Raw genomic sequence first — 72,089 nt, 5'->3', positions numbered from 1 at the left:
GGTCTGCCATGAGCTCCCAAAGTAGCCAGGCTTCCTGGCTGGCCCCAGACTTAAGACACAAAGCAGAGAAGGTGTGAGTTTGAAAATGGTGATATCTGGGCCCGGCAGCGTGGCCTAGCAGCTAAAGTCCTCGCCTGATCGCGCCCTGGGATCCCTTATGGGCGCCAGTTCTAATCCCGGCAGTTCCACTTCCCATCCAGCTCCCTGCTTGTGGCCTGGGAAAGCAGTCAAGGATGGCCCAAAGCCTTGGGTTCCTGCACCCACATGGGAGACCTGGAGGAGGTTCCAGGTTCCTGGCTTTGGATCGGCGCAGCACCGGCCCGTTGCGGCTCACTTGGGGAGTGAATCATTGGATGGAAGATCTTCCTCTCTGTCTCTCCTCCTCTGTGTATATCCAGCTTTCCAATAAAAATAATAAATCTTTAAAAAACAAACAAACAAACAAAGAAAATGGTGATATCTTCAGCAAACTGTGGTTCCAGCTATAAGGCAGGAGAATGTGACTTTATAGCTCTCTTGCCCTCTCTCTCTCTCTCTCATACACACCCAATGTTTTGTGTGTCCTCCAACCTTTGCTGTCATTCTCTATGACCGTCCCACCACGCCTGCCCTGCCCTGATGGACATGTCTCAGGAGACACTCCACAAGGTGCTGCTGGGGTGACTCCTGGTAGGAGCGGGTGCTCTTCTTTGGGTATGAGAAGGACCTTCCCGGCAGGGACTGCTCATCCAATTATCTCTTTTAGAGGTGCACGCCCTGTTCTTTTCAGAGCATATTAATCATTTTTACGCTATCCTAACTCCTTAATTGCAGGCGTTTCCAGTGTTGTCAAAACAGTGCCTGCCACCATCTGTTTTCTGCTATTGGCCTGGGTTCCAGGGAGGGTTTGCAAGAGAGGAGAGACAAGAGACTGACAATCTGTGTTGACATTTTGTGGCTATTTGGAAAGAACATTCCAGGTCTGATGTTGTAATTCTTCCTTTTATGGGCAAAAAAAGCAATGTGTCAGCATAATGAGCATAACTGAACCTGCTAGGAAGGACCCACTTGCACCGTACACTCCCAGGAAGCTCACTGTGTTTTTGTAGTGGCTGTTGTAGGGCAAAAGACAGAGAGAAAAGTTTGGGCCCCTTTTGACAAATCTCACACCCCTAAGCAAATGAATAAAAGATCAGAGTTAAAAAGAAAAAATTTATTTGTATGCTTTTTCCTTCCCTTCTTTTGAAACATGGTCCTACTGCTACTTTACCATGCTTTTTAACTAGTTAATAAATTCTCATTGGTGAAAATTAAACTAAATCAAATAAAGCGAAGCTTCTCACTGCCTACTGCCTTAATCTTACAGTTCTCCCACTGATCTATTTATTATGTATTTTCCCAGACTTGTCCTAAGCATATACATTCATTTATGTGTGTTTGTTCATATATGTATGTTCACTTATGAAAAATATTTGGTAGAATTTTTAATGCATAATTTGTTTGCATATCATACTAAAACTAGCTTTTCTTAAGAAGGTATGTTGAACACATTAACACTTATTGGTTGCTCTCATTTATTTTAGCGACAAATGCCATGTCTCAGTATAACTGAGCATAACTGAACACATTAAAATACACCCCAGACACACCTGGTCTTCCACAGCACAAATACCTTCTTGAGAAAGGTTAGTTGTAGTATGATATGAAAACACAATTCATGGAACACTTGTACAACGTTTTCACAGACATTAAAGAACAGATAAGTGTCCCATCTTTTTAAAATCTATTTTTATTTGGAAAGTCAGATTTACAGAGACAAGGAGAGACAGAGAGAAAGATCTTTCCTCTGCTGTTTCACTCCCCAAGTGGCCTCAATGGCCAGAGGTGCGCCTATCTGAAGCAAAGAGGCAGGAGCTTCTTCTGGGTCTCCCATGCAGTGCAGTCCCAAGACTTTGGGCCATCCTCTACTGCTTTCCCACAAGCAGGGTTGGAAGGGAAGTGGAGCAACCAGTATACGAACCATCGCCCACACAGGATCCTGGTGCATGCAAGGTGAGGACTTTAGCCACTAGGCTACCATTCTAGGCCAAGTGTCCCATCTTTATCTGGCTCTGACAGGGGCCTTTGAGCAAACAATGGGTTAGAAAGAAATGGATAAACTTACAGCCAAGTGGGAATGTCATGATTTGCCAGGCAGCTTAGTGTGCAAATCATCTGTTCTCCCACTAGCAATGTGGCCATTGGGCAGTTACTTCTCTCTGAGCCTCAATAATACTTTCACTGTAGGTCTACAGTGGGGTGGAGGTGAGAGGAGGTTTGCACAGTTCTCCAGAGCCTTAAATAACCTCTATTTCTACTTTTGTTGTCCTAGGCTCATTAACTTTCTCAAAGTTTTGTAACTAAAACATAAAAGAGGGGAAAACAATAGCTTACCTGTAGAATTTGCTATTACAAAATAGTCTAATAACCAAGTAGATTGCTTGCAGCTCAAAAAGCCCAGAATTCTTAAGTCTGCCTCAGGTTTTCAATGTGAAAATATCTACCTCCAAGAGTAAATCTGATGACCTTTGAACTCGTTTGTGTCCCGATAGCTACTTGTCAATCACACTATCACTCAAACAATATTTGTTTATTTTCATTTTATTTGAAAGAGGCTGGAGGAAGCGAGAGATCTTTCCTACTCTGATTACTCCCCAGATGCCTACAACAGCCAGAGCTGGCCAGAATGAGGCTGGGAGCCCAGAACTCAGTCTGGGTTTTCCACCTAGATGGCAGAGACTCAAGGATGTGGGCCATCACCTGCTTCCTTCCCAGGATGTGCATTAGCAGAGAGATGGATTAGAAGCAGCTCAGCCTGGACTCAAACATGACACTCTGATATGAGATGTGGGAATCTAAACAACCACTAACCATTGCATCAAATGTCCATCTCAAACATGTTCATTAAAAAAATAAATGTGGTATTTTAAATAGCTATATATTTTTTCATGCAATCAAAAGCATCTTTCATCTTCCTGGTAGTGATATCCTGCGAGTGCTAGTCCTTGTTTACAGAGAGAAGGCATTTCCCTGTATCCTGACCTGGACTACTTCCAGGGCTTCTAACGGTAGAGAGGAAATAGTTTTCTGTCTCCTGTGTCAGTCAGTAGCCCTCTGTCCTGACTATTCTCACACACCCCCACCCTAATGAATTGCATTGAAGGAGAATAGATTCTTAACCTGAGCGCCCTGATGTACAACTCTGGCTTCCTCTGGCTTCCTCTGCCTCACGCATTCAGAGAACAAACAAGCTATCGTTATAGTCCTCCCCAGCCATGCCCATCCTGGGGGGATGTCTGTGTGGAGGAAGCAGATAGCTGCTTCCATGTCGCTACTGTGTTTGAGACTCTTGCGGCCCATTTCTGTCGTTAATCCTTTCTTGCTGTAAAGGAAACGTGCATGTGGACTTGCTGGCTCTACATGACCGTCCCATGTGACACGATGCCATGATCCGGCTGGCTCTCACAGTACAGCTTTTCATTCCAAGAGAGCCCGTTCTGCAGGCTATTTTGGATGCCACTTGGCATGAGCACAGAAAGTCCATACAGATGCCCACAACTTGATCTACTAGTTGTGAGGGGAAACTTTTGAACCCGTTCCACCAGCTGCACAATGCTACCATTGATGACTTTACTCTCCAGGGGATGCGTTTGCTGTGTGTGTTAATATCAGCCACTTCTGTCAGCCTCTTCATTTCCAGGGAGCTTTACAGGTGTCAGCAAATTCACACACCACCTGGCAAGGGAGCCAGGCATTGTCATGGAGAGAAACCAGATAACAGCAGCAGATTTTCCTAAGACCAGATGGACAATGAGAGAGATCAATTCTCTGCTAGCCAGTGCCAGTAATTCCCCACTTACAGAAGGTCTCACCCACCTTCCACCCCAGACCTAGCACTTGATTGTGACACCTGTTCTAATGTTTTCTTGCGTTGGGTTTTGTCCAGATGGGTTAAAAGAAACATAAGGTGGAGACACTCTCAGGATTGGGGAAGGTTTTGGTATCCCATGATAATGCCTTGCCATGAAGTCACCTTTCTGTCTATTAGCCCTGGATTCTAGGGGCTGGGAGATTCTGAGGTCTTCACAGAACTCCATGAGAAAAACAAAACAAAACAAAAAACCAAAACCCCTCCTACTATATAGTATGGTTTTGTTGATTTCAATTGTTTACTGAGAAGACTAAGAACAGCTAGAGTCATTCGGCTATCAAACAAGAATCGTCACGGGTTGCTGGCAGCCCCCAGAAGCTGGGATAGCAACCTGGCACTGGTTTGTGCTCAGAACCTCCACCAGGGCTACTGAGGGCACAGACCTCTCCCCCACCATTCTTAGGCTTCTGTCTTCCCATGCTATGAGAATCTCTGGCCTCTGTGATGTCACCAGATGTGTAGTGACTTACAGACCCTACTGTACCCTCTGAAGTTCATTCTTCTAATCCTTAGAATCATTTGATGTTTAGCTTTTAAATTCCTCCTGTGTGTGTGCGCACATGCAGCTGTGATTGTGAGAGAGGGCAAAGCAATTCTAAAATGGTTGGAAATTACTCTTCTTAGGTAAGCACTGTTGGTATTACTTAACTCATCCCACTGGGATGGCAGAGGGACATCACGAAATCAAAAAAAGCAAAACACCAGGGAAGTGAGTTCAAAATAAATGCAAAATGATGGCTTCCAGATCTTTCCTTTTGTAGGACATTGTACCACAGGACACCTGACAACCTTAACATTTTAATGTAGTAATCATTATTAATCTGAATTCATTCTGCCAAAGTCAACTATTATTGGAATTTATAATATAGAAAATGACAATCCCTAAAATACACCATTCATATCTTACTCCTTTCTCAACAATAAGAATGCACTGTCCTGAGCATTTAAAATTTATTATTGGGCCCGGCGGTGTGGCCTAGCGGCTAAAGTCCTCGCCTTGAACGCGCCGGGATCCCTTATGGGCGCCGGTTCTAATCCCGGCAGCTCCACTTCCCATCCAGCTCCCTGCTTGTGGCCTGGGAAAGCAGTCGAGGACGGCCCAATGCTTTGGGACGCTGCACCCACGTGGGAGACCCGGAAGAAGTTCCTGGTTCCCGGCATCGGATCAGCATGCACCGGCCCGTTGTGGCTCACCTGGGGAGTGAAACATCGGACGGAAAATCTTCCTCTCTGTCTCTCTCCTCCTCTCTGTATATCTGACTTTGTAATAAAATAAATAAATCTTTAAAAAAATTTATTTATTGTTTTACTTTATTTGAATGGCAGAAAGAGAGAGCTCTTCCATCTACTGGTTCACTCCTCAAATACCTGTGATAGACAGCAAGAGTCAGGTCAGGCCAAAGCCAGGGGCACAGAACCAGTCAACATCTCCCAGCTTGGTGGCAGGGAGCCTGATCCCAGGATATGCATTCATGAAAGACTGTATCAGTAAGGAAAACCAGGAAACAAATCAGGCACTTGCTATTGGATATGAGCATCTCAAGTGGTGTCTCAGCCATTGAACCCAACACCCCTCTTCCCTGCCTGTAACTTCTAAAAACTGGAAGCGGGAGAGTGCTGTTTAGTAAATTAGGGGGCTAATTCATCTTGAGGAGTGTTCCTGCATTATAATTCCTGCTTTTGCAAGCTTTAGGTCAGCACAAAACTTTCACTTGGAGATAAAAATACACTTGTGCCCATATGTGTCCCATGCCAGATAAAAACTGTTGGGCCTTGTGAACCACAGGTTTCTGTGTGGCAAGAATAGCTTTGTTGTTGCTGTGGCATGTGGAGACCCGTAGTTGGCCCATGCATGAATGAGTAGGGCTACATGCTACCATGCTATTGCTGTGTAAGTGGACCATATGTGCAGTGGCTCATAACAACACTCGCTGATAACTTCTTGCTCTGTAGGTCAGAGTGAGAGAGGGGGTGTGCTTAGCCCAGTCTCCCACTCTGGTCTCATTTCACAAGGCTCACATGAAGGTGTTAGCTCGCCAGACTTTCACTGGAAGGCTAGGGGGCCAAAGTGACTTTCTAGATCACTAGAGCTGTGGGAAGAATCCAGTGCTTGGCAATTGCAGGAAAGTTCAGATGTCCTTGCTGTGTTCCCAGCACTTGGAGAGGCCTCACCCACACAGTTCATAGCAATGCAAGTTTTCTGTGTTCTAGGCCCACACATCTCACTAGATCCTCTGTTATCAAATGAAGAAGATTTCTTACTTTGAAGTGGCTTATTTGATTAAGTTTGGTCCACCTTGATAACATCCTCTTTGAATAACTCAAGGACAGTAACCGATCAGCATCGGGATTACATTCTCCTTAATGGGCCATGATGCTACCACCTAGATGACTGCTATTTCATTCCTTGGTGGGAGAAACGAGTGAGGTGACAGAAGCTTGGATGCCTTTGAGACTCACACAGGTGACACACCAGGGTCACAGGGAGCATGTAATGCTGCTTGCTAAAATCGCTAATCTCCCTACCAAATGATCTAACCCTTATGTTTTCTACTTGGAAACACTGCAAGATAGAAATGTTCATGCTGCCGGTGGAGCTCATTTCAGAGGCAGATCTTTGCTCTGGAAATCTTGGAAGAGGATGTTTCTGCCTTCCCACTCCCTGAGCTACCCAGGACCCCAGATGCACAAAATATTCAGGGTGAAAAGGGATCCTGGAAACCACCTGCTTCAGCACTCACATTCTGCATGGGAAGAACCCATGTCTCACGGACATTGAACTGCTTTCCCAAATATCATCAGCTAGTTAGTTAGAATGGAGAATAAGTCTATTTATCCTGGGCTGTTAATCACTTGGGCCCATGTTCTCTCTTATCCATGTGTCCCAAGCTCTAGCATTTTTGTGCTGTTTAGCATTTTAGTCATTTTGCTTGCTTGCTTGTACTCCTACCACAGTCACAGCACCACCCTGGGCTGGTGTCCCTTTTTACTTTATAATCCAGCATGTTGGGGAAGTGCACCCCATCTAGATTTTCATGTTGCCTCCTTTCTGGTTGTTCTGTTCTGGGTCACAGCCTGTTGGACAGCCTACCTTGGTGCATTGCCTGAGTGAGGCCACACAATCAATACCCAATAAATGGATAAATGCTTCTACATAACTTGTTTATATTACTCCTAATGCATTGCTGAGTTCTTCTTAAAATGAAGCATTCTGGGACAGGTGTTTGGCTTCCTGGTTAAGGTACTTGTTGGGATATCCACCTACTTCTCTAAGCTCTAAGATTTGACCCCTGGCTCGACGTGCTTACTCCAGCTTCCTGCAGACCCTAGGAGGAATTGGTAATGGCTTGGGTAACTTCTGCCACCCAGGGAGAAGACATGAGTGGAGTCCCTGGATCCTAGCTTTGGCTCTGAGTCTGTCCTGGCTATCTGTAGGCATTTATAGAGTGCAGCAAAGGACGGGCGTTCTCTCTGTCTCCGTCTTACACATAAACAACCAACCAAATAAATGGGGAGTTGTGCCCACTCTCCGCCACCTTAAATCTTTGTGAAAACATGGTTTTCACAGTGGATGCACAGTCTGCCAGCTGGAGACAGTTTTACCTACTTGGTGTGTCCCTTGTTTCTCAGGACCTGCTGCTGCTTGCTGCTCCTGTTCTGCACATTCAGCCCTTATTTCCAGGCTTCCTGCTCATCAGCTGGGGCAAACATAATCCAGGAGTCTTCAGTGTAATATCCCAAATCCCCCTTCCCTCTCCCAATGCTTCCAAGGACTCTCTGAGCCAATGGGTGCCAAACCTTTGCTTCCAAAGCCATGGTGCAGTTGGTTAAACCTCCTTGGCATGAGGGGTCCCTGCTGAGACCATCTCCTGCCATCAGCCCAGGCTCCTTTCGTTTCCTCTGCAAGACAATACCCGTACTACCTTCCCCCATGCCATCCTTAGTGGCAGCCCTTGTGAAATGTGGGTCTGTTCACTGGACTGTCTCTGTGACTGCTCAGTTATTAGAGTCACCATGCTGGATGTCTGATCCTGTCCCCCTTTTCCAACTCTTGCTCAAGTCCTCTTTCCCTGCCCTGGAGTCACTGCTCCTAAATAAGGGACAGAACCCCCAGGGAAGACCAGCAGGCCCTGGAGAATGACATCACCTACAGAGTTGGCTTCCTTGTGAAGAGACCCAGGTCAAACTCTCTCACTTGCTTGCTTCTGTGGGTCCCCAACAAAGGGCACCTTCAAGGAGGGATTACAAATCTGTCTTTGTACCCTCAGTCACTGCATGCTTCCTGACTCTGCCTGCCAGCTCTCAAGGTACTCGTGTCATGTCTGAGGCCGTGGGCTGTCCTGGCTGGCTGTTTTAGATCTTTCTCCCTTCCTCCTCTCCAGGGCTAGAGCATCCACACAGGGAAGCAGAGCCCATGCTATGCATCCCAGGGCTGCTTTCCACACATTTCTCTGTCTCTCTAGGACCTTGGACCACTGGCCCTGAAAGTGTTGCTCCTCTTGTTGCCCAGGGAACACCTGAAGACTGACCTGACAAAAGAAACATAGGCATTTCCTAGAAGTGCTCTGCACCTTCCTTTAATATTTTTTTCAATTAAAGAAAAGTTTTCTTCCTGCTCCATAAACACATAGTTGTGCCTAACTACCCACTGCAAGATCTCAACACGACCCTGCAGAGAAGAGGCCTGCCCTCAGCAGGTGGCCTGGAGACTCGCTGGAGCTGATGCCCGCAGCAAGGGTAACTTGACTCTTTGCTTGCATTATAAGAGCTAGGGACCTTTTTGGTGAAGTTCTATTACACGATTACAATATGCAATGCTTGTTTTTCAAGTGTGCACATATTTCTTCACAGACAGGCTGATACACCTCCCCAGGAACTTTCCTTCCACTGCAATAAGATGCTAAGGGGACAAAAGTGAGGGTGTGAAGGCTACACAAGATGACCAACCTTGTGGGACTCAGGGAGAAGAAGAGAAGTCTCACCATGAACATATCTTCTCAGGTGTGTTTGAGACCAAGGACACTCCCTGAGATGGGCATGTGGTACCTCCCATCTTGGACATCATGTCCTTCAGGTTTCAACCAGCTGTGTCCCATTGCTGCGTAGATCCCAAGTGAAAAGGTTTTCACCACAACCTCCAAAAAAGCTGCTTCATGCATTTGTGTCCCATTCAGTGAATTCAGTGTGAGTCTCTGCACCAGCAGGATCATTTTGTGATTGGCCATTACCAGGTCTTGCGAAGCCACATGGAAACCCTCCAGTCAGTCCAACTGCAAGTATCTGCAGAACTTGGGATCCAGCCAAACGCAGGGCAGGGCCCTGCTTCTAGGCACGTGCTTATTGGCTATGGGTATGGGGCTAGCAGAATTCTGTTAGAATCTCTAAGATCATGGGTGATGTGAGTTTGGTGTGGACAGAAATCTTTGAATGTAATCGTTTTTAAGCTTTGTTTCTCTCCTGAGCTGGAGCGAGGTCTGCTGAGATTCAACACAATTCCAGGGATGTCAACAGACCAGAGACCACCAAGGCCTCCACCTTCACAGCAGCAAGGAAAGAACATCAGCAGGTGGTCCCACAGAGATCTGGGAGCAGGGATTGCTTCCCTCAGCAGCAGACCCTCTCAGTTCCATAGGGCTTAGGTGGACCTGTGTCCCCCAGTGCGCTTTGCCCCGCCCCTCCCCGCCCCCCCACATCCCTGCACCAGGGTCCTTGCCATCACTTCACCTGCAGCGGCCAAGTAGTGCTGTTATAGGGGCCTGAAAACCAGAGAGGGGGTGGGGAGGCAGTAGTATTCATTTTACATCAACAGGATTCAGCGGAGGAGCAAGAGCTCAGCCACCTTTTAACAGCCCCGAACCTTACCATGTATGTGGCAGAGCTAGAATTCTATTTTGTGTTTGAGTCCTAGTTCAACCATCCTGGTGAGCAGGTAATGTGAAAGCCAAGAGAATCACATGCATTAAAATCCTGACAGGATTCCCCAGCCTAAAGATAGCCAATGATCTTTGTTCACAGCTTATATGAGGAAAAACTAATGTTTCCTTGCAACACCCCAAATTCTTGGAAGAATCAGCGATTAGAAGCTCTCTCCAGCAATTTCAGTGTTCTTGGTCCAATTCAGCCATGTGTGTCTTGGCAGGATTCCCAGGGCCAGGACAAAGGGCTCTTGGGGAAGACAACCCATCTGGAAGGTGAGTGTAGGTTAGAAATGACCTCCTCTGGGCTCAGCATGATGGCCTAGTGGCTAAATCCTTACCTTGAGTGCAATCAGATCCCATGTAAGCATCGGTTTGTTTCCCAGCTGCTCTACCTCCCTTCCAGCTCCCTGCCTGTGGCCTGGGAAAGCAGTCGGGGATGACCCAAAGCCTTGGGTCCATGAACGCATGTGGGAGACCTGGAAGAAGCTCCTGGCTTCAGACTGGCTTAGTTCTGGCTGTTGCAGCCACTTTGCGAGTGAAACAGCAGATGGAAGACTTTTCTGCCTCTCTATAAATCTGACTTTCCAATAAAAGTAAATAAATATATATATTTTAAATGATCTCCTGGTAGTCTGGTACCTCTAATTACCATGCTGTTCGGCTCTCTCAGAGCGAAAATCTTAATTATAGACCATGGGAGGTTGATGTAGCCTATGCTGGGGACAATTTTGAGAACCAAAGTGACAAAGGGAAGGTAAAAGAGTAGCTCCTGGGGGCTGCTTCTGCAGGGACCTGCCCTGGCTTGAATAAGCTGTCAGTAACTACTCCTATGCTCTTTGGGAAAGGTCAAATACCTCTTCTCAGACAGTCTCCCTCCATTTTGCATGCAGGGAGTTACTGAAGACCCTCCCAGAGTGAGAACAAAACTGAACATTTCACTCAATTTCTAGAGCAGCTAATAAGAGTGCTGTGGAATTAAAACAAAATTTTTTAAATCCAAGCATAGGACTCTTCAAAATCTTCCAGGATAATGTATGTTATGGGAAAACTATGTGTGAATTTCAAACCCATGTATTTGATTGCATAGACACTCTCTCTCTCTCTCTCTCTCTCCTATTTCCTGGTCAACTCCCCAAATAACTGCAATGGTCACCAAGGGGCTGGAGCCAAAGCCGGGGGAGGGGAAACTCAATACAGGTCTCCAGTGTGGTGACCACAACCTAATCATTTGCCTTCACCGTTGCCTCCCACGGTCTGCATTTGACATGGGCATTAAACCCAGGTACTCAGATACAGAAGAAAAGCATCTTACTTGACCTGTATGCTAAACACCTACCCCTGAAATTTTAATTGTATTCTTCCAAGAATTTTTTGAAGTACTCCAATATATTAGATACATAAATGTTAGTATATACTTTTGTATATACATAACAGGTTGGCTTCCAGAGTCCACACCCTACCGGTCTCAAGTGACCACATGGGTAGCTGAAATCTGCCTACTCTCTCCCTTCTCCCCTTCCTTCTCTATGTCTGGCATCCTTGAATCCTTCCATTACTTCTTCCAGCTATGCACCAACTTTTTACGAAGTGTTTGAACTCTTTATGAAGGCATGGCTTGGGTACACATCAAGGATCAAAGTATCAAAGCATCAAAGCATACTTGCTTCAGATGGCAGAGAAGGGAAACAGAATGCAAGGCCTCCTTGACCACAGAGCTCTGCGCAACCTCTCAGATTCCAACCCATGGGGGTCCAAGCATGCAAAGGGGGAAAAATATCCTTGCCGTCTTCCACTTTTCCCAAGACAATCTGCTCAGGATTACAAAACTTACACATAGTTGGTGGGAAGGCAACATAAAACTCCTTTAATTCTTACAAGATAGCTTCTCAAATTTTAGTCTATCTTCCTAGTGGGGCTTTCCTTTAAAGGGAAAGGGACATGTCAGACACATGCATCAGATGAATGATTCCCTACATTAAAAGTTGGCAAACTATGAGCCTACACCATTGTGATACAGTAGGTTAAGTAACAGCTTGAAATGCCAGCATCCACATCAAGGTGCCATTTCAAGTCCCACTATCCCAGTTAAGACACAACTTCCTGCTAATGTGCCTGGGAAAGCAGAGGAAGCTGGGCCAAGTACTTGGGCTGCACCAAGCCACATGAAAAGCCAGGATGAGGTTCCTGGCTCCTGCTGGTCTGGCGCAGAGCTGGCTGTTGCAGTAGTCATTTGGGGGTTGAAATTGCAGATGGAAGATCTCCTATCTCTGTCTCTCATTCCAACACACTGCATTTTAAATAAGTAAATCTTTAAAAATAAAAATTTGGATCTATGCAGAGCTCCCTGTTTTTGTAAGCAAAGTGCAGCAGTAGTCTCATCCAGTCTTAAGTATAGGTTGAATACATACTTTTCCTGAAGTCCTCAGGGCTAGAAATATTTCAATTATAGATTTTTAAAATCTTTTTTCAATATGTATTTAGACCCAAGTCTAAACACCAAATTTATTAATATTCCATGTGTACAGAATATCAGGACCTGAAGGTAATTTAATTGTACACATTTTTAGTGTGTCTACATTTTGACTGCAACCTATAACAACATTTTAGATTTCAGACTTCTGGATTAGGGATGCCCAATCTGTATTTGTACTACACTGGTAAAGTTGAGTAGTTTTGATGGCGACAAGTTTAGATGGCCTACAAGTTTAAAATTATACTGTTTAGCCATACTTAAAGTTTGCAAACCTCACTCTTCTAAAATGTCATCATTCCTTTTATTATTGGATCATGTTTTTTAGTTTCCACAAAAATTGTCTTTTAAAGCAAGTTTTAAATCTTGTCCCTTGACCATACTCTCCATGTAAAATCAAGAGTTAGCAAAGGAAAGAATCTAAGAAGGAAGAAATAAGGCAGGCATGGCAGTAATTTACAAATGTACCCCAGATCATCTGCGATTTTTTTTCACTCCGGCAAAGGCTGCAGTGAATGTGTGAGATTGCATTTTCCACAAATAATTACAGGTAATTATAATGACTAATTCAAAGCTTAATTAATTCAGTTTAATCCAGAAGGAGAGCAAGAATAGAGCTTTTCTTTCCTTCTTTTTAGTTTGAATCAGCCAAACTAAACTTCCTCTTGGGCTGAATGCTGTTGGTGGAACTCACATCACAGCTTGTGTTGTTACAGCTGAGGGAGAAGGAACCAAGGCTAGAATTCCCGGGTCCTGAAGATGGCTCCTATTCTGCACATGGTGCAGACCTCCAAGGTCGACAGACAAAGGGAGCCAGCTGCCTATCTAACTGATGCTTCCACTCACTGGCACTTTATCTCCGTTTCACAGAGAAGAGAAAGCATAGGATCTCCTTTTGGAAAGTTCCGCAGGGTGACTGCAAGGTGCCTTCCTTTTAATTGGATGAGTGACAGGGGATCCTGTGGTTAGAAGTGCAGCAGCCCAAAGCAGATGGCAGGAGACAGTCACTAACCAAATAACCTTTCGAACCATGTAGGAACAGCAGGGTCCAGTGGCCCCAGGCACACATCTCCGTTTGCTCCTTCAGAAGTCACCAAGGAGCCTTGGTGAAGAACAAGCGGCTTACACCCCTGAAGTTTTCATAAGGGCTCATCCTGGCGTCCAAACCCGCACAGCCCAGCGAGATGCAGAAGGACCAAACACAATGAGTCTTGCCCTGTACCCTGACCAAGAGCCATCCTTCAGGACTAGAATGGCATCTTGAGCAAGGTCTGGAGTGGACAGCCCCTGAAGGTAACAGAACATACAGGTTTAGGATCAGGCAGGACTCTACAAACAGACACCAAGAGAGAGAAAGAGGAAACACAAACACAGCAGAAACTCCCCACCAAACTCTCAGTAAGGCAACTCGAAACCACCGATTGCTGTGTGCCTGATTCAGAGTATTAGACAGTTAGAGAAGACTTCGGCAGCATGAATATTGAACATGAATCACTAAAAGCACTTTTGGAAAGCTCCAGTATAGGACTTCCAGCCCACTCTGCAATTAGTTTCCAAAACATCTGATATGGAAGCTTTCCATTTCCTTCCCAAAGAATGTTGGATGTGTTCTGCGTTTCCTGAACCAACAGTGAAAAACAGATTTTTCTGCCCCTCCTTGTTTTGTAGATGAGAGACATTGAGTCCTAGGATTCCCTCATTTCGTTGAAAGTTTGTAACTTTCATAATATTTAAAGAGATAATTGAGAGCATTCATAAATAATTGAAATAAATGTTATGATCAAAGAATTAGAAGAAAAATCAGAATTGGAATACCCTCCCTGTTTTGAATTTGAAGGGGTTTTGCTACATGTTATCAGCTACCTTACTTTAATGCTGCCATTGAACCTTGTTAAAAAATAAAAGACAATAGGTACTATATATTCAATAGCACATGAAACTAAGTGTGATCAACCGACTCCAGTTGCATGGCTTGCTTGCTATCTATGTTTGTGATTATTGTTAGTTCCATAATGTTTGGAAATTTTGCCAAAATATTAAGGAGGTGGGCAATTTCAAGCAGTTAGATGTTTGAAACCCCTACTGAAGTGCCTGGGTCCCCTGCTCCTGTCTCCCACCTTCCTGCAGGGAGCTGCTAAGCAAATTACCCTGGTCATGACTTAAATCCATGTATATGACAATCCTGAAAGATGACCTGCTTCATGGTACCAAATTGTGCATAGCCATAACTGTCAAATGATGGCACTTTGTAAAGATAAGCTAGATTTTATCTGGCTAAATAGTCTTTTTCCACTGTGTGAAACAGCATTGTGGGTGTGCCCACAAAGCAGTATTGTTTAATCCTTTAGCTGAGAATCTATACCACACTTCTCTCCTCACCCCATGGACATGCTCTTTTAGGATAATTCCCTGGAGCTCACAGGGTAGAAGTGAAGGTACTTCCTGGCTTGGTGAAAAAATGCTTCCATCCTCTCACTGTCCAAGGAAGGCAATGGGAAGAGCAACGGATCCAACACAACAGGATACAGAGTTGTGTGCCTAGGTCCTACCCCTCGTCTCCAACTGACTGTGCAGCCAGAACCCAGGCGCTGATCTAAGCGACACACCATCTGTGCAGGTCCCAAGAGAGATCAGACGGAGTCTAAAGGAAGTTAGCAAGCTCCAGTGACAATGCGCATTCCTTTTCCTTTGTGGTCGTTTTCACATATCTGTGTGCACACCAGCGTGTGCGAGTGGGTGGGGGGCTAGTTCTATAGCACATGGCAGCGAGCGTTGGACTCATCCTGTTGCCTATCTTACAGAGAGCAGAATGCGGCCCGTGGGAGGAAGTGGGATGTGGAAAAGGAAGGGCGAGGGGAGGCAGGATCCTTTCTAGTGCATCCTAAGGTCATCACAGTCAGACAAAAGTGTAGAATGGGTTCTAGAAGAATCTCCCAGAGCTGGCTCTCAGCACAAGTAGTGCATTTGGGCAGTAAACCCAGGAAGCTTGGCAGAATGGGGAAATGAATCTCGGAACACAAGGAAGGGAGACAGGTATGCTGAAGAGATTATAGATGAAGACAGCTGGGGCTAAATCACCCTGGAGACCTCCATGGGGTGACACAGGATACACCTCTGGGTTGCCACACCCAGGGACCAGGAAACTGAAGTATTTACACACCTACCGTCATCCCAGGTGAGTGCTGCCTTCTGACTCCTAACTTTGTACTTCGGATCAACTATGCATGTGAAGCACAGCCCCAGGAAGCCAAGAAGCAAGGAGTCATACATTTTTCCAGTCTAAAGTTTCCTGGAGCACACAAAATGGGAGGTGTGAATAAACACTCATGGGGCGTCTATGGGGTCTATTCTTGGGCTCCAAAATGCTGCCAGAGCACTGTTCTCAGCACTCTGTGCCTATTAAGATATCCAACCCTCCTGCAAGCTTCCATGTGGGTGCATTCTATGGATGAAAAAGACTCATCCAAGTGCATGGCTTAGCAGGTGGCAAGAGAAAAACTTCAGCCTATAGGCTGAGGCTGCATGTAACATCTATGGCATATGGTTAAAATTTCTGTGTTTCCTTACACCTGGAACCATGGCTCAATGGTTAAATCCTTGCCTTGCAAGCACTAAGATTCCATTTGGGCACTGGTTCGTGTCCTGGCTGTTCCACCTCCCATCCAGCTCCCTTGTGGCCTGGGAAAGCAGTAAAGGAGGGCCCAAAGCCTTGGGACTCTGTACCTGCATGGGAGACCTGGAAGAAGCTCCTGGCTTTGTAATGGCTCTGGTCATTGCAGCCACATGGGGAATGAACCAGTAGATGGAAGATCTTTCTCTCTGTATCTCCTTCTCTCTGTATATCTACTTTCCCAATTAAAAGTACATCTTTAGAAAAATCCTTGTCTCCTTGGTTTTCTACAAGCTCAGACTTTAAAACTTACTGAATGGCTATATAACATCTTTGTTTCTAACTGGGATGAGTTGGCCATGGAGTGGAATGAGGCATTTTATGAGTCCCTAGCAGAATAAGGAGCCAGCCAACTCGAGGCATGATCCTGGAGCATCCTTCAAAGCCACGGTGTTTGAGGAGCTGCTCAAGACAGCAGCCCAGCCTGGGTTGGGTCCTCACACACACACAGGATCACACAGCCATTTTAATTACACCTTCCAGACATTCAAAAGCAAAGATGACATGTACACACAGCACTGCTGCCCCAACACTCAACCCTCCCGCAGCAGGTGCTGAGTCAATGTCTGTGGACTGCAGCCCACCCCTGTCACGTCCGTTTTATCTTACTTTCACTGAAGGAAAACACAGCCACTTCTCAGATTTCCCTCCCTCATGGAGGAAGCCCATACAGGAGGGAACATGACGGAGCTGTCCTGGGCTCCTCGGCGAGTCATTGCTTGACTTGGGTCTGCCTCACCAAACCAGTCCTGAAGTCACAGAATCCAGAGCTGTCAGCACTGCCTCCCACTGTTTGTGTTGGCTGTGTCACGGTGCCATGCGGGAGGTGTCAGCTAAAGCTGTTTACTGGCTCCATTTGAAACCACATTAAGAGGTTATAAAATTCTGCTGGCAGCAGCAGTATGGACAAGGGGAAGAGAAAAAAAGTGGTGATAAACAGGACATAACAAAGCACACTTGTAATGCAATAGCTTGCATGAACTTTTGGAAACTGTACTTTTACATCCAACTTCGTATATATGCATGTATGTGTATACACATGTATGCCTTTAGGAAGCTCATCCAACCACTCACAGAGATTAGGCCAGGGCCCAGGAAAAGTGCTAGTTGGTAGCATCTTCTTCCAAGCTAACGTAACGGAGCAAAACATATTAGATGGGCTATTTAACATAGGTGAAAAATAACTGCACCTAAAATCTGACACCTATCACAAAAGATCCCACCCTGGGCTTCCGAGCTGTCTTTCAAAGGGACAAGGGCTACCTGGAAGTGAGGTGTTTGCAAAATCAGGTTATAAGACTACAAAACAAAGACTTCACCAAGAGCCCACCCTGAGTGAAACCTCAGAAATCACCCATCTCCAGGAAGCTGAACCTCAAGGATGAGAGCCCAGAGGTGGTCAAGTGGCTGACTGAAAGCTAGAGCTAGTCCTCCTGTCTTCAGCTCTCATCGCTGCCTGAGAGGGAAACTCTCCATCACAATTTCCTAGAGTCCTGCCATCCAGCCAGCAACCTTACCCAGCCCTGACTCACAGCAGCCAGCCACCTGTCCTGGCCCTAACATAGGCGGGGATTAGCAAGAAGGGAAAATGAAGAGGGAAGTCAGATGTTGAACTGGACAAGCTCTCTTTTGCAAGTGTGGGGGTTCAAGGAACAAACTATCCATGCTGGCCTCGCTCAGAAGGAAGTCTGCTCTCAACCCCAGCATGAACCTGGAGCCAGTGGTTTAACTGCCCCATGACTAAGGAACAGAACATGCTTACACCTGGAAATCAGACATGTAACCTACCTTTCTCTCACCCAAATGACTTCTTAAACTTACAGGTACATCAATACAGAGCCTGTCTCTGTAGCAGGCTTACTACTTTGCAAGATAAAAATCTCAGTGGTTTAACATAGGGCCCATTTATTTCTCATTCCAGCCACATTCCTATGTGGGGCCATATAGGGTTTTAGCTACTTAGCATCCAGGCTTGTTGCTTGTTATGGTTCCATTTCCACTTTGGAATTGCCTCTACTTGGTCCATGGAACTGGAGGAGCATATGGGAAAGGTACCGCAGCTCCCAGGCACCTCCCATCCACTGTGAGGGGGACTTTCCTGCATCCCTTTAGATGTATAGGGATGGAGAATGCCAAGTACTGAGGACACAAGGAAAATGACCTCAGGTATTGTTGGGCACCAGAAACTTCTACCGCTGTTGTGCAGAATAGCAAAGCACTGCTGCTCTATGAAAACTGTGGACACCACAAATACATGTGGTTGAAACAATATGCTTGGTTTCCTAAAGTGCCTAAGGGAACAACACACTATGCAGTTCCTCTGTCTCCAGAGCTCAGAGGAGACTTGAAGAACATGTGTAAGATTGAAGGTGTCTAAAGATTGTCAAAAATAAAGAAAAAAAAAGAATGAAGGCATCCAGGTATAAAAAAATCCTACTATGCTATGTATGTCTCCTAACTAAATATGCAAGAAATTTTAAGTGAGCTATACATATTTAGGCCTCTTTCTCTCTAGGGCTGAACAGTTGTGAACCTCCTGAGCCTGCACAGGTTTTCTTTTTTCCTCCTTTTAATTATGGTAAGATATACACAATGTTATTTTACTATTATCATTTTCAAGTTTGCAACTCATTAGCATTGAGTAAATGTTGACTGTTTGACAAGGTCCTCCATCTCTAAGATTTACATGATAAATAGCAGGCCCTCTCACACTCCAAGCAACTCACAGTGCCCACTGACAGATGACTAGATAAGCAAAATGTGGTGTACACTTAAAAAGGAAGCTAATTCTGCTACTACATGGATGAACCTTGAGGACATCATCCTAAGTGAAATAAAGGAATAAAACTGTAATATTTTGCTTCTACAAGGTGGTCAAACTGATTTTCAGAAATGGAATGGTTGGGCCAGGCGCCATGGCCTAGCAGCTAAAGTCCTTACCTTGAATGTACCATGATCCCATAAGGGCGCTGGTTCTAATCCCAGCATCCCTGCTTCCCATCCAGCTCCCTGCTTGTGGTCTGGGAAAGTAGTCGAGGACAGTCCAAAACCTTGGGACCCTGCACCCACATGGAAGACCCAGAAGAGCTCCTGGATCCTGGCTTCAGATTGGCACAGCACTGGCTGTTGCGGTCACTTGGGGATTGAATCATCGGATGGCAGATATTCTTTCTGTCTCTCCTCCTCTCTATATATATATCTTTGCAATAAAAATAAATTAATCTTTTATAAAAAGTGGAATGGTGGTTTTAAGGGAATTGCTTAATGGATGTAGGGCTAACCAGTTTTGCAACATATAAGACTTGGATATTGCTCAACACTGCTGAATTGAGTCCTTAATTTGATTACAATGGCAAATGGTTACATTAGACCCTGCTTAAAAACCAGAATGAGTATCATTCCTTTATAATGACTGGCATGCTGAAAATGAGTCTTAAGCCAAAGTAGCGTTACTGCCATTGGATTTTTAAAAAATGTTCACAATCTTCTGTGGGAAATTTCAAACAGATTTATCAAGCTTTCTTGAGAGTTAACTCATTCTCAAGTTTATGACATATGCGTACATGCATGTTTGTATACCAATCTCCTAATTGCAGATGTTGAATGTGACAGAAAACCAACAATTCAACCCAGAACATAGGATTCTACCATTTTCTTTAGCCTCACAGGACCTTTTGCAATAAAAACACCTCCTGAATTTAACACACTATCATGATCATTTTCACAGTGGAAAGAGGATATTGCCCAAGTAATGGATTTTCATGTTAGGTTATTTTCAGAGTTGCTCACTCAGTAAATTCATGAGCATTATTTCTTTCATATCAAAATCTGCAGAAGTTGTAGACAAAAACCAATGCATGGTCCTTTTTCTTGTCCTGGGTATAAGTTAGACTAACACATTCCATCATGGTCTGAGGAGCATGACTATTCAAGGTGGTGTTAATAAAATTCAAAGTTTCCTGTGTTCAAAGTTTGGGGAGCAATGTGATAAAATTGTTATTTTTGCACAAGCACAAGTTGATTGAGGCCCAAGGACAGGGATGGTGGAGTGGGAGAGAAATGTTCTTTCACTGAGTTCTGTAGGAGGGTAAGTTAGCACTTAGTCAAGATAAAGAAACAATTACTCAGGCAGAGTGGCATGTAAAATGTATAATCAAGACAGCAATTAAAATTTCCTCTATCAACTTTCAAGATTTTCATTCATCATTGGATTCATTAAACAATGTGTGTGTCTAATGATAGTAAATTTCCAGTTAACCCGAAGTGGCTGACTCAAACCTACTCTTTCTGGACTCCCATCTCTGTGTGTAGAGAAGTTGATAGATATGGTCTCCCATGGGTTCAATGGTATAGATCTCATCTGGGCTGGTGTCTGATCCCATGAACAATGCTGAGACCCAACACCATGAGGACTATCACACAACGATAATGTGAAGTTTAAAGTCTTCGCAGGTTGTAAATCTCAGTGACATGGGAGCAGCTCTTCTGCAGCTGTCCCCAAGGCACAGCCTCTGAATGGAAACGCATGTCAGAGCTTGCATCCACACTTTCTCGAAGCTGAAGAACCACTGTTTCCAGAAGGCACCCCAACTCATGGGGAGGGCCTTTGAAAAGCAGGTATCCTCAGATGCAGTGCTCAACTTCTACCTTCTTGGGGTCCTGGTTAGGCTTGAGAACTCAGTTGACACAATGTTGAGTAGCAGAACAGAAACCTTGAAATTAAATATAAATTCCACATCTCCTGGGAGGCCTCACAAAGAAATGAAGCCTAAAGAAATGGCTGAACTTGCTTGCTAGTGCGTTAGATTGAACAAAAGAGGCAACTGGAGAAAAGTAACTAAATTGTACATGAAGGCTAAAAGAAGATAAGAACTAGAACTTTATTAACGAGGTCTGTTAGGCATTCTCTTGGCTCTGACCACTCAAAGAATGTTTCTTTGATCATGGTACAGGGAGGGTGTCTTCTCGTCTTTATCTCTCATTTTCAGGAAGAAAGGAGGGGGAAGACTGAAAAGGCTCTTCTTGGATCTGCTGTTTTTCATACATCAAAGGGGCATATTTTGGACCAGCATACTTTTCCAGTTTGATTTCTTTATCTCCCCTTCCTCTAGTTCCTCCCCAAACCTGACCTCTTACTCTTTGCAAATTGGGGAAAAGTGACCCGGGTAGGGTTGTTACAGTCATGGCCCCAAAAGTCCCTCCTCCTGCCTTTGACTGTCTCAATTTCATGGATTTTCCTTTTTGGTCTTCCCTGGGCATCATGAGCCCCCTGGGGTCAGATGCACTTGGATCTTAATGTGTCTACAGCATGGAGTAAGAACCTCGGCTATTCATAGACAACCAATGAATGACGCAACAAAGGTAGTCACACAGTTTTTGTGTCCTGCGTGATCTGATGGTTCCAGATCCTATTGTTTCCCCCAAAGTACTGTGTATTTCCTCACTTATTTTATTTCTCCCCTCTACAAATCTAACACATTCCAACCTCTACTGGAGGAGAACACCAGGATGCCTGTTTTCTACTCAGTGTTTTCAGTTGGTCTTCCTTGTGTGGGATCCAAGTAGTCATAGATCCCAGAGCATCCCACTTGATCTTTTCCATTTGCTCTCTTTGCTTGACCTTTTCTAGTCTTGCCTTCCACTACACAGCTTTGCTGAATATTCACATCAAGGTCACAGCAAGGACTCTCTCTCTCTCTCTCAGAGGGAGGAACTGAACTTAGCCACAAAGGGCCTCTCCCTAATGAAAATATTGAGCATTCAGCCAAGAGAATCTATCTTTATATTCCAACACATTCCAACACAGAAAAAAAAAAAAAACCTCCTTTAAGATAATGCCAATTTGGCTTTTGTTTTAATCCCATGCTGTTTCAGGTTCCAAGGCACTGTACCCTGCAGAGGGGACAATGCTGGAGGAAGCAGAAGGTCTGAATGGTATTTGTGCCTTCACTGTAACATGTGTGAGCAGACCATATCTGCCCCCCATTCCACCTCTTAGCTTTTCCCGTACCCCCCCTCAATGTACCCTCCTCTTCTTCCAATATTACATGAAAGATCCAAACCCAAGCAGCATTTATCATGCTGAGATTCTGCTGTCTGCCAGACAAGGGGCTTCTAGGAATGGGCCTCAAAAAGCAGGGTTCCTGGGGGCAGGTGTTTGGTAGAACAGTGAAGATACTACCTTCGGTACTGCAGTGCCAGTATTTGAGTGCAGCTCTGGCTCCTGATCCTAGCCTTCTATTAATAAACACCCCAGGGGGAAGCAGATAATGGCTCATGTACCTGGGTCCTTGTCGCTCACATGGAGACCTGGGCTGAGTTCATGGCTTTGGTTTGGTTCAACCCCGGCTGTTGGGTCGCAGAGGCGTTAATCAGCAGATGCAAGCACTGTCTCTCAGGTTACCTTAAAAAAAAAAAAAAAAAAAAAAAAAGACAGGCCGGCTATTGGCACTTGTGACCTGAAAAGTCCAAATGTGCCCCCTTAGCAATTAGACAGGGGGATCCTGCATTCTCCCCAAGGGCTACAGTTCAAGGTTCCCTGGAAAGCATTTGATTGTCCCCAAGATCTATGCCATAGGAAACTACCCACCACTCCACATGTTAGGAATGCATCTCTGTCCTCTTGCAAAACTGATGTCTGTAAATTACCACAGCAAATAAAGCAAGATGTTACAGGTCTCTGTTGGAGGTATTAATCCCAGTGTACTTTCTGAAAAGGAAAGTGATCCTGAGGCACTGTAGGTGTCATTTTACTGAGAATTAGTGAAACCCTGGGTTTCACTGGTGCTACAGCTGTGTCACTGGAGCTGGTGTGGCCCTGAGAGGGCCAACACTGGACAGCACCTGCTAGACCAAATTCCAGCTAGTCCTACTACAGTGTGGATCTGAGCAGTGGACTTAACGTGCCAGCATCCCCCACCACCATCCACCACTCCGAGTTGGCTACATAATGGAGTTGCTAATTGGACCTAATTCATCCTCTTGGGAGTCTTCCCTGAGAAAGTGCAAATGCAATGCTTACTACAGTCTCCAAGGATGTCACTTTCTTTCCAGATGGGATTTAGCACCACAAACAGCAGTAATACTAAAGCTCATGGCGAAAATACTACACACCTAGGGAACCAATGGACAATGAATCAGTAGAGTTGATTCTGCTATCCCTCTGATGGCCTTAAAAATCTCCTGAAAGATACTTTTGTTTTAGCTTCTGTAGCATTGCATTGCAGTCTTTATTATATTGAACTGCCTACCCTCTAGGGTATAGAATTATGTCTCGGTACAATCTGGGTTGAGTAAAAGAAACGTGACGTCAAAAATTAGTGAGCAAAGGAGTGAGCTTTTAAGAACGCTCTAAGGGATTTTTTTCCTCCACATTTAAGCCAAAATAATCATTCTTACACAAACTAGTTATACAAAAGTGGCATTTTTATTTGCTATGAACCATGCTACCTTCCCTCTCTTGTATCTCAGGAATACAAAGTCCCCAATCCATTATAATTATCTAAGAGTTGTTTAGACATGGTCTTAGTTCAGGCTGTCAGAATAAAATGTCATGCACAAGGGATTTCAACAGGAGACATACAAGATGAGGGAGCCAGGAGATTGGGTTCCTGGCCTGTGTGACCACTTTCTCACTGTTGTTGTCTTCAGATATGGAAAAAGTGGGAGCCAGATTTGTTTCACTTCCTCTTTTTATAGCGACACTAAAGTTCAGGGGACACACCCTCACGCAAACCTAATCACCCTCCAGAGGCCTTACCCCAAGCATCATCACTTGCGGGTTCAGCATGAGTTGAGGGGACCCAAGCATAAGAGGTGTTAGGTTGAAACAAGACCCCCAAATCATGGGGGGGGCGGGATTTGCCAGAATGATTCTGTTGGGAAGAAGCTAGGCCCGGGTGTTTTATTTTTATTTTTTTTCTCTAATGAGAAAATTCAAGAAAGAGACACAGGTAAAGGTCTAAAGTAGAGAAGCAAGATTTCTTCGCATGCGAAGTGGAAGTACACATTCAGCAGTACAGGAGGCACGCTCTAGAGATTCTTTTACATGATCTGAAGGAGCTTGGGGCTGGGCAGTTGGGCCAGGGCTTCATTAAATATGCAAGGAGGGTTGAAGATCAACCAGAGAGCAGACAGCAAGTATGTCGGATAATTTTAACCATGCTAATTGTTAACTGGGAAATCATGCAAGCTTTTTTGTTATTGTTGTTGTTGTACCCAAGAAAAGTGCAGGGAGCGGTGACGGCCCGAGGAGTTTGGGGAGCGGTAGGCCGTGCTGCAACCTCAGCTTCTCCCTTCCTCCCTACGTCAATTCCACATCCATCCTGCTCTGCATCTGAAAGCCACTCACTGTAGACTAAAAAAGGAAAGAGGCACAACAACAACAGAGTAGTAGAGCACCTTAGAAAAGCCACCAGTTGGTTGGGGATTGTGCTCCTCTCAAGAGAGCCCTGGCACAGGAGAATAAAGCCAGTTGTGCCTGGATGCAGGGTCTCCTGCAAACAGGGGCTCTGTGCAACTTCCAGCAGGTACCCTTCATGTCAAGAGGCTCAGGACCCGTTCAGTTTGCAAAACATTCTCCAATCCATGAGAACAGCTCTGGCATTGGTTTGAGAAATTAGGAATCACCTACAGCAGCTTTATCAACTAACCATAGGCCATCACCTCAAACGAGATCTTGTTTAGACCATCTGTCAAGTACACGACATGAATGTGAGTTCCTGAGAGTAGCACCAGCTACCTCGTGTGTGGAGCGGCCCCTTGCAAAATGACAAAACACAGCCCTAAACAAAAACAAAGCAAAACAAAACAAACAAACAAAAAAACCCCAAAACCAAAAACCCACCACCATCCCCGTAAACACTAGTTTCCTCTGAGCACAGGTCATCAAATTCAGCCTTGCATGTTTCCGGAAAACCTCAGCCTTAGAAATACAAAACCATTTCATTTCATAACCATTTGCACCAGCTCTGCCCCAAGCTCCCAGGCGTCCCACAGTCCCCTGGTCAAGGGTCCCTCTCCATTGCCCACAGGGGCACTACTCTGAGATTGGCACCTGAGCGGGCACGCAGGGTAGGGATGGGGATGAGCAGGTGGGACCAACTCCCCCAGAGCCAAAGCGCCAACCCCGGCCCCCGTCCACCATGGACGCATCCTCCTCCCAGAAGACACAGCAGGGGCGCCCCCCACCACCGTCCTCCGCGAACCTCTCCTCCCTACACACAGGTAAAACGGCCTTCTCAACATTCCCCCTCCAAAAGGCAGAGACCCCAAGTGGCTGGAAGCTTGCCCAGGAAGCAGAGTCAAGCGGCAGAGCGGCAGGGCAGCGGGGGCGGACTCGGGCTGGGAGGTGGATCAGCTTGATAAGCACCACCCTGGACCTGTGCAAGCAACACAATGGCCTGTTTGTCTAATGCTCCCACAGCGCCCACAGCCCTGGCTGGGAATCCCGGGGGTGGTGGCCGTCCCTGGAACCCTGGAACGCAGTGGCTGATAGCGGATCTGCAGGCGACGCTCCTTCCTTCCTGGGAAGCTGCAGCAGCCTGACTGGCTGGGCCGTGGGGGTGGGAGACAGGAAATCACTGACATTAGCTCCAGGGTTCCCCGGGGCCAACGCTGCCCCTGACCCAGGCAGCTCCCAGGCTGGGCAGGATCCTCATCAAGCCCTGGGGAGCTGAGGGGATGGGCCTGCATGTGCACAGCCCAGTGGATACCCCAACTTGTGGCTTCCTTGGCCCAGGGTGGCGGACCACTGTCCCCACCCCGTGACTCTTTGGTCAGAAGCAAAATGCAGGCCTGTTGGAAGCAACAGATTGTGTGGGCGGTTAAGGTGCTAAGCGTCCTTCCTTCTTAATTGGATGGGGTGGCCCGGCAGACAGCAAGGGACTGCCAGAAATCCCAACCTAACATCCTCTGTGGCAGAGGGCCTTAATCAATCCTGCCTGAGGTCTGCCTGCCTCTTGCAGGTCTGGGTCCCCTGGGCAGTGGATGAAGAAGACAAACCTAGGGAGCTGAGGTGGGCTGGTTCTCACCCCGGGATGCCGCACTTTTACTTATTCCCTACCCTGTTTGATGAGAATCTTCAAAGAACCCAAGAAAGCATTGCCTAAGGTAGGAAGCCTGCAAAATCCAGGCCTTGGGAGAGGAGGAGGCAGCAATGTGAACACCACAGGCCCAGGGAAGGGAAGAAGAGGTCCAGGGCCTGGTAGGGTCTTAAGTTACTGGTGTGCTGGGAAGCAGGAGGCACTGTGTCATCAAGGCCTCCCTGACTCAGAGCAGATCAAATCTTGGCCGTAGGAGAATCAGGGTAGAATGCTGTATCTTCCAAGTCTCTTTCCCTCTGTCTTGGGCTAGAAACTGCACAATGGCCCTGTGGGTTTGAGCTGGGTACCAAATTGATTCTGGGCAGAGTCAGGCTTTTAGGTGCAGCTCTCTGAGTTGACTCCTATTGTAAACACAGCAGTTTTAAGACAAGGTTGTTGCTTGACCTAGAGGAATAAAGCAATTACAGGACCACCTCCTGATGAATCAGTGGGGGCATGGGAGGGTGTCTGAAGACTGAAATTCATCAGTCCCATTAGGTGAGTACCATGATCAGAACTGCTCTGACATCAGCCTTGAAGGTCCCCAGGTTAGTCCTTGGATTTGTCCAAATCCCTATGAGAACACCCACATCTCGGGAGGTGGTGGTAGGGTAGTTGCGGAGGTTCCTAGCAGAGAAAGGTGAAGGCAGCCAACGGAGATCACTTCCGGCTCACACATTGAGGTTTTATGCTCACATACACATGAACACCCACCCTTTGCTCCAGGGTTTCTGGAACACTATTTGCTTCTTAGCAGCAGACCCCATGCTGCCTGAGAGCCAGGCATTGTCATTACAGTTCTACACAACCAACAGCATGCCTTGCTGCTCTTTTGTTCTTTCTGGGGGGTCCTGTGCTCCAGCATCTGGCCCTGCTGCCTCTGGTACCCAAACTACACACAGACCCTGGAACAGAGACTCACCAGCTCTCCTCTCCAGTATTTTCATGCTGTGTCCTACCTCAGCATATAAACGAACAATAGCTTGTCTTTCTTTTGCCCTTCCCAATGTTTGTATGATGAGTTCTGGGTAAAGACTTGGAGACAGTTTACAAATAGTGTTGGCTCTGAAATGAAAGGTCTCTGTTTGCTACTACTGGTTCAGGATGTACCCAAAGGTTTTTAGTTTGTTTGTTTGTTTGAATTTTCCCTCCCTTTGGTGATGGTATGGTTCTGAGTAACAGATACTAGTTCATGATTGAATTTCATTAGTGAGTTCACAGAGGCCTTGGAGGCTCATCTTGGAGTGCTCCTTCGCTTTGCTTTCCACCTTCCTCACTCCCCATATCATGCTGTGAGCTTTGGTGTGACACAGGTCTTTCAGACTAGTGGATTTGGGGTGTTGGGGACCTCCCATGGGATAAGACTTGGAGTTTGACGAACGCCTGGGTATGCTTCGGTGATCTCTACCTCGCTACCTCTCTCCATTCTACAGATGAGATGACAAAGCAATGGTTCTGTTCCTAGCTTATGAAATAAATGCAAAGTTAAGCCCTGGACAGTGGTTGAATTCCACAGGGAGAGTTCTCCCTTGGCATGCTGCCTTCCCTTCCATTCTGCCTCTGAGGGCAGGAGAGCACTGTTAGAGGAGTCAGTGACTGCCAGCCATCGGCAGAAGTTGGGCCTGCAGTGAAGGAGGCGACAGAAATCAGAAGGGCCAGGGACAAAGTTCGAAGAAAGGTCAATTGGTGTATCAGGTCTCTTCACTGGTGGGTCACACGCACCAGCACCAGTTGGTTCAAAATACTTAAGATCATCATCATGCAAAACTGAGGGTGGAGTGCAATGTTGCTTCTCTGAAAACACATTGTATTTCTGGGATTGCACAGTGAATTTTAGTGCCTTAACTCATTTAATAATCCAGAACAACTCCATAAGGTAACCTCGATTAATCTCTTACAAACAAGGAAACTGAGGCACAGGGAGGTAATGTGGCCAAACATACCAGGACTAGCACATGCTGAAGACTTTTGTCAACTCTAGAGTTAAATGATTTCTGCTAAGCCTCCCCAAATGAGGCCAGTGTTGTCACAACCCTGGTCTTCTGCAAGGGAACACTTCCTCCCAAAGAAGGTATTTGTTGTGGGTCTAGGATCCATTTTTCTTGGAATTCATCTATGTTGGAGCAGAGGGGAATGACTGTGGAGGGACAAGGCTCTTCCACTGATGTCCTCTAAGACAGACGAGAGGAATATGTATGGCCCTTGGCCACTCGGCACACCACCTTCAGGGGAACACGTAAGGCTTGTTCTTACTTCCTCACTGATGGGTTCCCCCAGCAGAGATGTCCTGTAGAGTGGCCAACAGCTGGGACTCTAGCATCCTGCCCGAATACCTGTTGTCACTCACCAGCTGTACAATTCTGGGGAAGGCGCTCAGCTTTTCTTGACCTCATTTGCCTCATCTGTGGGGAATACTCCTCCTTTTTCTTAGAGTTTAGAATTCAGTCAGTTCGTGCCTACGAAAGACACATGAGAGTCTATCATTAACGTGCATTAGGAAGCCATTGTCTTTTGAGTAGGACTGAAGGACCATCAGAATCCAAGGACAGCTACCATTTTTGTGGAGTAATCTCTTGCTGAGCAATATACTGATGATTCCTAATACTTTTCGAAACCTTGCCAGAACAGCAGTCTCATCTTCATGACACTCATGGAAAAGGAGGTTCTGGAAGGTCACAACTGGTGTGAGGTCACACAGCCAGAAGGCAGCCGAGCTGTCCATCAGGCCATGTGTCTGTCTACCAAGCTCTGCTGTGCCTGCAACGCTGAGTGGGTTTTCTCCCAGCAGAAGCCATCTCCCAATGTAATGGCTCGTATTATTCCTCATTTTCTTCCTGCTTCGTTTGTGGGCAGTAAGTGAGATTAGTAGTCAAAAAGGAACCAATATGACTAATCAACATGTTCCCAATTTGTTTCCGCACAAACTTAATAAAACAAAAGGATGATTGGCAGAGGCCGCAGAGGGACCACTCTGGCCTTATCTCCCCCACCCCCCGATTTCTCCCCTTGGGTCACATCCACTGTCACTAAGATGGCTGAGGCCCATGATCGCATAAATCATTTTCATGGCTTTGGGATGCAATCTCCCAACACAGAGCTTCCACCTGGGCTTGATCTAAACCCCTTTGCTGTGCACACTCTGGTATGAAGACAATGGTAATGCCAAACTGTTCCTACTTCTCAGAGTAGGGGAGCAGAAAGGCAAGGCACCGTGCTAAATGCTTTAACCACATTATCCCAGCTAATCCTCTCAACTATCTTTGAGAGCTTCCTCTTACAGACAAGTTCATGTGGAGGGAGGCGGAGTTCCGGTTTCCAAGCACAGAGTGAGATGTGGCCTCAGGACTGTTATTCCTACCTGACTCTTGTCCCAAACTCCTAACCAAACAGGTGGATAGCTTCCGGAGCTTTTTGGGTGGGCCCAACCATTGCATGGCCCACAAGCCAGAGGCCAGGAATGTGAGGGGTCTCACTTGCCTATGTCTCAAGGGGCTAGTCACACTCTGGTTCTCCAAAAAAGATGGAAACGTATATTCCAAAGGACACTCAGACTCCCAAAATTTGGCGGCAATAATTGTTTCTATCTATCGATCCCAAGCCCATTGAACAGATGAATTTGGATTGTGCTTACTGGCAGCTAGTTGGGTTTCAACTGAAAACCCTTCCAATGGGCCAAGTCATATCTAAGTAGTTCCTTTCTGCCCCAGTGCATTCTGGGGTTCTTGACAAGTGTTCTAACTTGATCCTTTGATCCAAGTTAGCCAGAAACATTGCTATAAGCATTAGAAATAGAAAAGGGCCACAGTTGTGGCTATATGGGTGGCAATGGCATTTCCATGCAGGTGCAGGTTTGAGCCCCAGCTGTTCCACTTCCTAGCCAGTTTGCCTGGGAAAGTAGTGGAAGATGACCCAAGTGTTTGGGCCTCTGTCACCACTTGGGAATCATGGTATTTCAGGTTTCTGGCTAGGTCTTTTAAGAAATAAAAGGAATAAATTTATACGTGAAAAGCAAGTTCACCTCCCAGAGCATTGATACAAGGAGAACAAATTTCTCTGTTCATTCATTGATTCAATCTTCTGATCAATGTTTAAGGAGCACCTACTGTTTCCCAATATTGCACTACGAGATTCTGGGAAGGGAAAGAAAAATAAAGGATGCTGTCTTACTCTTAGGTGGTCCTCGTTCAGGCTCAGCCAAACCCCAAAAACTTCAACTGAACCGTCAAAGCAACGGAAACTCAATGGTGTGGTTTTTATTATTTGTACAGCTTCTGTGGTATAAAAACAGGAAGACGAACTAGCACAATTCTAGAGTTCTTTGAAGGCATGACTCACAAACCAGATGGACAGGTACGGCAGCGGGGTCCTCCCTGGCGTTGGCTTTAAAGGAGAGAGAATGGGTGGACCTCAAGGCAGCGCTGCCCCTACCCTAGTCACCCTCCCCTACTAAAGCCCCAGCTCCCTGAGCGTTGTTGTGGGGAGACCCCATTCTGTTTTGCTTCCAGCTCTGTTTCTTCTGGACTAGTGGAACCTGCTGTTTTGCAGAGTTTTGCCATTTGCGCTGTTTATTTTGCTAAGACTCAGACCAATCAGCGAAGCAGTTTGCAGCCCAACCTCTGTGGTAATATGCTTCTTTCCTAAGAGATGAGCGGCCTGCGTGTGGCAGAGAGGAAGACAAGCCAACACAGCAAGGTTGCCTAGTGCACAGGGTATTTAGGATGCCCCCATGACTGTCCTGGAGCTACAGTAGCTTCAGAACACAAAAGGAGAATGGCCAGTTCGGAGGTTTCTGAAGCTTACTTAGGAAATACTAGAAACATCTCTGTGCAGAGGCCACTGTGACAGGTGCATGTTCCAGAGCCAAACGTGGGCTTCTTGCAACAAGAGGGGTCACCCTCCTCTGTCCTGATCGTCAAGGTCATGGTTCTCTTGCTTTGGATCAGGCACTGCCCCTTCCAGGACTCTCCTAAAATTTGTTTCTTGTCCTTCCCACTCTCCCTTTTCTAACTGGATTAAATGCCTCTACTTGGAGAGAGGCTGGTGAGTGATGGGAGCTGGAAGACCTTGGCAGAGTGGATCCAAAGTGAAGATGAGGCCCTCCCTAGACCGGAAGACTTCCACCTTTGAGCCTTGGGGCCCGTGGCCGACTGAAATCATCTTTTTCTGGTTTATCCAAATGGTGCTCAAAGACACAGAGTTGGGCAAGAAGCAAAGCATCTGCCTCCAGGGGGTTTGCCTAGTGGTACTTCAGGGTTTTCTTAGAGTATATTTCTAGGGGTTAAAACTTCTTGCACTTCTGATTCCTGGAGTGTTTGTTCAGGACTGAGCCCACGGTGTAGGGGACTCTGCCTTTGGTGGGGGGTCAGAGGTTCTCTAATCAGCCCACCCAAAGATACCCCACTCTGGTCCTGGAGTCTGCCCTTCACTTCTTTCAAAGCAGCCCTTTCCTTCTTCCTATAGTAAATAGCTACTTGCAAAAAAACCCACCAAGAAAATCAGACCTCCAAGGGCTCAGTCAGATGAAAGCCTTCTGCAAAAACGTTTGTTATTGCTTTTTGTTGATTTAATGTGAACCATTAAACTAGATTTTTCAAAGATGAACCTCAAAGTACTTTTGAGGGGAGCCACCCTGTGTCGTTCAAGAGCCAAACAGGGCTGGTGTTGCTGGAAAACTTTTTTGGGGGCAACCCTCTAACCCCTTTCTCTGGTTTCCTGGCTTCTCCCTGCACCCCAGGAATAGCCCTGGGGAGCTGCTCCTTGCAAAAGAGTAGCTTCTCTCTTATCTGGTCTATTTCCCTGGCCAGTAAAAACCACTCTGAAATTGGTTACAGATCAGGGGCTGGAGTGGAGGCCCTGGCCAGCCAGCACCTCTAAGTAAACAGAAGGGGTCACATGATTGATCGGGTGATGAATGTTTGCTGGAAGGCATGTGGTGAGAGGTTACTGTTCAGTCAGAGGGAGGGATGGGGGAAAATAAACACCAACACAAAACTCCCACTCGCCTGTGTTTCAGGGCAACTCAGCTCCTGTCTGCGCACCCTTCATGGTAGCCACTTTTTGAACCAGTGACCCCAGACAAAGAGGGATCCCCTGGTTTCACTCAAAGGCTGGGCTGTCCGGCTACAGCCTGGGCACTGGAGCAGGCATCTCCCACCTGCAAAAAACATGTTTCCAAGTGTTTGCCGGAAGTCTGGGACTTTCCTATTGGACAAGGTCTTTGCCCTTGACAAGACCAGCTTTTTAATGGGTGACCTGAAAAACCTTGGCTTGGTACTTTGGGAGTAAATCTACTTGACACAAGAATCCACTTGTTCAGGGCTTTTTTGGGGAGGAGGGAGCAAGGAGGGTGGGGTAGAGACTGATAAATTAAGCAGGTGGCAGGGAGGGGCTATGGGTGGGAAAGGGGCCCAGCCTGTAGCAGAAGACTGCTTCTAGCAATAATAATTAACTTACTTTTCTCATTGCTAGTTTTCTAAAATCCCAGATACTAAATATCTTACTCTGCAAGATCAACTGTACATAAATTCCAGCATCCTGCTCCATCCACTCTTTCCTATTGTAAGCTGAAATCCCTTATCGCTAAAATAACTTCTACAAAATGCAGGAGAAAAAAACCTAACAGCTTAATTAAGGAATGAGCAAAGTTCATAGGAAGAGAAGTAGCTCCTAAGCAAAGCTAACAATGCTTTACAATAAACAGAGGTGGCTTAAGAGTTTTGATTTGTTTTGCTTTCACTCATACTAAGAAAAATGCAGCAACTACAGGAGCTGGAGGGCAGTGGGAACCGGGGTGTGGATGCTGACCTGTTTTGATCACATAGGATATTTAACTTGTGAGGGCTGATTTATGCTTAAAATCAATGTACTTTCACGAACATATTCTACAATTAAACTTCTTGGAAAAGTACACTAATTCCACTTTTTACCTAATCGTGTCAAAGGTAATCACAAGACGACACACTGTTGAAAGGGATGCGAACAAAGTGGCATTCTCATATTCCTAACAGGAATATAAATAGGTGGTTTTGTTAATGTTTTTATTAGAAAGGCAGGTCAGATTTACATAGAGGGAAAGACAGTCTTCTATCCACTGGTTCACTCCCCAAATGGCCACAATGGTCAGAGCTGAGCCAATCTGAAACCATGAGCCAGAAGATTTTTCTAAGTCTCCCATGAGGACATAGGGTTCCAAGGCTTTGGGCCATCTTCAACTGCCATCCTCAAGGGCATAATCAAGGCACTGGATGGGAAGTGGAGCAGACAGGATGTGAACCAGCACCCATATGGGATCCTTGAGCTTGCAAGGTAAGGATTTAGCCATTGAGACATCACACCGGGCCCAAATGGGTGGTTTCTATGGAGAGCAAATGGGCATTAGCTATCAAATACCTCAACAGGCATGTACAATATTGCATCTATTTTCATTTTGTTTGAAAGAGATCTTCCATACACAAGTTTACTCCCCAAATATCTGCAATAGCTGGGGCTAGACCAGGCTGGACCAAGAACCCAGAACTTAATTTGGTTCTCCCCCGGGGGAGGGCAGGGGCCCAAGGACTTAATCCATCACCTGCTGCCTCCCAGGGTGTTGATTAGCAGGAGAATGGAATCAGACATGGAATCAGGATTCGAACCCATGTCCCCTTAACCATTATACAAAATGCCCACCCTAGCTGTCTGACACATTGAGTCCACTTCCAAGTTTTATCCTATTCACACTATATGAAAGCATCCTTTATGTAGCGTTTGTAATAATAAAAGACCAGAAACAATCTGGATACCCATTTTAGGAGAGAGAGGAACTCAATTGTGTGTATCTAACAAACTGGAATTTTACCCAGCAACAGAAGGGGAACTGAAAATTCGTGTACTGCAATGGGATAATCTCCAAAGAAAGATCCTTCAAGCAAAGAAAGAAAACTATAAAACTGAAGAGTATATGCTGTCTTATCACTTGGTTAATTAAATGGGAATTACAGTTAACCATGTGTACATAAAAGTAAGCCATCTCTATAGGAATACACCAGAAACAGAATGGAGAATGGAACAAGCAGAGATGGGCAGCGAGACTTGCTCCATTCCTTTTGTAACTACGGAATGTTGAATTACATGAAAGCAGTCCAGTCAGATGTACCATGTAAAATACCAAGCATGCATTTTCTGCTGTATAGAATATATTGACTTTATAATTATTACTTATACTCTCCATTTCTAATTTCTGATACGCTTCAGTCAAGCCACCCCAGCAAGTCATGGGAGCAAGAAAAAGACTACCCCATTTGCTCCCCATGGCAATTATCACAAAGTACCTGGGCTTCTGAAATGTTTAATTGTATGTGTGGGTGGGTGGGTGGGAACGAATTATATGCCATCTACAATGGAGAAAATTAGTTCATGTACTGAATACTTGCCAGGCCCCAAACCATGAGGTATCATCAAATGGCAATTACTGAAAATCTCTGCTTCCTGTATAGTGTGGCTTACTAGGCAGCAGTCATGTTCACCAGCTGGGTCCACCACAGCCACTGTATCATTTTCTATTATTCCCACTTGCTTCCTGAATAGGTTCTTGTTTCCTTATTTCCGGCCAGTCTGTTTATTCTCCCTTCCATTGTACTATCTTCCAGCATCTCACTAATGAGCTTCATCCTGTTTTTGACAGCTCATTCTCTGTTATGACAAGGTAAAATGGATCTGTGAATTAAACACATGTGAACCATCTCTAAATACAAACCCACTACAGGGATGGCGTTTCCTTGCAGATAACTTGGGGAGGCAATTTTAATAGCTGCAGGGACTCTGAATGGAGAGCTCTGTTTAAACGCTGTGATCTATAAATAGAAACCAGGGGCAGTCGTCCTGCCCCTTGGCTTGACTTCTTTTTGTCACTTGAAACTTTCAGTAGCATGTTTTTACTTGTTTTCTTGATTTCCTTTTTTGGCTTGTGGCGGAACCCGCTGGGGCTGGAGTGGGCTTACTTCACTTTCCTGTTCTGAGGAGACCCTCAAGGAGGCAGACCTCTTCCAACCCCAACACTGCCCTGTTTTAGGATGCTGGGCCCTGCTGAGTTCTTCACAGGAATTCAGGGGTTGATAACTTGCCTCTGAAGTGTGACATTCCATTCGTTCCATTCGCCCAACGGGACATTCCCTAGCGACCAAGGTGGAATGCAGGTGAGCATGCATCTGAAGCAGCATTGTTCAGTTTTGTTTCGCAGGCTCATATATGCTTGCAGATTTGCAGAGATGTTGCACATACTTAGACACAGTTTTGATACCCTGGGGCTTGTAGAAAGTGCTTGCTTACACCCCCCCCCAAAAAAATGTTCTGCACCTTAATTGTTGACAAATGTCTTGTTAGAGTTACAAGCCAGTCTAGATTATCCTAAAATCTGCCAAGAACAGCAAAACTGTACTTCAACACAACAAATGGCTAAATACTAAAATGAAATAGACACGAGACAGCTGAATGGTACCTTACAGCCATTTTAAGGTATATAGCAGCCGGTCCTGAATATAAACTAAAATTGAAATGTCAATGAGCTAATCATAGGTTGTGGTTAAGAACTTGCTTTTTTATTTTATTTTTTTTTTAACATACTGGTTACTCAAAACCATGTCAATTCCATAATGTTGCAAATTGCTGTTGATGTTATATTGGGACTCTTAATTGACTGGGATAATATTCTACCAGCTCTAACTTCGGACCAGAAATGGTCTTCCCAAGAAACTGTTCAACCCATCTGGACAATAAGTAGCTGGACTCTATGCTTGGTATACGTTTGCAAGGAAAGAATCTTGATTGAATTTGAACTGTAATACTGCATCAAGGTGGAGGAATCCACCAGAGGGGAGGGGCGTGGGTAGGGGTGAGGGGATTCCCAGAGCCTATGAAACTGTCACATAATGCGAAATAATTAATAAAAAAATATAAAATAAAATTAAAAAAAAAAAAGAAAGTGCTTGCTTACACGCACAATGAGCCTCGGTGATTTAGGAGTGGGGCTGGATGGGGTTAGGCTGTGATCACCAACACATTCAAGGAGCACAGTAGTTTCTGGAAGCAAAGACTTGCTTTTCTTATTCATATCACATGGTGACCCAGTTCCTGCATCACTGTCTCCCAACTCCTGTGTGTGATAGAAAAGCCATCTTTGGGAGAAGAAAGCCCTGCTTTTAAGTCTTCAACCTAGACGTGTCACACTTCTTCCTACACGGCATGGGCCACTGCCTGGGTCTAAACGGCTAATGTGGAATAAGATCTTTTGTGAGAAGGAAAACTCATTGAAGAACTGCTCTCCATGAGCCCCTGAGGTTGTCTGCAGCACTGTGTAGGAGCAGGGATGTAGCAGAACAGGTGCAGGTTTCTAGTGACAAGTTCTGTAGCTTTTAGCCTGTTCCGCACAGACTTTTTGACCACGCCCTACTCCTTTCAAAACTTGAGCCAATGGCTCTAGTCCAAACCCTTTATTTTACAGATAGGAGGACTTGAAAGTCGAATCTTTACATGACTTGCCAAAAACACAGAAGGACCGTCCTTCAAACTTGCCAGCAGAACACCAGCTAATTGGGAGCAGAACCAGCTCCTGAAACCGCACTGCAGAAAGGTTATAGTTCCAGGCAAAGCAAATGGCTCCAGCCAACTGTAGAACCAGCTCTCTGTGTCCAAACTTAGAGAGGAAGAAAAGAGGTCGTGGGAAGGGTCTTGGTTTCCTGTAAGTTTCAAATCCCAAATGGAAGCTGGAAACGGGTAAAGGATCCTCCTTGGAAACTTTTGGAAAAATAACTCATTTGAAAAGATCTCAATGCCAAGAAAAACGTGACCCCCTCATCCCTGCCCCCTTGCTGTTCGCCTCTCCCTTCAGCCCTCTTTCCTCTTGTCAGGTAACCTGGGCTTCCATTGCATCCTTCCAGCTTCCTCCTGTCTCGGCTGAGCTTTCTTTCCCATTGAGGCCCAGAAAAAGGCATTATGCTGGAAGAACTGGACTTTCCATTTATTGCCATAACTCTGTTTCCTTTCCGGAAGACCATGTGTTTTTTTCTTCAGTTCACTTCAACTCCCTATCCTGTCACCACCCTTTAACCGCCCCCCAGCTTCATCTCAGCCGAGAGGATGCTTTGTCTTCTTTCACCGTCCCTGGGGTTTTGTTTCAGCCATTAAACCAAGCACAATTCAGGCCACTGCTTCTCTGACCCTGCCTCCAAACCCTCCCTTTGAACCTATCACTACCAACTCCAAGAAGTGTGACAAAACCTACACTTGCAATTCCCTTTCCTTCTTTTGGATTCATGATTTGCTCAGCATTTTCCCCCATTTGTTATCCCTTTTCTGTGTTGGATTTCTCTTCGGCCATGATGGGAAGACCAGGAGAATCAAGTGCTGTATATAAAACATGAGAAGTTTAGCAGAAGTTTAGGATGGAAAAAGTTTGCAGGAAGCCTAGAATTCAGGGACATAGTTTTCCAGTTTGGTGGGACCTGAAGCACATGATCCTTTGAGGCAAAGGGTATTTTACAATGGAATATTTCTTTCTGTAATAAAATTATTTCCTTAAGAAGCAGAGTTGGAAAAAAAAAAAGAAGCAGAGTTGGAGATGGATACAGAGATCTCCATTCACTGGTTTTATGTACAAATGTTTGCAACAGAGAGCGCTGGCCCAGGCTCGAGGCTTGGGATGGACTCAATTTGGATCTTCCACTTGGTGGCAGAGATTCAAGTATTTGAACCATCTCGTCTGCTTCCCAGGATGCACATTAGCCAGAAGCTGTATCAGAAGTAGAGGAACCAGGACTCGATCATGGCATGCCTTGGTATGGAATGGAGAGATTCCGAGGGTCACCTTTGACCCCTGCACCTGATATCCAGCCTAAACATAGGAAAAACTGAGGCATTGCTCGGTGAAAATGACAAAAAATCCTCAAAGCCAACAAGAGGAGCTACAAAGAGAATATGTTTGGGTTACATACTCATTAAAAGCTGCACTTCTAATTCATAGATGGTTTATAAATCTGATAGCTAAATCTTTTTATTTAGAATAGATAACTTTTGCCACTTGTTTGTCTATGTCTTCCTCAGTAGATTGGGCCTGTCTCTTACTCAAACAGTCGTATCCTCTCCCCCAACAGCCTGCCTCAACCACCTTACACACAGGGAATGTGGGAGTGGTCCCCCACCACGGGCAGTCAGGCATACCACTGTGGTCCAAGGGCTCTATCTTATGCCTTAGTCTAACAGCTGCAAGACAGGGAAAAACTCTAAATGTAAGTAATCCATGAACTCACTTGAAAAAGCAATCTTAATCTGACATGTCTGCCCAGTACCATCCCTCCCCAACCTCTCTGGGGCAGTGGGAAAGGATTATTTTCTTCTAATCAAAGTACAGAAACAAGAATGAACTAAAACCATGAGCTGATCACAATACCACAGTTAGGTCTTTCAAAGTCCCTATTGGCAGGAGAGTTGATGGGATTGTTCAGAGAGGGTAGAAGGAGAGGGGCGCAGTTCCACAAAACCCAAAGGACTACACGTGACACCCTTTTCTCATCAATGCCATCCTCCAGCACAGTCCCTATCAAAAAGATCATCCAGGATTTGAATAGATTCACAATGCATTTTTAAAATAGATACCCAAATAGATGGCATAAAAAACATACATAGTCCCAGCATACAAATAGCAGTCATGTGAAAACTAGGTTGAATTCTGTAAACCTTTCTTCTTTCATAGTCAGAACAGGCTCACTCCTATTAGCTTTTCCAAAATAGGAGACGATTACAGCAACAGGAAAATGACAGGTAAGTCTGTTAGTTGTTGACAAAGTTGAAAATGTCTACAATTATTAACTATCTCCCTACAAGAATGGTATGCTTTGCAAGGCAAGCATCCTCTAATGGAATGTGACCTTGGCCATTCCCAAGAGCAGTAAGGAAAAATTCCATCCCTCTGAGGTTACTGTTGAAGAACAAGCAAGAGAATGAACGGCGAGTACAAAATCATTGACACGCATTCTGTGTGTCTCTTCCTCTATCGCTCTGCCTTTCAAATAAATCTTAAAGAAGAAAACCATGGGCTGGCCTTGTGGCATCACTGGTTAAGCTACTGCCTGTGATGCTGGCATTTCATATGGGAATATTTGTTCCATTCCTGACTGCTCCAATTCTGATCCAGGGCGCTGCTAAAGCACCTGGGAAAAGAAGCTGAAGATAACCCAAGCTCTCTGGGCCTTTTTAAGCACATGTGATTACTGCAAAATGTTCCAGACTCCTGGCTTTGCCATGACCCAGTTCCAAGTCTAGTGACTGCTTGGGGATGTGAGTCAGTGGAGAGAAGGTATCTTTGCATCTGTCCCTCTCCATCTCCCACTTTCAAATAAGCGAATTTAAAAAAAAACAACAACAGGGCCCAGCGGCGTGGCCTAGCGGCTAAAGTCCTCGCCTTGAAAGCCCCGGGATCCCATATGGGCGCCGGTTCTAATCCCGGCAGCTCCACTTCCCATCCAGCTCCCTGCTTGTGGCCTGGGAAAGCCCAAAGCTTTGGGACCCTGCACCCGCGTGGGAGACCTGGAAGAGGTTCCTGGTCTCGGCATCGGATTGGCGCGTACCGGCCCGTTGCGGCTCACTTGGGGAGTGAAACATCGGATGGAAGATCTTCCTCTCTGTCTCTCCTCCTCTCTGTATATCCGGCTTTCCAATAACAATAAAATCTTTAAAAAAAAAAAAAAAAACAACAACTAGACAATCATTGGAGATGAGAACTTACATCTAAGTCCACTACTATGAAATAGTCTAGTGTTTCATGTGATTTCTCCCACAATTTTTACCGAGAACTCTCAGCACTTCTCAGAGTCTGTGAGTCAAGGGTTAATAGTCTGTGTCCCTTTTGTACACTCCTGTGGTCGTCTATCTGAAAAGGATGATTTGTTTTTGGCTTTCCTCGAACCTGAGCTTTCGACACTTAGATAATACTGACAGAGGAGTTCCTTCTGACTTCCTGGTGTACTTAAGAGATGCAATTACTTGGTTCAGCTTCAGTCCAACCCACTAGGCCTCCATGTAGAGCCCTGGGCAAGTCAGTTATGATCTCAACCTCTGTGCTAGTTTCTGATACCTGAAATTGGGAGCATAAATGTGGATTTCAACTAAATCATAGAAACAGTGGAGACAAGGCAAAACTCAGTCATGTACGAAAGCTGGTTGGAAATACATCAGTTACAGATACCCGTGAGCACAGACCATTCTTTCAGTTGCTGTTCTGGTGAGTGAAGTTATCACAATAGCAGTTGCTATTGCTTATACCAGAAGAGTCATGACTTCTAGATTTAAATATACCAGACTACTGAAAACAGACATCAAATAGCTAGGCTTGGGGCACTAAGAAATAGAAGAGGGACTAGTGTTGTGGCATAGCTGCCTGAGACAACAGCATCTCATATGGACACGATTTCAAGTCCCAGCTACTCCACCTCTGACCCAGCTCCCTAATGCACCTGGGAAAGCAGTGCAAAATGATCCAAGTGCTTGGGCCCCTGCAACCATGAGATTCTCCTTACAAGTTTCTGGCTCTAACCTGGCCCCTCCCTGGCTGTTGCAGCTATCTGGGGAGCGAACTGGCAGATGAAAATGCGCTCTCTCCTACCTCTCTATAACTCTACTTCTCAAATAAGTCTTTAAAAAAAACACAAAACAAAACTGATGCATACAGTTCTAGTAGGAGTGAAAGTCCATGCCTTCTTTTAGCATTTTTCTCAAATGTGCACTCTGGACAAGATTTAACAAACAGGTTTAGAAGGAGATAACAGGGGCTGGAGCAATGGCTCAACTAGCTAATCTTCCACCGCTAAGCACAGTACCCTATATGGGTGCTGGTTCATGTTCCAGCTGTTCCACTTCCCATCCAGCTCTTTGCTTGTGACATGGGAAAGCAGTGGAAGATGGCCCAAAGCCTTGGGACCCTGAACCCATGTGGGAGACCTGAAGGCTCCTGACTTCTGGCTTCAGATTGTCTAGCTCCAGCCACTGCAGCCATTTGGGGAATTAATCAGTAGAGAGAAGATCTTTTGGTTTCTCCTCCCAGTAAATCTGTCTTTCCAATGAAAACAAATAAAGCTAACAACCTGTTCCTTCAACATGTAAATCTAAATCAGAAAAGTAACAAAATCAGATTTTAGATTTTAAGGTTGCAAAGTTAGAGAATTTTTTTTCTTAAGAAAATTATGAGCTTATCCATAATCTCAAATATTTGGTGATGCCTTTACCTTTACACATTAACTAATTTATTCTTTAAAGTGGCTCACTAAGGTCAGTAACTTTGTTGGTCCCCATTTTCCAGATAAGTATATTGAGGCCTTTGGGTGATTACTCATGTTCTCCTCCTTGTCCAAGATCAAAGCATCTGAGCTGTGCACAACACATCCCATATATAGACGGTTAAGGAAACAAAGACAGGACTCTCATAACTTGGAAACACCTCCTCTCTTGCACTCCATGGCACCAGTCATAAAGCTCCAACGACTTGCCAGAAATCCTCACAGGAATCCAATGGCCCCCACAACGCATCACCAAGTGTGCATTGGCCTTTCCTTCAGCTGCACGGGTCAACCTCTTCTGGAAGTGAGTCCTGGGTCCCACTCCAAGCACGATTTTTGGCCAAAGGTATGGCACTGAGCCCAAGGTCATTTCCCCTTCGAGAATCTGTCATGCTTTCAAGTATTTAGGCACCTCTTTGGGATAACTTTAGCGGCCCCAAATAAGTTCCAAAAAAGTGGCCAGATAAGATATATGGACAAGTGACCATCATGAATATATGCCTTCTGCTCCCTCCCTCCCTCCTTCCCTTCCTCTCCATAACTAGCGCACCGGACAAAGCATGGCACTTCAATTCTCAGATCCAATCTCTGTGTTCCCAAATGTTGGAACTATTAGACTAGTAAAAGATGATGCTCTAAGCCTCGCCAGACTCCTTCCTTTATGGAGGCTGGCCACAACATACCCCTGGGACAGTGGCTGTGACCCAGCGTTCACCTTGAGGTCACATAGTGCATGGGAACAGTTACATAAAAGCCAGAAGAGGGACTTAGCAGGAGGCCAGGAAGTGGCTACAAGAGGCGGTAAGGATCAGCCCTTAGGGTTCTATTCATTCAAGTTCAACTATTCTTCATTTGCTACAACTTTCTACAAATAAGCAATGGGATTGGATGATGGAAGCTGGGATTAATATTCCTAAGTGGGATCTCTTTCCCATCAAATTTTATAGCTGGATAAACTTTAATGTAGAGTGATTTTCATCTCATCTTTTTCTTGTTCATCTGTTATGTTGCTTGGTTCTAAAAATATTTAAAACATGTATAATATGTGTATACAATATGTATTGTATATAATGTTTTATTTAAATCTTGATTTCTTTCCCCTAGTGGATTATCAGACTTGGCGGAGAGTGGTGTTATTTGTCTAACTCACAGCCATTTCTACCCCTCTGCTCCTCTGCTTGCCTTTGAGGCATAGAGGTCTGTAGATTTAAACCATGCACACTGAACAAATATCCCAGTGCTCAGAGGGAGCAAGGAAGTTGATTAAACCTGATGAAAAAGAAAACCTTAGTAAGGATTTTCTTTTACTAGATATAATGTACAGTGCCTGGCACCACAGAAGCCATGAGGAGATCAGCAGGCAGCAGCTCAATGCCAACATAATACTATGATGCCAGTGTTAGGAGGGTTCTAGTTCAACCTGGAGACCTCTTACACCTCAGACTTCCTGGGTTGCCAAGCTTATACCATAAGAGACAAGTTAGGATTCTGTTTCTTACAGGCAAAAAAATGCTTTCTAACTTCACTTTAACCTCTCAAGTAGGCCTGGAGCCCATGACCCTCAGTTGGTAAAACCATTTCACAAAGAAATCTTCAGAGAGATACAATGAGAGAGGTCTCGTTCACTGGTTTGCTCTTCAAATGCCGGCAATGCTGAGGTTGGATTGGGATGGGACAACCTAGAGTGAAGAACTCAATGCACAGGTCCCACGAGGGTGGCAGGCAGTCCATTATTCAAAGCCATTACCACTTCCACTCAGGGTCTTGCATTAGTGGGAAGGAGCCAACCTGGGTGCTGAAAGAGCTCTACTGTAGGATGCAGGCGCCTGAACCTCTGGGCCAGACACCCACCCCAGTCTAGCAGAGGAAAGTCCTCCATATTGCCTTTCCCCCATTCATGCTTGGTAGCCTTCTTTTCCCACTCTTCTACATGAATTTTCTGCTCAAACAAAACTCTCCTATCCTTTGTGCCCCCAAACAGTCTACATGCATTTTTGCCTCCCTAATTGTGTACATTTTTTGTGGGGAGGGGGTCTTGAGTTTCATGAGGCTTAGGGGCAATGTTGGAGTTCTTAAGTCACTTAACAAATATTACGTGTTTGCTTTAACTTTAACATCATGTCTGTCTTAGGATGCTTTGGTGCCAGCATCAGAAATAGACGCTAGCTAATTTAGGAAAAGGAATTTATTGAAAGCACATTGGGTAACCCAAAGAATTTTTAGGGCATCTAGAGATGAAGGTTGAAGATCATGCAGCTGGGAGATGATGCTGTAAATTCCACAGCAAGCTTCACTGAGTGAAGACACAGTGTGCACACCCCACACCTGTCCATCATCAGCATGATGGTCCTGGGATGCTGGTAGTCCAACCACTGACCTGGCTGCCTTGGGGAACTGGATCTAGACGTCAAATACATCTAATCTTCTGACCAGAATGAACCCTGTAGGTTTCCTTCTTCATATTATGGGTATGCCAGGGAATGAGTGTTTAACCCAGTGTTTAGACATTCATTTCCACCATCAGAAAACTGGATTCTTGGCTCTGGCTCCAGACTCCAACTCCCCATGTACTACATTTCCAACTCCAGCCCCAATCACCATGGGCATCTCTCTGCATCACCTCTAAAAAATACTGAAATAAAAGACAGTCTCATGACTGGAATCTTGATTGTATGTTCCTATTTAACTTTGATGAAGACTGGGTAATCCAAGGTTTTAAGATTTTCAGCTTCTGTAGGGGAGAAGCAAGCCTATCTCCAAAGAAGTGCCCTCACTTCACAAGAGAGGAAGGAATTCAGATTAGAACGTCGGAAAGAGTCACTGGGCAACACGAGGGGGTGAGACACTTTTACATCTTCCCAAACGTGTATGGTCTACTTAAGTCAGCAAGAGCAGCTGAGGATTTAAAAATAAGATAGGGGTTCTCTGTCTTGTCCTCTGGGCCATTGTGGCCTCTAAGTCTTTTAGAAAGTCTTGAACAATAAAATGGAGGGGTGAGCATTTGGCCTAGGGGTTAAGATATCAATTATGATGCTTACACCTCATACCAAAGTGCCTGGCTTTGACACTCTTCTAGCTTCTAATTCTAGCCTCCTGCTAATGCAGAAGGCAGTGGTGAAACTTTAGTAGTTGGACCCCTGGCAACTCATTTGGGAGATCCTGGCTCCTGCCTTGTGAGCAAAAAGGGAATATTCAACAGCTAGGATCTCTTTCATAGAAATACATATTAAATTTGAATACTACAAAATGCTTAATGAAGAGGTGTTAAAATGCTGAGTTCCAGTCATTTGTGGAAAGTGTATTTATACTTACATCTCTGAGCCTCTGCTTTTCCCAACATATTTTCCCCTGCTGAGTATAATGTGTGCAAGCCAGCCCTGTTTCCACCTGAGTATTTCCACACATGCTTCCAGCTCCAGCTTCTCAATGTCTGCATAAACACATGTGCCTAGCATGATGCTCAGGATGGAGCATCTGTCAAATATACACACATATACATATATGGGTGTGTATAATAGCTAAGCAGAAATACCAGATCTTACCCTGCATTAGGGAGACAGATGTAGAAGCTGAAGAATAAAAAAAATAGCACAAGCTTTCGAATGGGGAAAAGTACTGGACTTGAAGTCAGAATGTCTCTACGCAGACTCCTGGGAACCCTATGAGCACTCCTCTGCATTTTGTGATGACCAACTTCCCTGGGAAAGGGCAAAGTGCTGGGCTGCACCAGGGTAAAGCCCTCTGCAGAGCTTTTCCTGTGCTGTGTCAAGGTCATTGCTGACAGGTCACTTGGAGCTGTGTTCCTGCAGGCAGCCAATGGGCCCTGGGGACTAACAATGCAAGCTGTGTGGGCAGGCCTGGGGGAAAAAATTGGGTCACTTGGCTGCTTCTGGGATATCCAAGGCCAGCAGCCAGGACCTCCACCCAGCCACTCTGACCCAAGGCCCTGCTCCTCCACCACCCTGCTCTTTGATGCCTGCGGCTCTTGATTGTACACTGTCCACCTTCGTGGGCTCCATCTGGCTTTAAGATGAAAGTGAAAATAAAACAGAGAAGGAATGAGACAACAGCTTCACTCCTTGAGAAGGGACTTCATCATGCAACGTGGCAGAAAGGGAACTGACACATGGCTTTCCCCATTAGTATTCTGGTAAGCCATGGCAAACCAGTCTTCCTCCGTACTATCATCAGTAAAATGGGATTATGTGAGACGAGTATGAGATGACAGCTATCTACCCACCAACTAAGCTAGTTCAAAAACTGTTCCTATCCTTTGGTCCCTGGGGACAATTAGGAGCAATCATAGCTCCAAGTTGCCTGCAATGGACAGTGGACAGCCTACTGCTCTGGCTCTTGGCTTCGTTTGCACTCACACAGCATCTCAGGGAACAGCGCCTCTGCATCTAGCATGGAAAGTACAGCCAGCACTGGGTGGAAAAGGCTCTCTCATCCAGCCTGAGCAACTGGGATTCCTTAATTTTCCATAACAGAAACAGATACACATCCCTGAGAAATCCTTGACAGTGTGATCATAAAGCCATGCCCGATGCTCCAACAAGTGCAATACCATGTGATGTGAAGAGTCAAGGCGCAGGACCTAGATTCCCAGGTCTGCAAATACCAACCCTGCACTTTGCTTGCTGGATGACCCCTCTCAGTGCCCCATGTTCCACATCTCCAAAATAGCATAACCATAGTAGCAGCCATAAAGGGTTGTTGTGAGGAACAGGAAATCAATACACATAAAACACTTAGAGGACCCAGTATAAAACTGGTACTCTACAAAGGTAGCTAATACGATCGTTGATACTATATTCATATGCATGTGAACGAAGGCTATTGTATTCCAAGCACCAGTGAGAAGAGGGAAATGGTCTGTATATATGTGTGTGCCCTGCCTCCTCCCACCTTGTCTTTTACCCTGTGTCCCTGGGGGCAGCTGTATCACCCAACAGGTTGGGTCGAGGTGGCCACAGCACCCGGAAGGCTTCTTTCGCAGATGGGAAAAGCACCTGCCCAGGGCTGCAGTGAGATGCACTACTGTCCATTTTCTTGACCTCGATTCAGCAACTATACTTCAGAGAATGACATTCACACTCATTAACACATGTAAAACCCAGGGAGTAGGGTGCCTTCTGGCACCTCAAGGCCATGGCTTTCCTCCTCCTCTGGGAAGCGGTCACGATTGTTCAAAATTCTTTGGGAATTTCTTTCAGAGATCACTGAGTTTGCCCAGCATTTCCTCAGCACTGGAAGATATTCATTTTTTTTTTAAGATTTATTTTATTTTTATTACAAAGTCAGATACTCTGAGAGGAGGAGAGACAGAGAGGAAGTGGAGCTGACGGGATTAGAACCAGCAGCCATATGGGATAAAGGCAAGGACTTTAGCCACTAGGCCACGCTGCCGAGCCCAAGATATTCATTTTTAAGAAAAGATAAAAGAAAAATAGGTTATCCGAAGTTTTCCAAAGTCATTTATTGTCAAGGTGAATAATCCAACTAGTTAGCACTGTTTCAGGCTAACAATAAGGTGAGGTGGCTGGAGATCAAGAGGAAAAATTCAAATGGTAGTGAGAAATTCAGGATGCTAGGCAGACTCAGTTTCCCAGCATTGCACCATGTTGGTCCAGCCACGCTTCTGCAAGACGCTTTTGCACTTTCTCAGCATGGCTGCTAGCCCTGAACCTGGAAGAACATGGGCTCAGACTGAAGCCTCTGGTGGGATCCCAAGGTGGGTGCCCCAAGCTGTTTGTCTTTCCACAGCAATGTCCTTCCCTCCGCTGTCCTTGGAATATTCATCTTTCTGCAGTCTGTACAAAGCCTGGCTAGTTTTGGAAGTCAGCATGACAGGGCAAGATGGGTGCTGCTGTCCATGTGTGGTTACCCTGGAGGAAACCGAGGCCCACCGAGAGCGAGTCCATGCCTTCTCCAGGTCCACGTGTGGACAGAGCATTGACAGTCAAGTCTGTGGCCACAGCCCTGTCCCAACTACCCCTGGGGAAGTTCTCCCCTACTGAGCTCTTGAAGGCAGCTCAGATTCCAAGTGAAAACAGATTAGGCAGGGGTGCAAGGAAGACATCCTTGAAGCTGGCCAGGGCATAGCCAGACTGTCTAACCTAGTTGTTCCTGGCTGCAGCAACAGCTAAGGAACCGGACACAAGCAGATCACTGTCCTTTGCAGTCTGCACTCCCAGTTATGTAAATCCACTGGCCAACTCATCCAGCCTCTAAGACTTCTATTTTAGATGCCCTGTTCCCACACGTCATTCCTCCAGAAGCAGATGCCTTGGAGTTGATTAGGATCATGCCCTTTGTATAGTTTTGTACATTAGCTATTAGCACAGCCAAATTGGCAGATCAAGCTGGGAACATTCACCTCCAAGTTCAAGGTCAATCTCGTATCTTATCTACCATCAACTCATCCGCAGAGAGACCGGAAGAGGGATATAGGAGAAAAGATCAACAGAAACAGAGATTAGCTGACCTCTATGAGTGCAAAAACAAAATGCTTCAAAGAAAAAATGTTTGCAGACAAGAGCAGATGTTCAAAGGTGAAGTGAACAAAACCATGTTAGACATGTATGCCCACTTACCTACCCTGGATTCTGGGCTTGTTCCAGCTTAGGGGATCTCTTCACCTTCTGTGTGTTAGTATGAAAGCTGCCAAGAGGGGAGCTTTGAAAGTCTGTTAGTGTGTGACTCCTCGAAAATGCAAGGAAGGAAGGAAACAAGAGTCCACCACCGATCTGGGAACTTGGCACTCTAAGGAAACATTGTCTTACAACCAAGAACAAGCCAGAGATTACCCAGATTAGGTTTCCTTCTTTGCTTCCCAAATCCTGATCCCTAAACCCTAAGAGCTCATTTTGCATGATCCCTTTTTCTGTATACTTTGAGGCTTAGGGCGGGTTTCTCTGGGCCAGTGGGAAGAGTCAAGAGATGGGTTACAGGTGGTGAGAAGGGGTTTCACTTCAGTGCATGCTGCTGATGGCACGTACGTTACCAACTTGCTCCTACATGCAGCACGGCCATCACTATGAGAAGTTGCTTTTGAGCTTAGAAAACTGTCCTGTGGATACAGATCTTTCCTACTCTGGCTTGCCACTTTAGTTGTTTGAGAGGTGGGGATGGTGATGCATACTTATCCTTTCGTGATGTCATAACAAAAACCCTAAGTTTCTGAAAGGAAAGAGCAAGGTGGAGGAACATGATCCCCTGACATCTAGTGACCACTCAAACTCTCAGACCGCAAGCTTGTTTATACTCCAAGTCTCAGCCCGCAGCACGTTACCACGGACACCTCTTAAACTCAACAGCCGCTGATTCCATAGGCCCCAGAGGTACTAAGGACAATCACTCTGTGCCAGTTTAGTAAGGGTGGGATGTCACCACAGCTGGCCAGTTGGACTCTCAGTAGAAGCCAGCCTACAGGTCAGCATCGCCTCACCTCCCCTCCAGTCAGCTTGGAGGATGGTCAGCAAAGATCTGGTATTGTAGGGTAAATAGTTCTGGTGGTGGGGACAGGGCTCCCTAGGTCCTTCTGGATAGTTGAGGTGGCTGATGGGTAGGCGAGGCAGAGGAGTTGGACGGAGGCACAGAGAGGTCACACTGGCTGGGGTGAGGACGACTAAGGGCAGCTCCCTGCTTCCTGTGAAGGGAACACATCAAAGCAGCCACTCAGACCAAGTTACAGGTGTTTGCATGGACCTGGAGTCAGGGAGATTGTTCCAGACAACCCGATGGGCCTGGGCTCATCAGCTGAAACGTCCTATGAGTCTGAGGCTTCCCTGACCAATAAGGAATTCTGAGTGTGGACAGCAGCTCTGGCCCCAGGCCCAGGAGGTCCAGCCTGCCCTGTGGATTTTCAACTTGCTCAGCCAGCTCCCACAGTCATGTGAGCCAATTCCATGCCATAAATCTCTTAGACATCAAGTGCCTTGTACTTCACGGGTTGAAACTTGACTGACAGAGACATGGCCCCGGTTCCCCATTCCAGCTGAAAGGCCTTTGTGGCTTTGGCTCCCGGAAGCGGTGGTGTGGCAAAAGCCTTTCGCTGCCAGCCTTCTTCATGGAGGGCTTCGGCAGAACAGAGCCCGTGGTTGGTTGGCATGGGGGGGTGCAAAGGCCTGGCTCCTGCTTCTCGATATTCCTGGAATGCTGCCCCAGCTTTAGCCTTCCAAGAACTTGGCTGTGGCCTTCACTGTGGCTGCATCGTCACCCTACATGGGCCCCCCACCCCACCCTCCTTCCTCCCCTGCCACCTTAGGCATTTTTGTCAAGGGAATCACCTGACAACCTTTGCTTCTTTCCGAGGGGGCCCCATCTACACCAGGAACACTGCTACACTGAGTTTCCATCTATTCCTTACACCTTCACCCCTCTCTCATCACCTCTTTCCCTCCAGCATAAATACTTTGGCTTCTCCATACTTAAGTTAAATGTGGTCAGAAAGCATAGGAAATATTCCTGAACCCTGTACAGCCCCAAGTTTGCTTTTTCTCTCTGCACCCAAATTTCTTTAAAAACTGATTTGACATTTTCTCAGTTTCACTTTCTGTTTTCAAGAACAATCCGCCCCCAGGCACAGCACGTGTCCCCCTCTACCGCCCGCCACTAAGTGGCTCTTACAAAGATAACCTGCAAGCTCCCACGAATATGCTGTTGCTGCCTTGGCAATGGGTGCTACGGTTTGCTCCCTGCTTTGGAGATGGTTGTGCTGTTCCCATAGGCTCCTTCACTCTCTGAATGGATTTCCATGGACCCCCTTCGGCCACTGTTTCCCAGAGACTCCCAGGGTCAGCTTATCAGAGCTTCTCCCTGGGTAACTTAGCTACTCCCACAGCTTTCAATATCACTTCCTTGCTACTGACTGCCAAATCCTGATTTTCTGACTCGGCCTCCGTCTGGGGCTCTACATGCCATACTTCCAACTGGTGCACACTTGCCCCTTGAATGACCTATCTTTTCTAATGCAAAACTGATTCCCACTCATGTTCGCTCTTCTTGAACTATTAGTTCCCCACCTTCCCTCCCACGAACTGAGATGGAGTGATCCCCAACTCTATTTTTCTATCATCTCTCTGTTAGAGTGGATCAGTGGATCAACCCAATTCCTGTCCTGGGAGCATTTAGCAAGAAAAAGATATGAGAGAGAATTTTTTGAGCGCAGCAGGCTCTGCCGAGGAACATCTCAATGCCTGATCTGCCGCCTTTTATGTATTGGGGGAACCATGTTTCACATAGACTGAATTTACCTGTGGGACTTTCATGTACTGACCAATCACTGTCCCTGCCAGGAGTTCCTCAGGTGGATCACCCCATTCCCAGAGAGAGGAAGCAAACAGAACATGGGGCCAATTAACTTAGGAACGTGTTGCCTGAGCCTCTGGCCTTGCTGACCACGGACCCTGTTTCTTCCTTAGCTGCTGTCGTCTCTCCTTACTGACCTTCAGCCTTTAAAGCCATTACCTTCGGCTTTTGGCTGACAGCTGCCTTGTGTGCAAAACCCCTTAGCGGAGTTCCTTCTCCAAACGCTCATGCATGCTTGTGCCAGCAGCTTGTGCCAGCAGCAGCAGCCCGACTCCTCCCACATTTCATCTCACAAGTTTCCCTCTCTCGTGTATTTGAGGGATTGAGAAGAGAGTTCTGTCCTTTCTCTGGACACACGTCCAACCACATGACCAAAGGGCATTTCCACTGTGGACCCACGTCCCCTGATTCTGGCCTGAGTCCAAGCCCAGGGTTATGGATTCCCTGCCCCTAAGTCTCCTAGAGCCAAAGTGCCCACAGCCATCATCCCAAACATAGTCTGCATCCGTGGACAGAACCCGTGTGGGCTTGACAGTGGCCTCTAGGTGGCTGCTTTCTGTGGGAGGGGACATAGGTGCTGGATTGTCTGCAGAGACCTTTGTGCAGACTCCCTTGTGTTCTAGAATGAGCTGAGGTGTCAGGCTAGGGGCCAACAGGAGTGGACTGGGACTTTTATGCTTTCCCCAAGTACCACAGATGTTGGGGGAGAGAGTTCTGATTACCTAAGGACCATTTATTTGCATGCCAAGTATGGAGCTAAATGGTGGAAATCCCAAGATGTCTGGACACAGTCACAGCCCTCAGGAGCTCGGAAATTTTGGAAGAGGAGTCTTCATAAAGAAAGATGGAGTCCAATTCATAATTCATAAAGCCTCTATTGTGTGAAGAGTTATCACATGCATGGTAAGTGGCAATGCAGGAAGCCTCCTGAAACAGGACAATATGACTGGGGATTTGAAGGTTAAGAAAGCCACTATAGGCAAGGAAAACAGCAGGCATTCCTTGTATCATGGGTGGCAGGGTCAGCTGGAGTCCTGAGGACTAGAACAGGCAATCAAGGCTGGTCAGGAAAGACGTGTGGTTTGCCAAGGAGCCTTTACTCTTGCCCGAGGACCATGGGACCTTTAGTTATTTAAAGCAGGAGGTGTTACGTTTCCAAGATTCCTTCCCTAGCCCAGTCTCCTGAGGGGTTTCCTCCCCAACCTCCATCCCTTCCTGCTCCAAAACGAGCCTTCTCAAATCCAGACTGGATGCTGTGTCACTCCTTGGCTTCTTGTTGCCCCTAGCTGATGGTCCAAACACCTTGGCATGGTCCCTTGGCCTTTTCATTCCTGCCCCTCTCTGCTTCTACCCGTCACAACCAATGTCCTGCCCTGTCCCAAAGACATCCTGATCTGACTGCTTTGCCCTATGCTCTTCCCCATGTCATCAGCCTGCACAGCTCTTTATCTTTCAGAATGGCAAACCCCACAGCTAACCCCACTGTGTTGTACTTGAACTTGGCCTTGCTTCCTACCTAGTGACATGCTCCACTCTAAGGGAGAGCCTCCTCCCCTCACGTCCCACCCATTGCCCGATGTCCTGCCATAAATACAAGAGTTCTCCTGAAATCACAGTGCTGCCATTTGCCTACATACCACTCTCTGTCTCCATGACTGTGGCAGTCCCTGTCAGAACACTGATGTAAATATTAGTGGAACTGAACCAGGTGAATCCTCCAATACAGTTTTGATGGGGTTGCTGTTGACCTAACGAACTGTCTTCACTCCTAATCCCACATTCTGCCTACTTCTACCTTTTTTCTGCTTAACCAGTGAAGTAGGATGAACTTCTTTGCTTAGGGCATGTGTACAAGGTGACCCTCTCATTTAGCATCTGAATCACACTACAGACAGGTGCAAAACGAGACCCGGAGGTCTCCACTCTGATCCATTGGCCTGTTCCCCAGGTGGGAGGCCCTGCAGCCTGCAGTTGTAGGGAGGTCTCATCTCAATTTCATCAGTTATGCTACTGTGAATTACTCAGGGAAACATCCAGGCTCTAGAAGAGTGAAAGAACAGTGTTTTGCTGCTTGGAGTGCCCAGGGCAAAGTGTGGCTGGCTGCTCTGCCAGAGAGCTGTGCAGGGGCACGGCAGCCACGCTGTGTGGGTAGGAGGGGAGCAGCTGTGTTTGTAGTGCTTGTCATTCTACTTTGACAACTGTTTGGGGTTTTGGAAGCACTTGGCATCAGCTTGTAACACCTCACCCACCCTGTCCTGGTAACCACCATTTACTCTCCCTACAAGAGGTCATGCAAACCGTAACAAGAGGCCGGGCCACGCTCAGCACTCCTGGTTGGCTCCCACCCCCTAGAACCTGAAGGGCCTTCCCTTGAGCTTACTAGGCCCTCAGCTTCCTGTGTTCCTCAGAATCCAGCTTTCACAAGGAGGTTAATACTCCCTTCTGTTTTGAAAAGTAAACAGAATGTTAAAATGATCCTTGGGTACGTGCATCATCGTGGGAGTCTGTGAGTGTACATCAGACAGTGGCCACACATTTCTTTTGGCATTTGCTAGTCTGTTGCCATTTACAGGAAATTCCCTTCAGTCCTTTTATTTCACCATCAAGTGTGACCTTGTGCCAACCCACAACATAAGGCTCCTAAGAGCAGGGTGAAAGAGAATAAAGGAACAGAGTGTGTTGGCCTCTAAGCATGAAACAGATAATGGAAGATACAGTATAAGAGTGCTCACTGAGGAGCTCAACACGCTTCCTTTATTTGACTTCTCTCTCTATCTCATAATATTTAAATCCTCCCCAAAGAGTGATCAGGTACCAGAGGCTGTGCAGTTTCCAACTCATATCATCAAACCACTGCCCTGTCTTTATAGGCGATATTCAAAGGCCCAGAGACCTCAAAAAACAGCCACCTGACATCACACTGCAAGAGCTGGCTCAGAGCCACTTCACGTCTCTTGGCTTTGCAATCCAAGGCAATCCATGTTGTAAGTACTAATCTTCCTCCCAATTTTATGCTGCGGAACCCTGGCAGCTTCAGGCCTCTGAACAATCTCTGTGAGTCATTGCAGGTACAACAGGCAAGGATAGAACCTTCACCATCTAGCTTGTCCTTGAAGCCAGTGAAAAAAAACATCTCAAATCTTCACAGTTTTTCCTCCTGTTCAGATGATCACTGAATTTTCTGGGACATTAAAACATGCCTAGGACCCTGCATGGTAGCCTAGTGGCTAAAACCCTCAGCTTACATTCGCTGGGGTCCCTTATGGGTGCTGGCTCTAATCCCAGCTGCCCCACTTCCAATCCAGCTCCCTGTTTGTGATCTGGGAAAGCAGTCCAGGATGGCCCAAAGCCTGGGACCCTGCACCCACATGCAAGACCTGGAAGAAGCTCCAGGCTCCTGGCTTTGGATTGGCTCAGCTCCCACTGTTGCAGCTGCTTGGAGAGTGAACCAACAGATGGAAGATTTTTTGTCTTTCCTTCTCTCTATAAATCTGACTTTCCAAGAAAAATAAGCAAATCCTTAAAAAAAATACCTAACATGAATCCTGAAAAACTTGCAGGCAGAAAAAAGGCCTTGGCATATAATTATTGGAATGGACCATTTTAATTCATCATTCTTATTTCTCCATTAATTTGAAGACTTATCTTCTTTTAAGCCAATTTGAAACCCAGATGTATGAAATGAAAAAAACATTCAGTTTGGAATTTTTCCTATGGTGTAAATGTGAGGTCAATGATAGTCCTTATACAAAGATGGGATGCTGCAGCTCTGGCTTTGTAACAGCACTGAGGCAGTGCTGGGAGAGGGGAGGAAAAGAAGAGGCTCACCCTGGCAACAGATCCCTGCTTCCGGGGAGGACTGGGTAGCTCTCTGACTTCTGCCCTCCAAGGGCCAGGCCAGGCCACTTGGTCAGTTCTTGCCAGAAGTTTTCAACCCAGTGAATGGAGATCTGGACTTTTCCATTTGCCTGTGGGAACACAGCTTTGATTTTACAACTGAGCCAGTAAAACAATGGGATTTGCCTTGTTTAAAACTCTGCCTTTCAGATGTTAGAACTGCAAAAACACTTATTTCTAGTGGCTCACCAGTGGAGCCCCTAAATTTTAGATTGTTGCTTCAACCTTTGGTTCATGGTAAATAATCTTTCCCTCCACCAACTTGAACTAGAAAAGAAGGCTAGTGCTCCTCCCTGCGTGGGACACAAAGCCCTGGCCAGAGATGACAGTTTGGATTCATTCATGGATAATGACTGCACTGATTAAAAAGATAAGCAAACAAACCTACAAACAACAAATACACAGGGATCATGCGAGTCCAGTTTATCTTTAGGTGCCTAACCTAGGACATGGGCTCCCAGCTAAGTGTCTAAAAATCTTGGGTCATGAAGAGAGGCAGGCTTAGGTTCCAAGTCCAACCCCACAGACGAGTTAAATTCTAACCCTCAGTTTCCTCATCCGTAAAATGGCAGGTGCCTATTGCAGTAACACTTATTTGCTATGGAGATTAAATTTTAAAAATGCATGGAAAGTACCTGGCACATGAGAAGTCCTAAAATCATCTTCCATGGACACAGAGCAGTGCTGAACAGAAGGGTTCTGTGTCCACCCAATCAATGTGCTACTGTGTGAGGCAGACTCCAGGGGACTCCCTGGCTCTGTTACTGGCCTCGTGCTCCACTGCCTCACAGAAGAGCAGTCGCTCATGACAGACATGGCTTCAGCAAAGCTGGCACGGGTCAGCCTCTGTATACAACTGAGCAGGGAGCTGGCAGAAGCAGCCCTTGCTTATCCCGCTAAGCTTAACTCTGATGCACTCTGGCTTGGATTAGGGCAGAACAAGATGACCAAGATGTGGGTCCTGCCACTGCTTGTCACCTCCACCAAAGAAAACAGCCATTTTACTAAACAACCAACCAGTCAAACTCAAGAATCTTGCTCTTGAAACATATCATTACTGAAATTTCAGAAATGCTCAGGATCTGAAAATACAAGTATTTATGTCCTTGTGAAATGACAGGCCAGGTATACAGTAAGCACTGCTGGTTTGGTTCCTCTCTGTCACTGTGGTACATTGTGCTTTAGAGTTGCTGCTTCTGGTTGTTAGCAACTAGGAAGAACTAGATATAGGGGTGGAAACTGTTCAGTTTTTTACCCACACATGGAAACACATACACACACACACGTTATGTACACAAATACAAGCTCAATGTTCCCCCTCTGGGTAGACATAGCAGTTGTCACAGCTGCAGTATCCATTTCTATGGGTACATTTTAGCTGAGCCTGGGCAGTAACTCCTGCTCCTCTGGACCTTGGATTTCTAAAACATAAATAAATGAACCAAAGGATATCCATAGATTTTGTATTCAATGGTGCATCTTAGTGTTCCCTTCCTAGTTTCTGTACTGCTCACTCACTACTCATCTCCCCTCACCCAGCTGCATCCTATGGCTGGGCCCTGGTTGGTCTTGCCTTTGCACACCCTGAATGGGTCCAGACAGCATTCTCTAGCTGGGCAAAGATCCTGTTATGCACAGTCTGATTGAGTTCTGCTTGTCTTTCTTTTTTTGACCTTTGGTTCTCTTTAAGAATACTGGACAGGGGCTGGACATGTGGTACAGCAGGTCAAGCTACTACTGCCTTCAGTGCTGGCATCTCATCTGGGTACCAGGCTGAATCCCAGCTACTCTACTTCAGGTCCAGCTCCTTGTTAGTGGCTTAGAAAAGCAGGGGAGGATGGCCCATGTATAGACCTGGAGGAAGCTTCTGGCACCTGGTTTTGGATTGGCCTAGCTCCAGTAGCTCCAGCTGTCATGTACATTGGGATGTGAACCAATGGATAAGAGCTAGCTAGCACACACACACTCTTTCTCTCTCTTTGTGATTCTGGCTTTCAACTAAGTAAATCTTTTTTTTTTTTTAATAAAAAATATGCCTAGCTTGGTAGCCTAGCAGCTAAAGTCCTTGCCTTGCACACATCAGGATCCCATATGGGCACCAGTTCGAACCCAAGCAGCCCCGTTTCCCATTCAGCTCCCTGCTTGTGGCCTGGGAAAGCAGTTGAGGATAGCCCAAAGCTTTGGGACCCTGCATCCATGTGGGAGACCCAGAGGAGGTTCCAGGCTCCTGGCTTTGGATTGGCTCAGCTCCAGCCATTGTGGCCACTTGGGGAGTGAATCAACAGATGGAAGATCTTCCTCTCTGTCTCTCCTCCTTTCTATATATCTGACTTTCCAATCAATCAATCAATAAAATCTTGCCATAGCTCAATAGGCTAATCCTCTACCTGCAGCTGCAAGCATCCCATACAGGTGCCAGTTCTAGTCCCAGCTGCTCCACTTCCAATCCAACTCCCTGCTTGAGGCCTTGGAAAGCAGAAAAGCAGAAAAGCAGAAGAGGATTACGCAGGATTATGCATCTCCACGTCAGGCTGCCTCTGCTCTGTCCCGGCTAACCCGCCCCCTCCCCCACCAACCAAAAGCTATTTCGCAGGAGCTGAGATGAACAATATGATAAAAAATGAGTGTACCTTCCTTCTGGAGGAGCACTTCTGGCCACTTCCTGGCTGTGCCCAGGACCACACCCCCAGGGTATAGCGTGTAGTTCTCAGCTGAGATAAGGTAAAAAGACAGCTGGAAGACGAGAACACACTGGATGGGGCAGACCACCATGGGAGAGGCAGATTCCACCACGGCAGAGCAAGGATTCAGGCAGACAGGGAGCACTTGGTTGACCTGATGGCACTGTGCATACTGCTCCCTGGGACATTTGCTGAAAACGCATCCTTACCAATTCAGAGACCCTGGGATGGTGCCCGGGGATGCTCCATTTCCCCAACCTCCCCACTGTGTCCTGGCCTAAAGTAAAGCTATTGGGGGAAAAACTACTGTCCAAGAACTTAACACCTCTTAAAGTGTCCATTCAGTTCCTCTGGGAGTCTTGTTCCAATGCAGATTTTGATGGAGTAGAGCTGGGCTGGAGCCCAAGACTGCAGTTCTAACAACCTGCTCTCTAGGATACAGGTGTCGCTGTCCTTGACTGTGTCTTGTTTTGACGGTGTCTCCATGATCAATTCTTTTTTATTTAAGGATTTATTTATTTTCTTAAAAGGCAGAGCAAGAGAAAGAGAAGGAGAGAGAAAAAGAGAGAAAGGTGAAGCAAGAGGACAGAAGGCGATCTTCCATGAGGTGATTTACTCCTCAAATGGCTACCTTGGCAAGGCTGGCCTGGACTGAAATCACCTCTAGATTATGCTTAGTACCTAGTACAATGTAACTGTTATGTGAGTGGTTGCTATACTGCATTGTTTAGAAAACAATGACAAGGAACGCATCTTTACAGATACAGTTATATTTTGGAAAATGTTTTTGATCCATCGTTGGTTGAATCTGCGAGCAGAACTTACAGGCACGGAGGACACACTGTATTCACTTCTGGGGTTGCTATCCCAAAGGATCACAAACTCACTGGTTTAACACAAGGCAAATTTATCCTCTTACTGTTATGAAGGTCAAAACTGATCACCCCAGGCCCAAGTCAGGGCTGTTTTTATCTACATGCTATAGGGGAAAGCTCATTCCCTTGCTCTTTCCCTCACAGCCTGGGTGCTCTGCCTCATGGCCCCTTCCTCTCTCTTAGAAGGGCTTTCCTTCAATGCCAGTTTGCATGGTCGCCTGACTTTCTCCTCTCTGATCTGCTCTTGTAAGGAACCTCCCATTACACCAGGCACATGGGACAATGCATGGTAACCTGATCTCACATGCCTCTCCGTGTGAGGTAACATCACCATCTCCAGGGATGTAGGCCGAGGTTCAGCCTACTGAAGAGATTTTGCTAAGAATTCTAGAGGTCAAGTCCCACAGCCAAGTGTGTGAAGAGTTTGATCTAGGCCAGGCACAGGCACAGGCACTCTTCACAGCTGTGGGGGTGAAGACATCAAGTTACAGAAGGCTTGAGAAATTGTTCCCAGGAGTACACACACCCTTCTTGTGTATTGCTTTCTGGATTTCCACTCAAAGAAGCAAGGAAGGCAATTCCTGATTATTCCTCCTCTGGAGACCATCATCTAGGGACTCTGTTGCTGTCCCCTCAGTTGCAGTGCCAGGAAGTGCCAGGGCCCAAAGCAGCAGGCAAAGGGTTGACTCAGCTTTTCTCCCTAAGTAGGTCCAGCATGCTCATAAGCTTCTTTTATAATTTATTTTTAAAATTTGGCATTTATAACAACCCCAGCCACTTCTCTGCCCTTATATTTATAACCCACATCTCTTGGCCTCCTTCAGCTCAAAGCTCTCCTGAAGCAGGCAACTATTAAAGCATCATGGCTTTTCACAAAATTTCAGTTGACAAGAGGTGTTACCGAACACTGTCTAGTATCATTAAAGTCACAGTGCACTTGCCAATACCCACGTGTCAGCTGCAATGTGTGCAGGGGTAGTCAGGATCACAGGTCTCTTCCCCAGCTGGCTACCCAGGCCTGGGGCTTCCTAACCCATCCCTGAAGCCTGGACCTCAACAGCAGTTGATCAGAAATGGGACTGCCCCTTCTAGTGGCTCCTGTCTCACTCCTTACCCCTAACAGGAAAACCAACTTTCCTACTACATCCTCCCAGGGGGACCTTAGGCATGGTGTGCAACAGGATCTAGGTGTTCCACTTTTCTTTTGGGACTTAAGGTGATGCACACCAGCCTCAATTTGTGACTGTGTCTACGTGAGCATCTTCGATGAGCAATCTTGTGGGCAGGATCCCCAGTGCTATCTATCTCCTTGCTCCCATTTACCACCAAACTTTTCCAAGAAAGGGCCCAGAAGGATGCCTTAAGCCCCGAATGCTGCAGACTAACCTCAGCCCCATCCCTCCCTTGAGGATCTCTAGTGCCATCTTGGTGGCTGAACTTGGAATTAACTGTCCATTCTCACTCTGCAGATGCTCTGTTTTCAGTTGAACACTATGCACCTTTGCTCTTAGTGAGAGAAGCCCAATTTCACAGCTGCTGTCTGTATGCTCTGGCCCCTGCCTGCCCTTTTGCTCCCCAGCCTCTCAGCCCCCATCATTCCTGCTACCCTCCTGCACCTGCAACATCCCGTACTCTTCCCTGTCTCAGCATCTTTTGCCCTGCTGGGAAGCTCATCCACTCCTCTGCCTCAACCAGTTCCTCTCATGGGTGCATCTCAGTTGAAATGACACCTGCTAACAGAAATCATCCCTGGTCGCTTCCTTGAAATGACATGTCACTCCCTCTTAATGTCTTCTGTCACAGCTTCCAGCATACTTCCACACTTATTAGTTTCTTTGCTTACTTATTGTATTGGGCTTCAAGGACTGTAAGCCTAGGAAAGGAGTTGCCAGCCCCAGGATCTGGAGGTGCAGGCTCCCTCGACCTTGTCCTCCCTTGGCTGTGAGATGTTCTCCCTTCTGCCCTTCCCCTGGGCCTCTTTACCTCCACCTGTCTCCTCCTCCATTTCTCAAACTCTTCCTGTTTTGTTAGCTCATGAACTCCTTTGTCCCCCCAAGATTTCCTTCACAACTCAGAAGTCAAAGAATTCACCACTCTTACTCCCAAGTGCCAGATGCCCAGTCCTCAATGCCAACTAAATCCTAGCTTCGGCTCTTCCCAGCCTTTGGAAACTAGATTAGCTGATCTCTTCTCAGCTTACTGAGGAGTGCCAACACCTTCAGTGGCTCCCTATTAATCATAGAGTGAAGTTCAAGAACCTTGACCTGAGAAGCAGGTCACCTTGCTGACTGACACTACTCCTGCCCCATCTAAGTCTCCCATGTTCCAGTCTACTATGGCAGATTTCTAGTCCTCCTTCCCCCTCAGTTCTCCTACCCGTGATCTTCTAATTTCTTTTACCTCTGGAGTATTCTCTTCCATATTTATCTGATGGGATAATTCAAGGGCCACTTTTTCAAGAAACTTTTTTGTTCTGCCTGTGTTCAGCAACAGTGATACCTTCCTCATCCTGGAAGCCATGCCAACTTAGCTACCTCATTTTCTTTGCGTTTTAGTTAAGTGTATGCCTGTGTCTCTAGGTCATATTCAATTTCTATAGCAATTTTACAAAACCTATGTCTTAACAATTGTTACTCCTCTGATGCATCAGTATATGCATGCTGGCACAAGCACACACACACACACACACACACAGAGGCAGCTAAGAGTCCTGACCCAGTCCTTGGAAAAGCTGTCCTCAAGTTTTCCATGTCTGCATAATCCATTGACTCTCACAAAGGTTGGAGCCAGATTACATTACATAGATGCCAGAATAATGCTGTAGCTATTCTCTACAGAACTTGGACCTTTAAACTGAAGCAGTCCTTTGGACCATCCTTCCAGCCATGACTATTGGTACCGTCTCAGGCCATCCATGTTCACAGAAAGAAGCTTGTCTGATCTGAAGGTGGCAGATGCAGCAGCTGAATGAGCCCAGGCTCCATCAGGACTGTCCTAGTGAGCAAGGGTTTCTTCCTGCACCACTTCATGGAGCATTTGTTAAAGGAAGCTGGGGGACTTTGAGCACTGGTGATTGGATCTCTCTCCTCTGAACTCATGTGGCACTTCCCATCATTCATCTTCATGGAATCTAACCAGCTAATGTATCAGGTAACAGATATAGTCTCCAGCGGCTAGCACACACCTAATCCCCAGTGAATGCTAATATTCCCTTAAGGAAAGACGAGCTTTGGACCCACCAGCTAAGACACCCATGTCCCATATCAGAGTAGTGGGGCTTGATATGATAGCAACTCCAACTTCCTGTTACTTCAGACCCTGGAAGACAGAAGTGATGCTCAAGCAATTATGTCCCTGCCATCCACATGGGAGAGCTGGATTGTGTTCCTGGCTCGCAGCTTTGGCCTGGCCAATCCTAAGCACTTGAGGGCATGAACCAGATGTGAGCACCACCCCACTCTTTGGCTTCATAAATGGATTTCCCTATCCTCTCTATCCTCTCTCCACCCCGGAGAAGTTTACGTTTTCTAACACTAGGAAGAAGACTCTTCTTCATCCTTCTAGCTATTTCTCGCAGGACAACCCTGACCATTACTATTGACGTACAAAGACCTGACCCTGAAAGTCTCCTGCTTCACACAGAAAGCTCATCCTGACCCAGAGTTCTGCAGGAGGGGAGCAAGAAAAGAGAAGCATTTGAATCAGAGAATTCATGTTGCATTTCAGTTCTATGACTCTACACCAATGCAATCCACCACGATAGTCACTGGACACACACAGTAATTTAAGTCCAAATCAGGGAAAACAGGGTGCAGTTAAAAATTTAGTTCCTCAGTAGCACTAGTCACATTAGCAATGCTCTACAGCTATGTGAAGCTATGGCTTCCACACTGGGTAATAGGAACACACAATATTTCTAATGTGAAAACTGCTGAAAATTCTACTGGATAAGTGCTGCCCGGACCAATCAACATAACCTCTTTGAAGCTCGGATTTTCTCATTTGTGAAAGTGAGTCAGCTGGGCTGCATGATACCTAAGCTGCTTTCATCTTCTGAACATTTTTGGATGTCTGGAATCTATGTCTGCTCTCTTTGAAGCTCCAGAATGTGATGGATTTATGAGAGCATAAGTTAGAATATTGCCTGACAATAAAGACAACAGAAGTTTAGCCCTCACCACATCCAGGGCATGCACTGAAGGAAGGGGAGAGGTTTGCTTTGGCACAGTGCCTTGCAGGTTCTAGCTTCATGAAAATCATACCTTGTCTTTCACCCTTGCATCTATATTCCCCTATTGAAGATCTCTCCATTCTCAACAATTATATTCAGCCTTTTTGGGCCTATTCTCTACTGGGGGCAGGGGCAATGGCTTATCTGATCAACAAAACACAACTGCATTTTGGTGTCAATGCCTAAAGAGTCTGAGGTGATGGTTTAGCCTGTTGTAGGACAAGAGCAAAAGCCAGGATTGGGCAGGGTTCAGGGTTCATCCTTGACCTTTTATGGCTGGTATGTCCCCTGATGGTGACTACTTCACTTTCTTCAATGGTGACAGTATGTAAGTCTATGAACCCCCAAAGGAACACCCAAATCTCTAGTTCTTGTATGACAAAGATGGGCCAATGAGTAAGTTCCAATTTTGGTGCTGAGAGGAGATGTTTTGCATTGGCCATGGTGCAACAACCAAGATCATTCCAGAGAGGTGGGGAGGGGTCCCTGAGAAGGGGGGAATTCACCTTTCTGAAGCTCTGGGCGAGGCAGAGCAGGGCCAGCTGCCCTTGTTTCTGGCTGAGCTCCCTGCTGGGGGTGAGTCAGCCAGGAGGAAAGGTGTGTCAGGCGCCGGCCTGCTTCACCTGACTGGTGAAATTCCTTTTATGGCACTTGTTTTTCTGACAGGTGATGTGTTCTTGGACATGAAGCTTATTTTAAGTCAATTCTTCAGGTAACATCAGAGAATGTTTGCTTTGTTTTGTTTCATAAAATGACTCAAGGTCAACAGCCTTTTCGCTGAGAATTTTCCTTCTGGACTTGTCCTGTGCCAAAGCAGTTGTTCAGATTCAGAGTCTGAATGTAAGATATGGGATCCTCTTCCTCCTTTACAATTGGTCCTGTATTCTCCAAGAAGGGGGCACCATGAAGGGGGAGCACAGACTACTGAAGTCCTACAGGCTTTGGACTTTGGGCTCTGCCTATTTACCAGGGTGGCATGGTGACGTGGAGCCTGGCACACAGCCTCCCTGCTATCATATATCCCCTTCTCAAGGCACAGGGTCTGGTGCAACAAGGAAAGCTGTAGCCTATGTCTGCTGGCTGGTAAAGGACAAGGAGTGGCAGGAGATGGGGGTTAATACGGCTCTTTGTAGCAAGGACAGCTTACTCTGCTCATATGTCTTCCATGAGGTCAGCATCTTACTTCCTATCCCCTTATCTGACAGATACCAGCTTGTCCCAAGTCAAGTTCAGGAGGCCCTAGGCCCTGGCAATAGGCACTGTGAGCCCTGCTAGGCAGATGCTGCAGTTTCTCTAGGCCAGGTATGAGCCGTGTCTCTACGTCAGGTGCCGTCATTTTTGCCCTACTGCATCATCCCTCAACCACTCTCTGGTTTGCAAGAAACCAAGTCTTCTTAAAATGAACAAGCTTAAGATCCAGCCCATGAGAAGTTTGCAGAGGAGCCTGTGTCAGTTGTGTCAGTTTCCTACGGCTGCTCAACACAACCTCAAATCATCCTTACTGTTTGGAAAGCCAGAAATCTCAAAGCAGTTTCATTGGGCCAGAGTCAGAGCAGCAGCAAGGCTGCTTTCTTCTAGTGCTTCTGAGGAAGGGCCCACTTCCTCGCCTTTTCTGGCTTCTAAGGAACACTTACATGCCTCCAGTCACCCCCAAGTCCCAAGGCTGCAGAGGCTTCAGGGAGCACAGCACCGACAGCTTTGGAAGGTGTTTATTCACTCCCCAAAAGGGATGTCCCACTTGCCAAGGATAACTGCTGCCAGTGCTTTGGGTTTCTCCTTCCTCTTCACTGCGGGTAGGGAGCTGGAATGCCCATATTCCAGGGGAATTGGGACATGAAGGGATAGCTAAAACAGAGGGGCCCTGGACACATGTACCAAGCTTCTCCTTGCCTCTGGGCATCCTGTCCCCCTGTGGGAGTGGTGGCAGCAGAGGCAATGTTGGGGTCACCAAGTAGCTGGCTGGCCTGAGGCTTTCTCATGCTGCCAAGATCTCCCGTGCAGAAAGCTCCCATTCCCTCTAAAATGCTTCCCTTCCCCTTTTCCTAAGAAAATGAACACCTGGGGCTGGCACTATGATACAGTGGACTAAGCTCCCTATGACACTAGCCTCCCATATCAGCACTGGTTTAAATCTTGATTGTTCCACTTCTAATTCAGTTCCGTGCTAATCGGCAACAAAAGACGGTCCAAGTACTTAAACCCCTGCCATCTACATAGGAAACCCAGATGGAGTTCTCGTCCGGGCTTCAGCCTAGGCCAGTCCTAGCCATTGAGGCCATTTGGCGAATGAACCAGCAGCTGGAAGCTCTCATTCTCTGTCTCCTTCCATCTCTCTGTCTGTAAGTCTGCCTTTCAAATAAATAAACAAGAACACCATTTTCATGAACTACTTTTCAGAATGCTCTGAAAAAAATGTCCCGTTTCTTTCCATGGAGGTTGTGCAAGATAAGCCTCCTGCCCAAATTTCCCACTCCAACCTATTCTACTTCCATCTTCACCACTGTGTTTTAGCCACACCAGCCTGGTTGACCCATTTTCTTTAAATCAAAACTAGCCTTTCTTTTATCCTACTATAACCTGTTTATAAGATGTGTGTACAGTTACTTAGTTGGTTAACACTAGGTTAGAGTCTTAGATTCCATAATACATAAGCTTTCTTTGAAGCAGAAAGGTTACCTAAACAAATCAACCCCTGAATAGAATTTTTTAAACACTAAACTAATATATTTCAGCCACTTAAATTTGAGCTGAGTCTAATACAAGACTTCTTCCTTCAAAGACTAATACATCTTATGAAATCGCTCTTATCCCATTATCCAAAAACACTATGTGGTGAAGAGTATGATTAATATTATCCTCATGCTATAGATGGCAAGAAAGTCTCCAAAAGAAAGTCAGTTTTTCAGCAGTTCCAAGATCACAGGCCAGTCTTTCTGGTCTACTCCTTCTGCCTGGTATGTGTTAGGAGGCCTGAAGATGAACTCATAAGCTGTCTTACAAAAAAAAGGATAAGGGCAAACACAGAGCACAAATTATTTTCTGATACCCTGATGCCAACTAAATTAGGTAGATCTAGATATTGATAAAACTTCAAAAAGTTCATGGGAGGGCCCAGCGGCGTGGCCTAGCGGCTAAAGTCCTCGCCTTGAAAGGCCCGGGATCCCATATGGGCACCGGTTCTAATCCCAGCAGCTCCACTTCCCATCCAGCTCCCTGCTTGTGGCCCGGGAAAGCAGTCGAGGACGGCCCAATGCATTGGGACACTGCACCCGCGTGGGAGACCTGGAAGAGGTTCCTGGTTCCTGGCTTCGGATTGGCATGCACCGGCCCGTTGCGGCTCACTTGGGGAGTGAATCATCGGACGGAAGATCTTCCTTTCTGTCTCTCCTCCTCTCTGTATATCTGACTTTGTAATAAAATAAATAAATCTTTAAAAAAAAAAAGTTCATGGGAAATTGAATTACAAGGTAAGTTTATTCTCGAATAAAACCTGTATATATCTATGAAATCCAACTTGGCTGAACCAGAGGGTAAGAACTACCTAACCTGTTTCCTACTGCCTTTTGCCTCTGTGTCTGCAGATCATTTGCTTCCACTACTTTTTATCCCATTTCCTGTATTTTAGCTGCATTTCCCTCCAGCTCCTCTCTCTGGACCAAAGGTCAAGGGACGGCAAGCAGCCAAGACTTGTAGGCAATAGGAAAGGGTGGAGATGACCAGAAACCACCTGTGTCTGTGTCCCACCTCACCGTCCCAGCCCTCTTACATAATTGATTCACTGTGCTCAGTAGTCCTTGGAATGCCAGAAGTTGAAGGGCAAGCTACTTCCAGAGTTACAGCTGAACAGCACTTCCTTAAACACTGGCAGAGATGCCAGCATTCAAAATTGTTTTTAAATTCTTCATTATTTGAGAGGTGGAGGTAGAAACACAAACGTGTCGACAACAAGGACTCCCATCTCCCAGTTAATCTCCAAATGCCTACCACCACTGTGTCTGGCCTGGGCTGAAGCCAGGGTCTCGGAACTCAATCCAAGGCTTCCATATGAATGTTAGGGACCCAAGTTCTTGAGCCATCGCCCACTGCTTCCTAGGATATACACTGGCTAGAAGCTGGAATTCAGTAGCAGAGCTGGCACTGAAACCTAGGCTCTCTGATACGTCACGTGGGCACCTTAGACAACATCTTACTCAGTGTGAAAAATGCCTAGCCCCAGCATGCAAAGATTTAAACCCAGGGCTGTAGCCAAATGTCATGTATGGGTGGTTTTTGTTTGTGTGTTTTCCAATGACCAACCCATGGACGTAGTGTGGCATCCAGTCTCTGGTCAACTGGCTGTACTTGTCACACAAATCTGCATGAGTTACACACTGTCTGACCCTTAGTTTTCTCATCTGTATGCCTGAAAGAGTAAGAGTGCCCAACTTTCAGGCATTGTTAAAGAAATGGTTGAGACAACATGGAATTCAGAGGACTTCCTCAATAAACTAGATTTATCAGTCCTACCATCTCAGCTATAGTAGTCTTCACTGAATATTTGACAACTATATACATGATACGTTGAGTCAGGATATATTATGGAACCCACACTGCATCATGAACCAGAGCTCTGAAACCCAAGAAAGGCCTTGCCATTCTATTCTCCCCTTACAAGGAAACTTCTATCATCATTTTACATTATGATGCCTATCATGGGAACATCATCAATTAGTAGATTAAATCACTTAGTCTAAAGAAAGAGCCAGGATCCCTTTTCCTGACCAAGTCCCCATCAGTAGGTCTCAAACAACAATTTAAGAAATCTAGTTTGGGCCCAGTGCAGTAGCCTAGCTGCTAAAGTCCTCACCTTGCACACACTGGGATCCCATATGGACACCAGTTCTTTTTTTTTTTCTTTTTTTTTTTAAGATTTATTCATTTTATTACAGCCAGATATACACAGAGGAGGAGAGACAGAGAGGAAGATCTTCCGTCCGATGATTCACTCCCCAAGTGAGCCGCAACGGGCCGGTATGCGCCAATCCGATGCCAGGAACCAGGAACCAGGAACCAGGAACCTCTTCCGGGTCTCCCATTTGGGTGCAGGGTCCCAATGCATTGGGCCGTCCTCCACTGCTTTCCCAGGCCACAAGCAGGGAGCTGAATGGGAAGTGGAGCTGCTGGGATTAGAACCGGCACCCATATGGGATCCCAGGGCTTTCAAGGCGAGGATTTTAGCCGCTAGGCCACGCTGCCGGGCCCATATGGACACCAGTTCTAATCCCAGTGGCCCTGCTTTCCATTCAGCTCCCTGCTTGTGACCTAAGATAGCAGTCAAGGAAGGCCATTTTCATGTGTTGTATATTTTGATTATATTTCTACCCCTGGGTTGTATGAAGACTTCATTTCTGCTTTGTTTAGTGATCATTAGAAGGAAATGGGAATTGCTTGGTAATAACTGCTGGATATAGAAGAAGGAATGAAACACAGGTCAAGGTTTGAGTGGTCTGCTAATGTTGAATGTGCACTGGTAGAAGCAGAAAGTCGCTCCTGATAGGGAGCTGAACACACGAGATGGCTTATCTTTTATCAATGCTGTAACTCTAGAACGTCAATCTCCTTTTTTCCTCTTGGTCACTTGTGATGAAATGACAGTATAAACTTTACATTCATCTCACCTGGATCATTTCATGGTGAGAAAATTAAAAGAAGAATTTGGCCAAGGAAGCTGCTGGAGCCCATCTGTATCTGATGGGTTGTCCCCCTTGACTGTCCTGTGACGCAAAGGAAGAAATTCATGGATGAATTTAAATCTCACCTGTGTTCCAATGAAAACAGGGATATTGCCTATGGAAACACTTCCTGATTTAGAAAAATAGTTACAACCTCTAAGACCCTAGTGATCCTGGTCTTGTTCCAATATTCCACTGGTGGAACCACCTTCCCAACATGGAGCTTTGGCAGGAGGAAGTGAGAAACCTGTTTCAGAATCCTGGCTGTGCTAAACTGACTGGTAGTTGTACAAACTCTTTGAGCTTCAGCTTCCTCCTCCACAGGCACAAGTAAGAATGTCTTTCTAAACAGGAAAAACAGTATGGTCTACATAGATGCCAAACACAGAAAACATACAGAAATGGCCTCATACAATATTCCATGATGTCAATATTAGTAACAGAAGGTGCAGTTTTTATGGGCACTTGTCCTTTGCTAATTTAATAGGTAATCTGTAGCAAAGTCGATTCCTCCTGAATTCCTGTCTCTGGCCTGGTGCCTGTTCTGGCAGTCCGTGGAATGACTAATGCTAGGAGAACACAGATACCCAAGGCCAAGGTCGAAAAGAGTTATTGCAGCAAAAGAGATGTGGGCATCAAAGGATGACTACGTAAAAGTAAGTATTTGATGAAGTACAGTGCACACAATAGCATGGGTGAACCCAAAACTTCATGCTCAGTGAAACAAGTCAGATACAAAAACAAACATGCTGTGTGGTTCCACCTATATGAAATGGCTAGAAAACACAAATGCATAGCCAAGAGAAAAGAGAGCTTTCTTAGGATAGAAAGTAGAAAGAGAAGCAACTGTATATGGGTTTTTCGAGGGACCATAAAAGGGCTCTAAAATTAGATTGTGGGAATTATTATACAACTTCATAAATGTACTAAAAATAGTTCATCTGGACACTTGGAAAAAAATCTCTAAATAAAGCTGCTAATTTAAAAAACTAAATCAAGCTCATATTTGAAACATAAGAGGTAACAGGATGGAAATGATACAAGAAAACCTCAACAGTTAGGAAGCCTTTGTCACAGACGTACTGGTCCTTGCTCTCCCCTTGGTTTCTTCTGAAAGCAGCCAACTTGGAGAGGCTGGGTCTGAGCTCAGAGCTAACCCACTTGTTTTAGACACAAAAGTAGCTACAGAAAACCCAGCTAGGGTAATTCCCTTTGGGTAGTAGGGTAGGTTAGGTTAATAACCTGGAAATGCATCAGGGAAAAAGAAAATACAAGATGTAATGATGTAAAATGTGGCTCATTTACTGATTTTAGTACTTTTGTATTTATTAACACATACGGAACAGATTTCATCAATTTCATTGATATGATTCTAAGAATAATCAATTAATTTAAGGTCTTTTTTTCTATTCAGAACCCCCAAAACATCTCTCAGGTTGAAAAACCATGTACCATCAGGCTTCCAAGAACAAAACTATATTCAGCAATGGTATTGTTTTACCACAATCTCAACACATCACCAGTGTTAGCAGGCCCTAGGTCGTGGTCTCAGGACCAGTGGGATCAGAATGACTTGAGAATTTGATATATATAACCCGTTCATTTACATTTTGGACCTACTGGATCAAAAACTGGTTGGTGCCAAGCATTCTATTTTACCAAGACCTCCTGGCCATTGTTTGCAGGCTAATGTTTGAGAATTGCTCCTGGTTATCTCTCTCTCTCTCTCTCTCTCTCTCTCTCTCTCTCTCTCTCTCTCTCACACACACACACACACACACACACACACACACACACACACGCTCCTGCCCCACTTGGAAACTATAGCAATTCTAACACAATCCTACCAGCTTGGGAAGTATATTCTATACATACAGTTACCAGTAATCAATCACTGTACTTTGGAGCCAGGGAGGCAGAGGCCTGAGGCCAGCCCGAGAGGAGATTTTCTCACCAGGCTTTCTTGGGATTGCGTGAGGGAAGGCTGAGATCAGAAATTGTAACTTAGAAGAGTCCAGCCTACTGTGACAGCCTGACAGAGTGCCACTTGCTTCCTCCAAGTCTTGGGTAGCATATACAAAATTGAGAATTTCCTGTTGTCCAAGCTGAGAAAGATGTGTTAAAAAGTTAGTGTGCCAAATATATATATATCTGGAGTCTAAACAAATAAAGTGCTAGATGTCAGTACCTTAACTTAACTCCACAATTAATGGCAAAGTGCTAGATGGCAAAACGGAATACCAATAGCCCAGGTTCAGTTAGCTGTGTGAGTAGAAATCAACCTGATTCATGACCAGATAGGACTAGGTATGCCTCAGTAGAATCAGAAGATCCAGCAGATAGTTCCAACCCAGGATCCCAACTCAAAAGGTGCAAGCTCTCCCTCTCTTCCCCGGAGAAGTGAAGGTAGCAGGAGACTGCCTTGAAAACAGAAAAGCAGTCATTATATTGAAAGATTTAGCCCAATATTTACATAACAGACTTATTACACACCTCTATGAGAACATGAGCAGTTCTGAGTCACAATCATGGCATATGGTGAAAATCTTTTTCTAAGCAAACCGTTTATACTCCTAACTTCATAAAGCTACCTATGGAAACTTTCATATCGATTTCCTATTTTTTTCAGCCTTAAGTGAATTCCTCCAGATCTAGCTAGAAGAAGCAAAGGTTGGCCCTGGCCTTGGAGAGTTGACCAGCTCCCCGTTTCAACACAAGGTGCCCTTGTCCCACTTCAGAAAGCTTCCCCTTCAGCCCCAAGCATTTCGACAGTGAGTGCCTCCCCTTCAGCCCAAAGGGTTTCGACAGCAAGTGCCATCTGATCTCACGACATGCTCCCAGCTGGTAACTCGAGAAGGTGAGCCTGAGCTTCCTACGTTCACTTTTCATAGTCATCAAGGCAAAGGTCATCCGGCCAGCCCCTCTCATTTTACACATGAGGAAACCAAGGTCAAAACAGCTAAACTTGTAAACCATGGGCTCCTAATGACATCACCTCCCCACCTTCTACTACGTCGTCGAGCTGTTCATAACCCAGAAATGATGATGGCTTCCACATGCCATCGCCCTACTTGGGCATCAAAATCCAAGGATTAGAAAGAGCACCTCTCTCTCTTGAAGGCCGTTGTTGGTGCTTCCCTTCCACTTTCTGCATTTGCTTTGGGAGATGCTGCGAGTCTCCTGATGAGCCTATTTCGAGTGTCGCTGAGACAAAGTCTTTGTGATCTATGGCTCCCAAAGTTAGCTCCTCCGCAGCTGCAGCAACGCATCAGAGGCCATGGGGCAGCCGGGCTGTCTCTAGGGCCGTGTTCAGACGAGGAGTGCCTGGAATTCTGCAACCCCAAAGGGCCTTCTGGGAGGCAGCTGCCTTCCCAGGGTCTTCCAAGGGCCAGCCTGGCTTAACAGAAAGAGGACTTCACACATGCCATGTGCAAGACTTTCAAAGAGTGCAAGAATCTGAAATGGAGATTGGCCCATGAAGAAGTGAGCCAATCTCAGCATGATTGAAATGGTACCTATCTTTACTCCCTTGATGACCCAGAGAACTTTGTAATTTGTATCAAGAAGAATTGAAATCACAGCAATTACCTGCATACTTTAATCTAACAGCATGTTTGCTTCTGTTTCCTGGAATGACAACTCATGAATTAATTCAAATGCAAGTGCAGTGCGCGACTGCAAAACACATCTTGTGGGAACTTCGCCTGGCATTGCGTGTGTGCAGTCTACCTGCAAACCTCATATAATGCAACAGGAAACTGCCATGTCAACTAAGTTGCATTTTCTGTGTTGATTTTGGTTGTGAAGCCCTAATGTTTGTTTTGGTTTTTTGCTGTTTTTTTTTAAATATTACCCCATGGGCAGTCCTTTAAGAGCCTGGTAAGAATTCACAGAATATATGAAAGAGGATGATTTTCGCTCTTAACTCTCACACACCTGATTGCTATTAGCTTCCACATGAGAGAGGCAAATAAAATTAGTAAGGTTTCCA

At 45.9% G+C, this 72,089-nt stretch overlaps 1 non-coding gene across 1 annotated transcript; it reads right to left on the bottom strand.

The window, feature by feature from the left end:
- Positions 1-46,310: 46,310 nt before the first annotated feature.
- LOC118758249 (small nucleolar RNA SNORA77) lies at positions 46,311-46,432 on the bottom strand. Its single transcript, XR_004995619.2, has one exon. It is a non-coding gene; the product is annotated as a small nucleolar RNA SNORA77 (small nucleolar RNA).
- Between the last annotated feature and the right edge of the window lie 25,657 nt (positions 46,433-72,089).

Source organism: Ochotona princeps, chromosome 23 (genome assembly GCF_030435755.1).
Source record: "Ochotona princeps isolate mOchPri1 chromosome 23, mOchPri1.hap1, whole genome shotgun sequence".
NCBI classification, from domain to species: domain Eukaryota; kingdom Metazoa; phylum Chordata; class Mammalia; order Lagomorpha; family Ochotonidae; genus Ochotona; species Ochotona princeps.
Note: the sequence above shows the minus strand (reverse complement) of the source record. Positions and strands in the feature narration are given on the sequence as shown.